General features: G+C 36.7%; 4 protein-coding genes and 1 long non-coding RNA gene across 6 annotated transcripts; 1 reads left to right on the forward strand and 4 right to left on the reverse strand.

Moving 5' to 3' along the window:
• The first annotated feature begins 236 nt into the window (after positions 1-236).
• LOC123316702 (splicing factor 3A subunit 2) lies at positions 237-43,905 on the forward strand. The gene is made up of 2 exons (XM_044902895.1): positions 237-782; positions 43,436-43,905. Exons 1-2 carry the CDS (start codon positions 365-367, stop codon positions 43,822-43,824), a joined length of 807 nt encoding a protein of 268 aa, XP_044758830.1. The 5' UTR covers positions 237-364; the 3' UTR covers positions 43,825-43,905.
• On the reverse strand, positions 31,300-36,489 carry LOC123316704. Its single transcript, XR_006538095.1, has 2 exons — positions 32,773-36,489; positions 31,300-31,506 (listed from the first exon to the last, which is right to left on the reverse strand). It is a non-coding gene; the product is annotated as an uncharacterized LOC123316704 (long non-coding RNA).
• Positions 40,580-46,360, reverse strand: LOC123316703. Of its 2 annotated transcripts, XM_044902896.1 has the most exons (6): positions 46,234-46,360; positions 45,918-46,069; positions 45,551-45,694; positions 42,643-43,210; positions 42,560-42,584; positions 40,580-40,737 (listed from the first exon to the last, which is right to left on the reverse strand). In XM_044902896.1, exons 4-6 carry the CDS (start codon positions 43,128-43,130, stop codon positions 40,723-40,725), a joined length of 528 nt encoding a protein of 175 aa, XP_044758831.1. In that variant the 5' UTR covers positions 43,131-43,210; positions 45,551-45,694; positions 45,918-46,069; positions 46,234-46,360; the 3' UTR covers positions 40,580-40,722. The 2 variants fall into 2 exon arrangements, with proteins under 2 accessions (XP_044758831.1, XP_044758832.1); XM_044902897.1 differs by lacking the exon at positions 40,580-40,737 and having other exon boundaries at positions 42,565-43,210.
• A 16,721-nt stretch (positions 46,361-63,081) lies between these two features.
• LOC123317664 lies at positions 63,082-64,703 on the reverse strand. Its single transcript, XM_044904269.1, has 4 exons — positions 64,026-64,703; positions 63,715-63,838; positions 63,309-63,590; positions 63,082-63,196 (listed from the first exon to the last, which is right to left on the reverse strand). The coding sequence occupies exons 1-4, from the start codon at positions 64,087-64,089 to the stop codon at positions 63,082-63,084; spliced, it is 585 nt and encodes a 194-aa protein (XP_044760204.1). The 5' UTR covers positions 64,090-64,703.
• A 2,886-nt stretch (positions 64,704-67,589) lies between these two features.
• LOC123317665 lies at positions 67,590-69,185 on the reverse strand. The gene is made up of 2 exons (XM_044904270.1): positions 68,579-69,185; positions 67,590-68,023 (listed from the first exon to the last, which is right to left on the reverse strand). Exons 1-2 carry the CDS (start codon positions 69,183-69,185, stop codon positions 67,590-67,592), a joined length of 1,041 nt encoding a protein of 346 aa, XP_044760205.1.
• Between the last annotated feature and the right edge of the window lie 2,904 nt (positions 69,186-72,089).

The raw sequence follows: 72,089 nt of genomic DNA on the forward strand, positions 1-72,089 counted from the left end.
CTAGCGATTCGAACGACCCTGCTTTTGTGTAGGGTTACGGAAAATCAACCCGAGTCAGTGATCGAGGTTGCAGCACCCTACTTTCCGAACACGGGTTAGATGTTCGGGTTAGGTAAACGAACGCAAAGGTTAGGGATCGAATGAACCCGAGTAAGTTTCCGAAAACGTCTATAGAGTTCAATGGTGTCAGATCTACTCTGTAATCTGTGTCTGTGGTCTATGTCAGAGACAGTCTCTGCTGTTTGTCTATGCTGCTGTTGTCAATTGTCATCAGTTTCTGGTTGTCATGTTTTAAATCATCATTTTCTCATATAATAATTCAAATCTAATGAATGAGTGAATTCTTTTAAATAAAAGAACTGCAATGGATTTTCAAAATCGACCGGGTGGTAAAACTGGTGGAGGAGGTGTAGCGTCATGGTCCGAAACCAACCGGGATAGACGAGAACGTCTTCGGCAACTTGCCTTAGAAACTATAGACCTACAAAAGGATCCCTATTTTATGAAGAATCATCTTGGATCATATGAATGTAAACTATGCTTAACGCTGCATAATAATGAAGGAAGTTATTTAGCTCATACACAAGGAAAAAAGCATCAAGCCAACTTAGCTCGCAGAGCAGCTAAAGAAGCTAAGGATGCTCCTACATTGTTGCAGCCAATCAAACCGAGGGTGGAACCGAAAAAATTCGTGAAAATTGGTAGGCCTGGTTACAGGGTGACGAAACAGAGGGATCCTGAAAGTGGCCAACAAAGCCTACTATTTCAAATCGATTACCCAGGTAAGCCAAAATTTCTGATTGTATGAGCTTCCATTTGATGATAACTTAGTCATATATTATATAATTATCTTTTCCCAAAATCTAAGGGTAAAGTGCATATGTTATCCATGTAAAATTAGTGACCAGTTTCACAAACCATGAACAGGGACTTTTGCCAGACGTTGAGTGCTTGATCGCTAGACATATTTCTTTGTTTGTTTTCAAACACTTAGCGTATGGTCCATATATACACATTTGGTAACCGAAAGTTACCGGTTACTCTGGTGACAGATATTGGACCGATTTGTCAGGAATTGGACATATACGGACCGCTCACTCACTAACCAGAAGAAACCAAAGTGTATATACGGTCCACAGCCTTACTTAGTTCTGAGCATTTTGAATATTATTGTTGGATCAAGCTATGTTCCATATATGTCTCCTTTTTGTTTCCTAATAGATAAATAAATAAATAAATAAGCTTCTTTATTTCTAAGAGTTACATTCTCGAGGAGCATGAAAACTGCATGAAATTGTGTCAGAAAGAAAAAACTTCAATTTGAATCCAGAAATTCTTGCAATGTATTGGGTTCTGAATCAATAAGGTACTTTCGTAGCTCTCGCTTGAAGGTTTTATGTGATCTTAGTTTTTGTAGCCTATTTGGTAGGTTATTGCAAAAGCTGATACATCTGTAGTGTGTTCCTTTTTCTGTGAGTGTAAGTCTATGAATTGGATACATGATGTCGTTGGGTTCTCTTTGGATCACTATGGCTTTTTTCAATTTGGAATTCGCTGGTATTTTGTGAGACAAATATCAAGCACTCATAGATGTATAAATCGTATATTGTAAGGATTTTATGTTTCTTGTAGACTCCTCTGTAACTTTCTTTAGCTTTCATTTTTGTAATGAATGTTATTGCTGGTAACCAATTTGCTTAACAGGGTTATTGCTGGTTTTTGAATTACAAAAATATGCTGGATGTCTGAGCAGGACCCCCAAAATACGATACCGTATTTTCCTATGGCTTCAAAGCAGGCATAGCAGAAGGTCTTTGCTGACGCCTCATTCATGTGGGAGGATATACTTCTGAGAGCATATGTTGTTGAGTTAGTTTTCCCGACACATACTTCACGTGTCCCCCCAATCTAGGAACTCGTCCAGGTAAACTCCAAGGAATTTTGAGGATCTTTCTAGCTTGTGTGTGCTGTTTCCAAGTGTAATCTGTTCTGGGGTTTCGGTCTTAATTTGTTTTGTCCTGAAGAGAAGCCGTTGTTTTCTCCTTGTTTAGAATGAGTTGATTTGTGTTGAACCATTTCTCAATCTTGATGAAATGTTGACTTGCCTTGTTTATAGTATTCTTGACTGTGTTTCCCCAGGTTAAAATGTTTGTATCATCGGCATATTGAGTTAGGAGGGATTCTGTATTCTCTTCCGTGTAGGTTTATTTGTAAGTTATTGGGATTCCCTTCACTATCCGGTTCCTCTATTTCATGTTGTTCTGTTAGATAGTTCTCCAAGTCATTTACATAAGTTATGAATAAGAGAGGGCCCAATATACCTCCCTGCTCAATACCTAGTTTTTTCTTAGCTGTCTGTGAAAAGCTTTTATTCCATCTTTTTCAATTGCTACATATTCTTTTCTTTCCTTAGGATATGTTTCCATTTATTATGCCATTTATATGCTTGACCTCTTGTTCCATACATCCAGGGTTTCTTCAATAAAATCTCGATATTTAGGCAGTCGTGTGCTTTTGATAGATCTAGGAGCATTCCTATTGCTTAATTTCCTTTCTCTAGTTGGTTAATAATTGCTAGGATAAAGGTGTAATTAGCTGTTGTTGTTGATTTGCCCTTTCGGTAGCCATGTTGGGTTGAGTTCAAGATTTTGCTGTTTAGGAAAAACTCAATCTTTTATGCATTATCAACTGAAATATTTTCATTTATCTATTTATTTATTTATTTATTTAATGTCAACGGACCAATGATTATATCAAAGATCCTTTTTACAAAATTATACAAAAAATAAAAATTCGAGCACCAACATAATTTGCCAAATACAACTATATGAAATCAGTTTGACCCCCGGTTTCATAAAGCTCGATCGGGGAATCAACGCTTGATTGACAGATAAACGTCAATTTGTTTTCAATCAATAATTCAGTCATAAGAATTCGGAATTCAATTCTCGAATAAAATTATGATCTATATACATCTATTCAATGATTCTAAATTGCTTCTTGTTCAATATATGTAGGAATGAAAAAGTTTTAGTGATTTCGTTTTTGAAATCCAATGACTGTCAAATCTTTGATCGGGCAGTAAGAGTTTTATGAAACCCGCTGTCAGTCTCATACATATATAAGAACAAACAAATTTAGCACAAGGAAAAAAAAATGGATTTTCACTAGAAATAATGATTAACAATCGACCTTAGCTCTTTCTTAAACATTCTCAAATTATTAGTATGTAGCCCAGCTATGGGCACAACAATTTTGTTCCACATTCTCCTCAACTTAAAAATGGCTGAGCCATAAATATAATTTCTATGAGTTCCACGCTCAATAAGTTGTCTCGCACATCTAAGCTCATAAGGAACCTCCCTTTCAGCCAAAAGCTCAAGAACACCTTCGCAATTTACAAGACCCATAAGCGCTTTTTTAATAAAGTAAACATCATGATATATATGAAGGGATTTAATAGATTCTAAGTTTACAGACAAAGCAAACTGGGAGTTGTCATGTTCAGTATAAGAAAATCTATTGCCCATCTTAGACGCAAGGAACCTGAAGAACCTATGCTGAATTGACTCTAAAATCGGAATATGAGTTAGTTTAGATGGAGACCTTATAATTGAGCCATAAAACATAATGGGTCTAACCAGCGTCTTATACAAATGTATAATGGACTCATGAGACTTAAACTCCTTCGTAGACCTAATAATGAACCCCAGAGACCTATAAGCCTTAGAGACAGTGGCATTAAGGTGCAAGTCAAATTCAAAATCACTTTGGTGAATTACACCTATACTGTATTCACATTTATTTTAGCAGTCGGTTGGCCATGAAATAATTTTCTCAAGTTTTTGTAACTAGAACGGAGTAAGGTTGGCACTCATGAAATGTCGTTAATGTCATAACGCCGTTGCCAAAGATTATAGAGTAGAAAGATAGGAAACGCCCTCATATCGCTAGTACTAAAAACCGACTACATTTTGGCCAGTGAAAACACATTTGACAATGAGATGGCGCTGAAAACGTATTATCAATACAGAAAAACTGTTTAATAACAGTTTTCTGTTTTATAATTGAGGGGCGCGAAATTCGAATTCTATTCCTTGTATTGAATTTCAATATTGACCTTGTTGAGATCGGAAAACAAACATCCTGAGCGATAAAACAAGAGGATGGTTTTGTTTTGTAACCAGGATGTTAGTTTTCATCTGAACATTGTTTGGAATCGATTGGTATCAATGGAATACTCTGTTGGATGTGATAAATTTATTTGCAATCTATAAAAAATTTACAAATTGAATTTGTACAATTTATATTAGAAATTGATATGAACGAATATTCAATTTACCGTCATAGGATACACATTTCCGTTACTTACATATTATTTACAAAATTTTCAGAACCACAATTGAAAAAACCTTACAGAGGTATACAAGACCTGTATTCAAACCAGTCAGTATGATTTCTTCATGCTTTTTTATGATTTCTTCATGGTATGGTCTCTTTATGGCACAATATACAAATTGATTGACGAATGAATAAAACACTCACAGAAGGTTTCATAAAACTTTGACTTTCCAAACGACAATTTGACAATCACCCGATTCCCAAATCGAAATCCATAAAACTTTTGCATTTCTGAATATATTGAAGGCAATTGAGAATCTTTGAATGGACGTATAAAGCTCATAATTTCCCCTAAATGGGCCCTTCATGCGAGGGATGCTTCCTGCATAAAACAATTTACGTGGATGAACAGTTCTCAATCGACTTGCAGTAAAATGTTCATTGCACATGGTGTAGTCAGTAGTGTTTGCAGGCCTCTACGCCCTGAAAATTTTATCCACTTCGTAGCACTAAAAGTAAAAATCAATGAATGACCGAGTCACATGTTACCAGTTTTAATACTTACATTCCCATTTTCCTTAGTAAAATTCGTTTTACTTGATCCACAGTTCTTCATTATACAATAATTTTCGAACGATATTTTGAGGTTTTCGCCAAGAAATTAGACACAAATTTCAATAATCAGCAACTAGAACGGGCTTGAAAAACAAAAGGCGATACGAGGTTGTCTATGGATACGAGAATCAAAACATTCAAAACCTGTTTGATCAAAATGGCCATATGACTCTGACATCTCGCAAAATTTCATATGTCCCTCGAATTAAAATTTTAACCAGTCTTAGGGCCTTAAAAACACATTTGAAACACAGATGGCGCTCGCATCACTCTAGTCGCTTCGTTTCCTATCTTTCTACTCTATAATCTTTGGCCGTTGCCACAATTAATATCCATTCATATTACGAAAATGCCGAAAGTGATTGAAGAGAGAAAAGACAGGGTTTCAGGAAGTGCTATTTAATTCAGTTCCGCTCATTCAAATAGTTATAGCCTGACATTCTAAAATCCACAATACGTCAGACGGTAGCAAACACATTCAATGTAAGAGAATTTATATAATGTTTCATCTGAATCTAAATGACTTATATTTCAGTTGAATATTTCCACAATCACAAAGATTGTGAATGAAGAGGATGACAAAAAATTTCCTTCTATTGGAAGACCCAAAAAAGTGGTGGCATTTGAGAATTTTATGTTTGGGTGAATTGATGCGAAACGTTACTACAGGATTTTCAATTAATGTCATCGTAGAATAAGTTTCCGAAAATTGCTTTTTCTATTTTTCATTCGACTTGTCCCATACATTGTAAATGTCTTAAGGTACCAATAAATACCTAATTATTATTATTATATCAATGAATTAAGATGAATAGCCACAAATACGAGCCAGTTGTCCTGTTAATTCTTTATTCATGTAAAATTTTTGTTCAAAGGTCAAGTTCATCTTGACTTGAAACTTCCTTCAATTCCTTTTACTTCAATTGATGCAAGATAATTTTTGTTGAAGAATTTAACATTTTTGTGATTATCCGTTAATTCCTTCGATAGATGCCCATTCCCAACCACTGCATCACATGCATTTCATCTTCAGGTTAAAATTTTTGAGATCTACAACTGATGTAACGTATTCAAACTTTAGCCAAAGAAGATAACGAACATTACCTCTCCTCAAGCTAGTGCATATTATGATATTATACTGATCTCTTGTATTTTCCATGTAGATAACTCGATTTGGTATGCCTTCAATCAGTTTGTGTAAACTTCAATTACGATCGTCACATATTTTCCGAAGAGATTCGACATTATGATAAAAACGTAATAACAGAAACTTTTACGTAGAACGGGCAACATAGCGTTGATTTAAAACCCAAAAATGTTTTGACAAGCGTCATAACCCCACATTTTCGTACTATACAGAGTGAAATGTGTCAAATTTCCATGGCCAACCGACTGCTAAAATAAATGTGAATGCAGTATAGATTCCTGATACTGCAAACATTTTCAAGAATTTGACCATTAATAGAATAATTAAAAATAAGCTTCTTGTTTTGACTTCTAACGAACGGTAAAACTTTACATTTGGCATAATTTAGTTTTATTTGGTTAATACAAGACCAATTGTATATCAGGTCCAAATCTTTCTGCAACATAATCTTGTCGTTGAAGCACCTAACTCTGCAGAAAATTTTCACGTCATCAGCAAAGATTAGGACAACAGCAAACTTAAGAGAATCGGACACATCATTGATGAACAGCAGTGGACCCAGGTGAGAGCCCTGAGGTACACCCGATGTTGCAATAAACGGATCAGATAAATTCCCTTGAATGCGTACTCGAAGTTCACGACTCGCAAGATACGATAATAACCACCTTAAAGTGCCACCGCTCAGTCCAAAATTAAACAATTTATAAATAAGAAGGTTATGATTGACCGAATCGAAAGCCTTTGCGAAATCCAAATAAATAGAATCCACCTGTTTAACCTCGTTAGGGAAAGATGCATCATTGAGGGTATCAGCAATAAAATTATTATAAAATATAAGGTTGGTAATAGTAGACCTCCCTTTGACAAATCCATGCTGATTTGGAATTATATCCGTGGTGCCGGGGAAAAAGGAGTTAAGTCCATTTCTGATCAAAACGAGATATATCTTCACTATGGATGTATTTATCGAAACCTTGCTTATGGGCCAAGCAAGATAAGTCAGATGAAGGAAATAAGCGTCAGTTACCCATGCCCCTAAGGAGGTATCTTCAAATATCTCCTATAGAATGTTCCATTACAGACAAAATAACTCATCTCATTCCTACTGATCAACTTATCTCCTTTTTCCCCAACACCATATATATATCGAAGACGCAATTCCGAGAGCTTCACAGCAACAATGGATTCAAATATCTTAGAAATAGTACCAATAATGGCAATGGGCCGATAGTTCATGACATCGCATCTGTTGCCAGCTTTAAATATTGGGGTTATAAAGGTATTTTTCCACAAAGTGGGCATACACCCAGTTATCAGGGATTGCTGATATAAATAGTGAAACGGTTCAATTATTGCACTAGAACAATTTTTGACAAATAAAGCAGACAAACCATCGGGCCCAACAGAAACAGATTCTTTCAGATTATTAATAGTTGAAGCAATCTCCTCTCTACTAATAGTGAAATCAAGTTCCCCATTCAAACATAATTGATGCTGAAAGGAGGAGTTTGCGTCTAAATAAACCGACTCAAAATTCTAAGCGAACAAATTACATGCAGATTTACCACTTTGACCAAATTCATTATAAAAAAATACCTCTTCAGGAATATCATCAGACCCTGATAAAGAATTTACATATTTCCAAAAATTTTTGACATCTTTTTTACAGTTCTTTTCAACCTTTTCAAAATATATATGTCTGTCAATTCTAGATTGACGAATGCATTTGGCCCTAAGTTCACGAAATTTAATTCCATCACTAGGAACATTAAATTGTAACCATTTTTTGTGAACCTTCTTTTTATCAATAATTAAGGAAATTAAATTACTAGAACACCAACAAGGATATGTGCTATCAGATATTTTCTTAAATGGAACATATTTACTTATTTGATCGTTTAAAATTGATTAAATTGTGAAGTGCTTTCTTCAACACTGTTGCTAGCAAACAACATACTCCAATCACAGTGCTGCAAACTAGAGTGTATTTCAACATAATTAGCTCCGCGAAATTCGAGTCCACTCTTCACTGCCTTAACCTCACCACTGCACCTAAAAGAAACCTCAAAAAACACTTGATTATGATGGAGGTCCAAAGGAACCAAAGAATCAGGAGAGTGAACCAAACGAACACAGTCCTCCCGAAGCGATTAGAATGCTAAATCCAAAGTATAACCCTTGGTAGCATGCACAGGAAAATATTGGCACATTCCAAGATAAGAGAAAAAGTTCATCAAGAGATTTACGTTTTCACGAACACTTGAGTCAGAGCAGTTACAAATGGTCAGCAGATCATCTGACAGTTCATTATAATTTGACCAAACAGTTTCTCTCAAATTATAATCACCCAAGAAAACGAATTCATGGTCGACAAACTCCCGAACCAATCTGTCGATGGTTTGAACATGTGCACTCTAGGTGTCAGCAGCAACATCTGGAGTATAAAAGCACCCAACCAATAGATTCCCCGATCCTCCGCAGACCTCCACATACAATTCTTCAGTGATCTCACCAGACAAGACAAGTTTGGCCTTCAAGTGATTCCTAACTGCAATCAATACCCCACCCCCATACGGAGCATTATTATAATTATATCTGTCTCTACGAAAAACAGTGTAATTGTGCAAACCCAATTCTGCATCCATTCTGCATCATTGCCTCATCACCATTGAATACCTTAGCTTGATTTTTCAATAAGTTGAATCTATCACGTTGTAGCTTGGTCAAATCATACGAGATGTGAACAGATTTGGGCACAAGACGCCAATGAGTAATCACATTTGTAACATCACAGCGAGTATCAAATCTTACAAGAATCGGACGGACTTCATCAGCATCAAATACACCCAAACGCGTGACATTCTTTAGGTCGAGTTTGGTGTCAATATTATTAATATTTTTGAGAACATCCAACACCTGCTTCAAGTCATAGTCACGTTTCAGAGCATTTAATCTGCTCTGGAACATTATATATGAGAATATTGTTCTCACGATATTTGCGGTCTGAAATCTCATTAATGATCAAATCAGCATTCGCCAATGTTCCAATGTCCACTGTGGGGGACTCAACCAACCCTTGAACAGAAATATCGTTTTCCAATATTTTGAGTCTTTCTTCAAGGATACCTATAGACTGCTTGATACCCCCATGCTCCACCCTAATCTCCCCGGAGAGATCATTTTGAGACTGCTTTATTTTAGAAATTTCCTTATTAATTCCAGGAATAACCTCCTTTGTAAGCTTCTTTATATTATCATTTAAGCCTTGCAATTTATCCACCGATGCCTGGAGATTTGAAATAACTTCAACCAGTTAAGGAGTTATGCCACCCTTATCACGACACTCTTTGCAGCGATATAGCACGAGACATTTGGACTTGAGTTTCAAAACACGAACTTCAGATACTGTAGTCAAAGAGCAATTTTTGCCAGATCCCTCATTAGCCTTCTCATTACAGTGAAACATAGACAAGCAAACACAACATGTGGCAATAAAATCACCCCCCGTAAAGGAACCCTTAGCCTAGTTGCACACACAACGATTTTGGACGGCCGATTTTATATCGGTCGTCCAAATTCCAATAGTGAACCACGTGTGGGAACGGGACCTTGCACATACGCCGACCACTGATCGGTGACGGTAAAATGCCGGTGAGAAACCGTCCAATACCGGCAAAACCGGGATGTAGTGGCGTACGTGACTAAGTACACGTTTGTACAAGCACCGATTGTTTACCATTGAACTCAAGAAGGAGTTCTTTCTTGAGTTCAATGTTTTTTACCGACCATTGCAGTCGACTTTAGTTGGCTGATCGTTTGGACGGTAAAAATCCGGTTAGTGTGCTAGCAACTGCTACCGATAAAATATCGGCCGATTTTATTCCGGGCCGTCCAAAATCGGTGTGTGTGCAACTAGGCTTTCAGCCCTCACACACAGACATAATAATGTATTGGTGAATTTTTGAGAAACTTTGTAGCAGGCTTATTGGTCTGTAGTTTTCAATATTTTCTGTATTTCCTTTTTCGTAGATTGACTTGATGACTGCCATTTTTAGCTGTTCTGGGAATATTCCGTTCTTTAAAGAGTTGTTGATGATGTAGCACAGAACTTCTTTGATATTTCCAATGCTAGATTTTAAAATGGAGGCAGGTATTTCATCTTGGCCTCAGTTATGTTTGTTTTTATGAGTTTAGATAATTCTTCAATTTCTGTGGTTGTTGTTGGTCTAAGGTATATCTACTGGTTGTTTTCGACAATATTGCATTGGAACGGGAGTTTTGGTAAGTTTTTATTTAGCTCTGGTACTATTTGTAGGAGGTATTGGTTGAAGTTTTCAGCTATATCGGTTGCGTGACCTTCTATGCCTATATTTCTTTTTTTCGACTTTCTTCCACTTACTTCGTTATAGATTGACCACATGCATTTGTTCTTGTTATCCCATGATTTTATTCTTTCCTCGTAGTGTTTTTGGCGTTTTTTTATCATGATGTCATACTTTTTCTTTGCTTCCCTGTACTGAGTTTTTAATTCTTCGCTTGCCCTTGACAGAAATAATAGATGGTCTAACTCTTATTTCATGTTAAAAACTTCCTCTGAGAAGACGACAGTTTGTTTTTTGGGGCTTCTGTTCACTTTTATTCGTGGGAAACATTGCTCAAATATGCTTTTAAAGGTTGATATGAAGGAGTTCCATTGTTGGTTCACATTTTTATTCGGTAAGTTGTAGATTTCTTCCCAGTTTTGGTCTAGGAGACTTTTCTCTTTGATCGTTCCTGAAAATTTCTGGTTCACTGCATTCTCCTAATTCAAAAGTGATTTTCTGGCCAGAATGATCTGAAATATGTTCTTCAAAAATTTTTGCTTCTTTCACGTTACTGTTTGTGAAAATGTTATCAATGCAGCTAGGTTGTTTACTGATTCTTGTTGGTTCAAATATTGTTTGATGAAGGTTATATGCTTGCATTAGAGAAATCATTTCAGTTTTACTCTTTATGTTGGATAACATGTTGATGTTGAAGTCTCCAGCAATGAAGATCATCTTTTTGTTGTCAAACATCCTCTCACAGATTAGTTCCATTCTATCGAAAAAATTGTCTGTTGGGCTTCCAGAAGGGCGGTATAGTGTGCAAAGTGAGATTGTTTTCTCCAATATTCTGCTGTTTATCGACGCAAATTCGCATTCGCCTTTAATTGTTAATTTTTCTACATGATGGTTTATTGAAAATTGTAGATTTTCTCTAATAAAGATGGCTACGCCTCCATGTTCGTCTTTCTTGCAGCTAGTTGCTAATTTGAAATTTGGTATTCCGATTTTTTGTAGTTCCTTCTCACATTTCCAGTGTTCGGTCAGACAAAGGAAATTGCAGTCAGGGTTTTCTGATGTTATTTTGATAGGTTTATTGTTCGAATTTCCTCTTGATTGGAGATTTTGGCGAATTATACTGAGACTTCGGGTTCTCTCTAATTTTTTTGATGTGCCTGGTGTTTTTATCAGTTGTTTTCTATCTTGTTCTGACCTTTCTTTAGAAAATTCTGACCTCTTCTAAAGTCGAATCTTGAGAAGGCCAGAATTCATTTTTGTATACTTCCTCCTTGAGCTTCATGGGGACTCCAACTAGGAAACATTTGTAGTTTGTCGTTTCTACTTTAGTTTGTAGAGTCGTAACCGAGATTTCTTCTATATTTGTTGCGGTCTTTTTAGTTACATAGTCTTTAATATCTTTTTCTTCTACTGTGTTCCTAACTTTAGAGATGAACATCCAGATTTTTCTGTCTTCCTCGGCTGGTTTGATGGATTTGAAATTGTCACTTTCTTGCTGTGGGTCTCTGGTTCCTAGTTCATTTTTCTTTGTTCTCCTTCTTTTGTGTACTACCTGCTGAAAAGTGTCCTTTTCCGGTTTAGGTTTATGTGTTATGTCTTCTTCAAAAAAAATATTTCGTTCATAATTTCTCTTTGGGTTGATTCTAGTTTACTTAAAGGTGTTGCATTTTGAGTTTTCTTGGAATTATTGTTTATTACGTTTTCTTCAGTGTTGAAGTTCACTGTTATTGTTTTCTGGGCTATACCCATTTTATGATGATTTCCAGTTAGAGAATCAGAATATGTTTTGGCTTTGTTTATTTTTGAATTATTTTCTTGTTTCATGTTTGTGTTCTTATCTTCCTGACACCTGGCAGATAAGGATTCCGTCGTTGTTATGTTTTTTCCTCATAACCTTTTATTTTCAGTTTCAGCTCTTGTATTCGCTGTAGGAATAGAAAATTATTTTGTTTCAAAATTTAATTTTTCTCCTATGCCTCTTTGAGCAGTTCGTCCAGGAAATAAACTTTGGTGTTCATCACTTGATTGTCGGTATCGTCACTCTTCTCTGCGTTCGGTTTTCCGGCTGAAGTTTCCGAGAGTTTTCCGTTGTAAGCTTGTAAGTCGCTTTCACAGCACTTCTTTATTCTGTTTCCGAAACTAGGATGGTAAATGTTCTCACATTTTTCGCATTTGAAACCATTTTTCACTGGTTTTTTTGCAATATTTGCAATTTTCCATGGGAGCACTCGTATTCGCGTGTTTCTCGTTGGCGGCCATTTTTCAGTTTATCGAGAAAAGCCCAATATAATTATATAATACAGATTTACTTCCATGAAAATATCCAGTAAATATGTATAAACAACTTGCAGTTTCGCATGTGTGCGCCGCGAAGTATTGCTCTGAAAAAGTTTTGATTTCTAGTTACTTTAACCCCATGGAAAATTGTAAAATTTATTAGAGGGGTGCATAAGAAAACACTCTTTCTGGTGCAAATATTTTTGTCAGTGAGTTTAAAGCAATACGTGAAATTAATTGAATTAATTATTGAAAGCTGAAGCAACAAAACAGTCTTATCATTATATGTTTAACATCTGTTCAGATAAGAAGAAATGGATGACGACGAGGTTGACGTCTGTGTAGAATGTAAACAAACATGTGGGGAAGACCATTACAAATATGACTCATGTCTGCGGAAAATACATAAGGATCGTACAGGGATAACATCATCGGAATCAAGGTGTATGCCACTGCAGAAAAGAGTGCTGCTGCTGATGTGCATAAAATGTAAAAAGCTGATAGCAAGAATGCCCTATATGGTGAAACTAATGGAAGATATGAAAAAAGATGTAGAAGCATTGAAATCTGATCGCAAGCTAACCAACGCATACTCAAGTGTACTGAAGATTGAATCAAACAACGGGAGAAACAATGAAGGGAAAAATATACACACAATGATAATTAAACCTAAAATACCACAAAAAATTGAAAAAAGTAGAAAAGAAATTCAGGCCAACATTGATCCAGCAAAAATAAACATAGGAATAAGGAAGATAACAGAAACCGGGAAAGGAAACCTTGTGTTGAAGTGTGGTTCAGAGAAAGAGATGGAGCGACTCAAGAGGGAGGCTGAGCTTAAGCTTTTAGAGAAATATGAAATTGAAGTACATACATGAAAATTTCCAAGAATAAAAATTGCTGGTTATACAGGAAATAAAACTCAGGATATTTTAGAAAAAAAAATACGAAAACAGAATGAATGGATAGATCAGAATGAGCATCTGAGAGTTACATTTGTAAGAAGTGCTAAAAATAAACCCAACTCTACAATATATGTCGAATGCACGGGTAGTTTGTATAGGAAGTTCTTGGATTATGGGAGTGTTGACTGGGAACGTCTACCCGTTTACGAGGACCTCTCTGTTTCAAGGTGTTATAGATGCCAGGGATTCAACCATAAAAGTGGGAAATACGTCAGGGAACAGGTGTGTGGCAATTGTGCCGGAGGTCATGACACCAAAGGGTGTGAGAATCAGGCAAAAAGTTGCATAAACTGCATGACAGCCAATAAACATTATAAACAACAATACAATACTGAGCACGCTGCATCGGATGGAAATTGCCCGTCACTAAATTACCAGGTAGGACACAGAAAAAAATAGAACTGACTACACTTAATGGTAGTTCACCCACAGGACGAAATACTGAGCAGTATTGGTCAGGAAAGCTTTGAATGTGGTAGGGTGAGTGCTGAGGGGGTTCGCAAGTTGCTGAATGATAAAGACCTCTTTCTGAAAGTGATGTATGTTAATGTGAGAAGTGTTAATAAGAACATGGATAATTTGATTACATTCATTGAATCATATAAGTTGAAGAACTTCGGTGTTATTGCTATGAGTAAAACATTTCAGCTTGTATCAACCGATAACTGTCATGTTCCGGGGTACCAACTTTTTTATAATGAGGCGAATTACAATAAAAATGATGGGGTTATCATTTTAGTGCGGGATAAATTTCCAGTTGATTTTGAGAGTGTTCGACTGCGGGGTTCAGGAGCAACCTTGGGTAGAATAATATTTGAAAGGAATAATATATTGTTCCGCTTAACTGCCATTTACAAACCACCTTCTATATTGAAAACTACTTTTATTGATGATCTGCACTCCTACTATGAAACTTCTGAAACCTACGACTTTGACATCCTTTTGGGTGACATGAATGTGAATATCTTGGATTATGGTGACAACGATGTGATGGGATACTTGGGTGTGTGGGCTCCCTTGGCTTCCAATCTTTGGTGAATTCTATTACTAGGTCGATCTCTGGAACTTGGACCACATTTTCGTCACAGAAGTTTAAATTGAGTAGCTTGTATCTGAGTTTTTGTGTACTTGAGGAAGAAATTACTGATCATAGCCCAACAATGCTCTTGATGGGCCAAAAAAAGAGAATTAATGAAATAAATCAGGAGAAAATAGTGAGGAAGTCAAAACTGAACATAGCAAAGCTGAAAGAAGGATTCATGGAGGCTGACTGGTGATTTTAAAATTTCCATAATAACTCCCATACATAAATTTGGTTCCAAAACCTCCATAAGTAATTACAGACCAGTGAGCCTCATAAGTAAATTTGCAAAAATCCTTGAAAAATATAAAAAAATAGATTGACCGATTTTTTTGAAATAAACAATGTTCTATCTTCAAATCATTTTGGTTTTGTTTGGGGTGTAATAATTCGGATGCAATGATTAAGCTTACAAAAGAGATTATCAATAACTTAAATTTAGATAAAAAATGCTTGGCTGTGTTCTTGAATCTAGCCAAAGCATTTGATACTGTGCCACATGATAAACTTCTTCGAAATTTGGAAAGGTATAGCATAAGAGGCTCTTAAACTGTTAGAGAGTTATTTATCAAACAGATATCAGATGCTAAAGCTCAACAATGTTAGGAGTGAGAAGCTGAGGATTATGACTGGTATTCCTCAAGGTACTGTGCTGGGGCCTTTGTTGTTCATTTCTTACATGAATCCCTTATTAAGATTATCTGGCATTGGTGGAATGATCATATCATATGCTGATGACACAGTGCTTGTTTTTGGGGAGGATACCTGGGAGAAAGTGAGAGATCGAGCTGTTGATGGTCTAGCTGTGATAACAAATTGGCTCCAAAATTACAAACTATCTTTAAAAACAAATTATGTAGCTTTCTTCCTTACCAAAAGGAATAGACCTTCGAGCTGTTATCGATCAATTTCTTAAATGGCAGCCACATATCGATTACACAGGCCAACAAAATGGAAAAAAAAATTTGGTGCCGAAAATCTAACATCTGATTTTAGATGTTTTTAATGTGCTGATTCCAATAATGCCACCAGATTTTTTCTATCAGCTCTAGTTTCTGAGATACACGTTACAGGTTAAATGGTATAATTTTTTCTGATAAAGGACAACAAATAAAGAGATAAATATGTACTTAATCGTCAAAATAGAAATATCCATGTTTTTTGTGCCTTTGGGACAGCAGAGCTAAAAATGAGCACTGGGTTAACAAAAATTGGCCTTCAAGAGATGTCATGATTCAAGGAATACAAAACGTGATCAACGAACCTTTGGTTTCAAGAGAAAAAATCTTACTTCCGCCCTTGCATATCAAGCCAGGCCTAATGAAGCAATTTGTGAAGGCTTTAAATCGAGATGGAAATTGTTTTGGGTATTTGTCACGTAAATTTCCTGGCATTAGCACGGAAAAACTAAAAGCTGGTATATTTGATGGTCCTCAAATAAGGCAACTTGTTAAAGATCCACAATTCACCACATCAATGAACGAGACTGAATCTAACGCTTGGAGTTCATTTGTTCAAGTAGAACAACAGTAGTAAAATTTTCTTGGCAATCATAAAGCAGAGAATTACGTAGAATTAGTGGAAACTATGCTTTCAAATTTTAATATTCTCGGCTGTAACATGAGTATAAAAGTTCACTACCTCCACAGCCACCTAGATCGTTTTCCAGAAAACTTAGGAGATTGTAGTGAAGAACAGGGGGAAAGATTCCATCAGGATATTAAAACTATGGAAGATCGTTATCAAGGATGATAGGATAGCCACATGATGGCGGACTACTGCTGGAGCGTTCAGCGAGACTGCCCTAGTAAACTCCATTCTAGAAAATCGTATAAAAGAAAATTTTCATGTGATTAGTGACTAATGTGATTATGTGAATTAAGTTTTTGCAATAAATACTTAAATCCATGTGTCTTTGTTTTTTTAACTGTCAATACTAATATTATATATTATAACAGTTATAACGTAAATTATATACACATTTTTTTTTAAATCTCAAAAACTAGATCTGATAGACAAAATCTGAGAACTTTTTTACATTATGCATCCAAAAATTACTCAGGAACAGTTAAAAAATCGCAGGCACCAAAATGTGTGTTGGCCTGTGTTATGTATCGGGAAGAATCCGCAAGCTCATACATAAATTTGACCTTTTGAGAGAGTTTATGAATGAGAAAACACTGGCCGCATTCCGTATTTACATCTGATCAATCTGACTGCTCTGGATCGTTTTGTTATTCCATCTAGATGTAGGGGAAGTAAATCCAATGCGTACTTTTATTCGAATCGGACTATTCTGATCCAAATCTGTTGGCTCCGAGTAAAATCCATTAATCTGGTCATTTGTTTGTTTAGGAAGTCTGTTTGAAAATTTCAAAATCGTTTCTCATTAAGGAGTTGGTTTAATGTCTGCGAAATAATAATTAAGGAAAATTGACAGACATTGCTCAGTTTGTAATGATAAGTTCTTTGATAATAATTAATGAACACATCATGGTCGAAAAAAATCGATGTTATTCACCGAAAACATTCATTATTGGCTAGATACCAAAGGGTAATGAGGAGCTGTTTCTCAAGCGAGATCTCTGGGTGACCACATCCTACATTTTTAGCTTCTGTCCCCATCAGAAATTAAAAAAAAGTAGGTATCAAAAGTTGACGAATACATTCTGAAGTGTTATTGAAACTGCCTATTAGGAAAATTCGGAACAAACTTCAGAAAAATTTTCAGTTTTGTTTATTTGGTTTTCCTCTTAGTCATCCCTATCAAACAACATTATTTGGTGGCCATGAATTATTGCCACAATGGTCTTCAGAGCGCTCTCCATTCCTTGCTGATTGGTTAATCCGCTAAATCCTAAATATTGATGAAAAAATACAGAAAACTAACGAATAACCGGAGAAATAATTCTATAATTATTTGAGATTATGTTTGAAAAATGTGTTAGATCTAGAACGTTTTTTAATTCCCCTTCAATCCGTCTGCTCTAGAGTCATGTGACTGAAAATCGCTCAGATCTCAGATGCGAATACCGAATGTACCCACTGATAACAATATATAAATCTTTGGTGGAATCAATAATCAAGTATGGGATTGTAGTGTGGGGTGGACTGTACGATAACAGCTTGCATAAACTGAATATAGTACAAAAATATATTCTAAAAGTCATGTACAAAAAGAGTAAGAGATATCCCGCATAAACTGAATATAGTACAAAAATATATTCTAAAAGTCATGTACAAAAAGAGTAAGAGATATCCCACAGATTTGCTGTTTTCCGTTGACGTTGGTAATGTCAGGTCGTTATATTTGACTGAGGTCTGCTCTTATATACATGGTCACAAGACAGAACAACATTTTATGGATCACAGATATTCCACACGAGCAAACAACAATAGAGACATACGAATTCCTGTGAGTAATGTCAGTCTTAACTTGAGGTTCATCAATTACATTGGACCCAAGGTGTACAACAGGTTGCCTTCGGAAATGAGAGCTTGCAAGAAGAACAAGTTCATGAAAATGTGCAAAACATTTATTTATGACAACAGTTGGCAAGTTGAGGAAGTTTTTTGGTTTGGACTGTTGGTGGTGTGTTTGGACTGGACTTTCTTGGTTGTGCTGAAATATACTGCCTCGAACTCTTTAATCACATGTGGGGAAACTTTGAAGTGTGAAAGTGAATGTCTGCACATACAGATGTTTATACATCTAGGTGCATTCATGGACGTATTTTGGTGATTTGTGGGGTATTATGTGGTGGGGTTGGGGCCAGTTGTTCAATAGCTGGTTTACTCGACTTAACTAAAGTTTTGCCTAATCCAGTGATTACGAACTGTCAAGCTGTTGTTCAATCATAAGTCAGGAGAAAACCATTAGTTTACTTTGGTCTAAGTTAACCATTTGAAAACGAAGGTTTAACTAATTAAAACGTCAATGTTTTGACAGAACGAAATTGAAAAATTTGTGTTGTGTCTTGTGTGAGTTTCGTGTAATTTTCGAGTTCAGTTGCAGTTTGCTGAAGTGGTCTTCGATTTACGATTTCGATAATGGATACCACAGAGCCAATGACGGATGATGAAGATTTCTTAGAACTTATTGACTTAATTGAGCCTTTACGTAAAAAAGCGACATTCAAGAAACGCAATAATTATTTCGAGGAATTGAATGATAAACAGTTTCTGAATAGATTCCCTTTATCGAAAGACTGCCGCCATGTGATTAGTTTGATTCCAGGTGTTGATGAAGTTGTGTGGCAAATGATTCAGAATGACCTGAATTTTTGTAACGAAACCTTACGCTTGCAATCGGATAGAGGATCTCAATATATTATTAATAATTATACACGGGCTATGTTAATTCAAAATCACTTCAGTGTATTATAAGGAAATTAAGTGTAACAACAAAATTATAATTTATTATACTTATTATGATAAACAGTTTTAACAATAACAAAAATATGATTACATTATAATATTGAAATAAATCATTCCTTCACAGACTTCAGTATCAATGTTTTTTCGAAATTCAATTCAGCTTTTTGGGTTTGGATCATGAGAGACTTCTTGACTTGCCACTCCTGCTCTTGTTTTTTTCATTTTCTCCTCATGTTCCAATTTCATATAAAGTAGTTTCTTCTTATGAAATTCAATTTCATGTTCCTTCTGTAGTTCAGACAATTCTGCCTTTGAAGCTGCCCATATTGATATTTTATCCCTCACTGATGATTCCCTTCCGCTGCTTACTCTCAATGCAGGAGATTTTTCTGTCCTCAACTTCAAGGGAGTATAAGTACTCTAATCATCTGAATAGTATATACTTATTATTGATATTTACTTATAAAGAATAAATTAATTCTATTTTCATTCAACTTCCTGCAAAGGTTTTGTAGGAAATGCGTTGTTACAAACAAATTGAACACGACCTATACGGTGAAATAATTTGTGCATCAAAAACTACTCTCCTCCAAACCCTCTGAAGTTGAACTAACTTGATACAGTAAAAAGTGTGAAAAAAAACCGTTGCTCGGGGTTTTTTGATGGAGTTGGGTTGTTTCCATTATACCAACTCGACTTATAGGGTAAAATAACTTGTGCATCGAAAACTACCCCTCCTTCAACCCTCTAATGGTCAACTATCTTGATACAGTAAAAAGTGTGAAGAAAAACCGTTGCTCGGTGTTTTTTGATGGAAATGGGTTGTTACCATTATACTGAACACGACCTATAGGGTGAAATAATTTGTGCATCAAAAACTACCCCTCCTCCAACCCTCTAATGTTGAACTATCCTGATGCAATATTAAGTGAAAAAAAAAAACCGTTGCTCGGTGTTTTTTGATGGAAATGGGTTGTTTCCATTATACCGAACACGACCTATAGGATGAAATAATTTGTGCATCAAAAACTACCCTCTCCAACCCTCTGAAGTTGAACTAACTTGATACAGTAAAAAGTGTGAAAAAAAACCGTTGCTCGGGTTTTCTTGATGGAAATGGATGCTTTCCATTATACTGAACACGACCTATAGGGTGCAACCCTCTAATGTTGAACTATCCTGATGCAATATTAAGTGAAAAAAAAACCGTGAAGTTCAACTTCAGAGGGTTGGAGGAGGGGTAGTTTTTGATGCACAAATTATTTCACCTTATAGATCGTGTTTAGTATGTTGGTAACAACCCATTTCCATCAAAAAACTCCGAGCAACGGGTTTTTTTCATACTTTTTACTGTATCAAGTTAGTTCAACTTCAGAGGGTTGGAGGAGGGGTAGTTTTTGATGCACAAATCATTTTACCGTATAAATCGTGTTCCGTATAATGGTAACAACACATTTCCATCAAAAAACACCGAGCAACGGTTTTTGTTTCACTTTTTACTCTATCAAGTTAGTTCAACTTCAGAGGGTTGGAGGAGGGGTAGTTTTTGATGCACAAATTAGTTCACCCTATAGATCGTGTTCAGTATGTTGGTAGCAACCCATTTCTATAAAAAACTCCGAGCAACGGTTTTTTTTCACACTTTTTACTGAATCAAGTTAGTTCAACATTAGAGGGTTGAAGGAGGGGTAGTTTTTGCTGCACAAATTATTTTACCCTATAAGTCGTGTTCGGTATAATGGAAACAACTCATTTCCATAAAAAAACCCTGAGCAACGGTTGTTTTTTCACACTTTTTACTGTATCAAGTTAGTTCAACTTCAGAGGGCTGGAGGAGGGGTAGTTTTTGATGCACTAATTATTTCATCCTATATTTCGTGTTTAGTATGTTGGTAACAACCCATGTCCTTCAAAAAACTCCGAGCAACGGTTTTTTTTTCACACTTTTTACTGTATCAAGTTGGTTCAACTTCAGAGGGTTGGAGGAGGGGTAGTTTTTGATGCACAAATTATTTCACCCTATAGATCCTGTGCAATATGTTGGTAACAACCCATTTCCATCAAAAAACACCGAGCAACGGTTTTTTTCACACTTTTTACTGCATCAAGTTAGTTCAACTTCAGAGGGTTGGAGAGGGTAGTTTTTGATTCACAAATAATTTCACCCTATAGATCGTGTTCAGTATGTGGGTAAGACCCCATTTTCATAGAAAACTCCGGGCAACGGGGTTTTTTCACTGTGTAATTTCGGGGGGTTGGTGGGGGTAGTTTTCGTTGCACAAATTATATCACCCTATAGACTGTGTTTATAATGTTTTAAATAACCCAATTGTATCAAAAAATCCCGAACAACTGGTATTTTTACATTCTGTATGGTAAAAGCGAAAATGATAAAACCGTTGCTGGAAACCGTTGCTGCCTTCTCACCTCTTCATAAACTTTTTAGGGTTTTCACTCTCAATCTCTGAAACAATTTTTTCTAGTTAATTTGCTCCTGACAAATTAGTGCAAGAATTTACGCAGGAGCAAATCGTTGATTTCATTTTTAATTGATTTTGTTTCAGAGATTGGGAGTGAAAACCCTAAAAAGTTTATGAAGAGATGCAAAATCCTCCCAAAATAAATTTCAATCGATGCCTTCTCACCCCTCATTATTTCCATCTTCCAGCCCTACTCCTGATTATATTATGATAATATAATTGTGAATAATTTGAGGTTTCTATTTCAATATTTCAATGGTACTGTACTGTGATTATTCTAAAAAAAAGTACTCAAAAACCATGTTTGTTATACAATGTATTATTTTATACAGTGACATATAGTAGCATTCAAAACTTACTTGAAGTCATGGGATCAATTTCTTCCTCAAAAGGTACAACGTCCTCATCTAGTGGCATCAAAAGAAGTTGCGAAATGTAAATGACATTATAGAAATAGTTTATAAATGAATGGATGTTTATTACTAATGAAAATTACCTCAGTTTTTATTCATAATTTTTAGATAAATCAATGCTTACTTTTCTTTGATGTCTTGTTGGAACTGTCTCTATCAAATTCAGAAGGCAATCCTGATAATGTCCTTCCCATCATTTCTTTAATTTCCATTTCTGCCTCGTTCCAAGGCACTTCTGCAATGGGGGGACCTCCTCCGGTACCCCTTATATGTCTGATTTCATCAGAAACCTTTTTTTTTGTGATTTTTTCAAATTATAGTACTTGGTTTTCAAAACAAATGCAGTTTTTCCGGTTCTGCAGATAGTGTTGAACTCGGAGGATATTTTCTCCCATATCTGCATTCTTGCTACATTCGTAACCGCGTCTGTTTTTTTATTTTCAATTTTTGTTTTATATTTTTTTACAAGAGATACTAATATTTGGACTTCTCCCTGTGTGGAATTTGCACATCTCTTTCTTTTTTCCATCTCCATCTTTCTAATCACAATTTATCACCGTCACTCATATAACTAAACTATTTCAACACGAAAAGGATTTTCAAATTTTAAATTTCGAATTAGGAAGTTATCATAGAAATAGGTTTTCGTCCCTTCAAACTTGTCAAAACTCAATATTTCAAAATCAGTGTGGCCAACACAGAACACTAATGTGGCCCATAAAAACAAACAAATCTATGAATCGACTAGTTAACTAATAGTTTTGAAATCCATGGTTATTTTCTCTGTGAACAACGCATAACTCATCTCAAACCATATTTACAGTTAACCATTGATTAGATAACCAATGAGTTAAACCACGAATGAACAACCGGCCCTTAGACTTCGCCGCATCGATGTTTTTATTTGTTTATGTATTTCATTTGATTAATTAATAATAATAATAATTGATATTCATAAAGAAAAAAGTGAATTACAATGAGAAGTCACTATTAAATTACAGGTTTGATAGATTGAAAATGCGAGCTTACACCTAGTTTTTGGTTTCCCGTCCTACATGATTATAATATAATGATATAGAGGTGGAACGAGGCTTTTCTAAATAATTAATAAATCTATACTACTGACAAGCAAGGAAATAACAATTAATTCTCCATTTAAAAGAAAGAAAGACAGAACTTACATTGTAAAGAATGAGCTATTTTCCTAAATTTTAAAATATGTCATTAATGCCAGTATGCAAAGTCGTGTATTGAACTATATTAAGCCAATCTCGTTTTAGTTGCACATTATATGTTATGCACCGCTCTATTTGACAGCATTAATCTGGTTTAACATTGATCTGACAATATTAACGGTTTAAAGAAAATTTCTGGCTTGAAATATTATTTGCTTCATATTCGAACAAATATTCGGAAAGCCATCATTAAGATTGTTGTTCTCTGGTTGTATCTAGGTGCGATTCGTCGCATTGTTCTTGGTTTTTCGGAGTATAAAAATGGAGTTATAGAATGAATTATTTTTTGAAGAGGATGATATTATCGATAAGCAATTTTGGTTTCCCTTTTCGTATTTATATGAGACCCAATTATTGCGAGAACAAGAATGATTTATCATTTCATGCACGATTTAGATGACTAAAGAAGCAATTATATTTCTTTTAGATCTAGTTGTGAATTTACGTAAAGCTCCTAAGAACTAACCTAAGAATTTATTGGGATCAAACTGACCGAAGACACTTTGTTGGTCCCTTCTTTTTGAATAAAAAGAAACTATTTCGTGTACTTCTGTTTTATTAAATTTTCATCAAAGTAGTCAACCACGTTCTCTTACAATTTTCCGATCACACATATTTCATTTCCTTTTCAAAGTTAACCTCAAACAGAATAAGCGAAAATGGGGAGATGACAATCATAGAAGGAAAAATTCTTCTTGTTTATGTATCAACATCCTCCCTTCTTCCCATTTCCCCCTATGATTCCTTTCAAGGTCTCTGATACGGCTATGAATTCGGCCTTCACGTTTTGTCACTCGCCAAATCACCGGCATTTGTCCAAGAACTAATACACTGCCACTCCACGATTTTCTATCGTCTCTATCACCATCCCAGCTAGCGTCACTATAAATGTTCACTGCAGGATCAAAATCACCTTTCAAACGAATGGCCAAAAGTTCGGGTTGTAAAAATATAGTTTAAGATTGTTCTGAGTATCAATAGTTGGGGAGCCGAAGAGGAAAATTCAGGATTTACTCGAGCGTGTCAGATTAATATAAGGGGACATACCTTGGACCCTGTAGAGTGCCTCTACCAAAAATTAGATCTGTATATAGGGGGAATTGTCTAGGACAGCCTGCCAGAATAGTAAAAAAAAAACGATCATTGTACAACTATAGCAGCTAGAAGAAAACGGATGACACATTTCCGAGCTCATTTTCGGAGAAACAAAGAATGATGGAAACCACAGCCTCCTACGATACTTCGTTTTTGAGTTTGACAATTTCGTAAAGTTCTCATACCTTTTTTGTGTTTGAAGATACAAACTTGAAACTTAAAACTTCTACAGGCACTTTTTTACGTAGAATCCACCGTTGAGCTCAAAATATTTCCTCATTTCGAATCATTAGGTGAATTTTTTTAAATGTAAACTTTTATTGAATTTTTTATCTTTGAATTCGAAAAAAATCTTTTGTCAGTAGATTCTACGTATGAAAGTGCCTAAGAAGGTTCAATTTTCAGATCTGTAACTTCAAAGACAAAAAAATTATGAGAACTTTCCGGAATCGTCAAAATCTAGAAATGAAAGGCCGATTCTGTTTATAGATTTGGATTAGACATGAAAAAAGAGCTAAAGAATGTGTCATCCGTTTTCTTCTAGCTGCTTTAGTTCTCGAGATCCCCTCAGTAGACAACGAATTTTGCCCACCCTGTACATTTTCGAGCGCGGTGGCGTTTTTTCTTATTTTGAAGCTAATGATTCAACAATAACGGAAAAAATATAATCTGACAGTTTTAGCAAGCCGAAACAATAAAAATTGGCCATAAAGGTCACAAAAATCAGTTTTTTTGAATTATCTCTTCAAATCTTTTTCGCATTCATTATAAAAGTTCTAGAGAATAAAATATTGTACAAAGGACCCCGCACACTTACTTAGGGAAAGCGGGTCCAGTGAATTTTCCCCATTTTTACATATTATATTTATATCAACCTTAAGAACAATATAGGGCGTTCCAAAATTGCAGCTGCGGAAAAATGAATCTTTAAATTTTGATGATGATTCTTCTAATTTTCAAAATTTCATCATGATGCCTTGGGTTCTGAATAACAAGATATCACAGATATCCAAACACCGCCCACCACGTTGAGTTTCGTTATACAGACTGTTTCATGAAGCTATATAAGTAATTGAATGTAACTTTGTAAGTGAATTTCGGACCACCCTGTGTTTTTCAAAATATGATACCATGATGTATGTCCATCTCTGTAGGAAGTTTCATTAATGTACAAAGAACAGTTGGAAAATTATTCAGGTTCATATTCGGATTTCATACAATTTTTCTTCAAAACTTATCTGTTGAGATTGCTGTCAAGAAATATAGGTTTTCATTCATTATAATTATTATGATAGGTATCGACGGTCGGTCCAAAGGTGTTTTTATTCAGGAATGTACAGGATGGACATTATTCGGTGTCACTAATCTCCTCATTTCGCTATCTCAAAATCTGTTTATATAGAAAAACAGTATTATCATTCCAGGTTGATACCATGATGTTCAAATTCAGATTTCAATAATTTTACTTTAAAACTTATCTGTAGTTTAGATTATTGTCAATTATTTGATTTTATATGAATTCTGTAGGCTACTTCGTGACCTTTCCTAATGACGTTTTGTGTGATTGTTTGAACGGTTGGATTGCTTTCCTTCTGTTAAGTAGTTTTCAGTTATTTTTTTTTAATCGTTGCGATCATTATTGGTAAAGAGTTATAAAAAGTTAATATAAAAAGACAGCAATGAATGTGCGAAATAGATATGCATGTTTCCTATGTGATCATGAGTTTCCATTAAGTAACCTCAGACGAATAGATAGAGAAGATGATGTCGATAAAAGAAATCTGGCTGTTTTGAAGCGTGAAGTGTTAGAATTATACAGAGTGGGCCATTGAAAACGAAACAGACGAGACGAAATAAATTTTTTCGATAGAAATGCTCGGACAGGTCGATTTCTGTTTCGAGGGGGACAACTTAAGATGTAGGTTACGGACGCATAGCGCTTCAACCCTTGCTACTACAACCCTCACCCCCAATTTTTGAATAGGGAAGATGGGGTGAGTGATACCTCATTTGAAAGGTATTTTTATACTGATTTCAGCACAGTAATTGTTTTTTCATTTTATGCATTAGTTCTCGAAATATTCTTAACGAAGTATTTGAAAATGAAGTGGTGTTTTCATGGCACTTGTGTTTTTTTGTGAAAAATCGACATTTTGAGCTTCAAAACAACCACGACTGTGGCTTCCTTCCTCCAATCCACTGACATAGAAATCTTCAATCAAGATGTCGAACAAACAAAGCGTATTGTGAAGGAGCTCAATCTTGCTGAAACTTAATCTAAATTATCTTCGATATAATTTGCAATATTTCCAATAACATGCGGTAACACTTGATCGATAGAAATCTCCAAAAAGTCCAAATACGTACATGAGGACCCTGGTATCAAAGTCGGCAATCTCCACTTTTGGTCGAAATTGAGATAAATACATAATATTTCTCAATTTTTCGCGCTATATCTGAATATATGGTTCGCGTGTGTCAATAAAGGCTATATCCCATTAAAAAACCACTTTGAAACTTCGTCTGAGAATCAAACCCGGGAATCTCCAAGACCCGCTTAGAATCAAAGCCGGCAATGTCCGTTCTGGCCAATCAGCACATGTGTGTCGTGACGTTCGTAATTCATCTGAATTTAGAGCGTCAATTCAGTTCGTTTTTGCAAACCCTCAAAAGTGTATCTACTATGAAAAGGAAAAAACCTTCACATGATTGAACCACTCATCATGAAAAGTGGTCTGAAACAAGTCAATATGTTCACAAAACTTCTTGCAAAACACTTTGGGGCTACCTGGAGATCAATAGAAGAACTAGATTTTTATGCAAAAATCCTTTCTTATGGAACTCTCGAGTCAGGGCAAGCAGGTCAGAAAGAAGAAAACGCATTGCCAGACATGGACGAATCAGCAGCAGAAAGAGAAACCTGCGAATTTATCGAAGAAATACCCTCTGTATATGTATAATAAATATGTTATGTTAACGAAAATATTTTTGATTACATGTTTTCTTGGAATTATTTCAATATTGTTATTATTCTATTTGTGAATCTTTTTCAAAACACTTGATATTCAGATCCCAACTTATTTCAGTAGAACCTTTGGTATCAAATCCGGCAAAATCCAATAGTCAGTATCAAACACGGCATTCTCCATTCATTTTTTCTCATTTTTTCGAAAACGAAAAAGAAATTAGGCATAATAACTTCATTATTCAATGGAGTTTAGTATTTTATACCGTTAGAAACTACGCACGCAGTTAAATATAAAACAATATGGACGTAGCCGTTTTTTGCGCTTTACTCAAATAGGAACACGGTGGAGATTGCCGCCTTTGATATTAGGGTCCTCACATATCTCTAATCAGATTACCAGGTAAGAAAATGAAATCATTAATGATGCCACAGAAATATTCCAGTCCCAATTCGTGAAACGATTTCCGACTTAATTATGAAGTGTTTTCTCAGTTGGCTTCAATAATGTTTTCATTTTGTTGATTAACTGAGAAAACACTTCATAATTAAGTCGGAAATCGTTTCACGAATTGGGACTGGAATATTTCTGTGGCATCATTAATGATTTCATTTTCTTACCTGGTAATCTGATTAGAGATATGTACGTATTTGGACTTTTTGGAGATTTCTATCGATCAAGTGTTACCGCATGTTATTGGAAATACTGCAAATTATATCGAAGATAATTTAGATTGAGTTTCAGCAAGATTGAGCTCCTTCGCAATAGGCTTTGTTTGTTCGACATCTTGATTAAAGATTTCTATGTCAGTGGATTGGAGGAAGGAAGCCCAGTCATGGTTGTTTTGAAGCTCAAAATGTCGATTTTTCACGAAAAAACACTACAAGTGCCATGAAAACACCACTTCATTTTCAAATACTTCGTTAAGAATATTTCGAGAACTAATGCATAAAATGAAAAAACAATTACTATGCTGAAATCAGTATAAAAATACCTTTCAAATGAGGTATCACTCACCCCATCTTCCCTATTCAAAAATTGGGGGTGAGGGTTGTAGTAGCAAGGATTGAAGCGCTATGCGTCCGTAACCTACATCTTAAGTTGTCCCCCTCGAAACAGAAATCGACCTGTCCGAGCATTTCTATCGAAAAAATTTATTTCGTCTGTAATCTCGTCTGTTTCGTTTTCAATGGCCCACTCTGTATTTTTATGTAAATTGGTGATAATTATTATTTCAAGTAATTTCGAGATAGAGAAATGAGGAGATAGTGACACCGAATAATGTCCATCCTGTACATACCTGAATGAAAAAACCTTTGGACCGACCGTCAATACGTATTATAATAATTATAATGAATGAAAACCTATATTTCTTGACAGCAATCTCAACTACAGATAAGTTTCGAAGAAAAATTGTATGAAATCCGAATATAAACCTGAAAAATTTTGCAACTGTTCTTTGTACATTTATGAAACTTCCTACAGAGGTGGACATACATCATGGTATCATATTTTGAAAAACTCAGGGTGGTCCCAAAGTCACTAACAAAGTTACATTCAGTTACTTATACAGCTTCATGAAACAGTCTGTATAACGAAACTTAACGTGGTGGGCGGTGTTTGGATATCTGTGATATCTTGATATTCAGAACCCAAGGCATCATGATGAAATTTTGAAAATTAGAAGAATTATCATCAAAATTCAAAGATTCATTTTTCCGTAGCTGCAATTCTGGAACGCCCTATAGAACAAACCGGATGTGAGACCTTCGTGAAAATCTGATATATTGTTCTTGAGGTTGATATAAATATAATATGTAAAAATGGGGAAAATTCATTGGACCCGCTTTTCCTAAGTGTGCGGGGTCCTTTTGTCCCAAACAATATTTTCTACGTTCAAACTTTTTTGAAATATATGGCGATTAATGCGAGGTGTTTAGCGATGCAAGCTAAAGCGAAAATTCACTCGTTGGAAAATAGTTCATTCTGAGGTTCAGTCACAGACAACACTAAAATTTTCGTGACTAATTTCGAAATTGTCATCATAGAAATATCTTGTCATTTTGACAATTGTAGATTAGACTGGGATTATACATAGACCTTGCCCTTTCGCATGTGTGGCTAAGCTTCTCGCCCTTATCGTCCTCTAACTTGAGAACGGTTAAGAGTATGTAAAATTGCTTCAGACAAAAGTTGTGTAGAAATTATTATCTACAACTTTCATGATGAATACAAAAACGATTAGAGGTACAGGGAGGGAAATATTCGAAATAAAGGGATTTTTATCATTATCAAAGTGTCAGACTAAGAAAACCCCCCTGATTAGTGTCAAATTAATGAGTCAACACGTCTACAACACTCAGATTAACCATCTGTATGAAAATCTGACACTCTCGAGTATGTACAAGTAACGATTTTTTTTACATTTTCAAAGGACCGCTGTGACATTGCGTGACGTCCAAATTGTTAGTCCCTTGAGAAGTAGCTTCCTTTGGGTCCAATTAACATATCCTCCAAAAATCTGACACGCTGGAAATTTTTTTTTCACCATTTTCAACTCTTCGCATTCACCGCGCAAACTGTCAGATAAGCATGAATTCATTATCAGAGACACGTAGAGCATATACAGTATCTTAATCTGACACGCTCGAGTATGTACACCTGACCAATTTTTTTAATATTTGTGAGACCCTGCAGACGCTTTCCCCACTGCTGAAAGTGCATACATCATAAAACTTTTTTTTCTTTCTACCATCAAATCTTCAAAATCCACTAGGTCTCCACGACTCTCGAGTAAATCCCGATATAGCATCGTCGGCTCCCCATCTACAACCAGTGCTTCTAACCTTGATTACTAGCATATTGTGACATAATTGTGACAGAAAATAGAATGTCAGGACGAGAACGTAAGCCCAAAAACATTAACTTGCCAATTACCCCTCGTTATGGTATCTTTGACATCATGAACTTTTCTTCATCATCAGATGGAGAAAATTCTTTAGAAATTACATAGCTTGACTTAATTGTTACAGCTACATTAATATTATTAATGTTATAAGATTCAGCTGAATTTTCAATATAGTCTAATTGGTCAATTAACACTTTATCATTACCGAGTCTACGACACCTAATTATCTCGACACCGACCCCAGGTTAGTTAATTCATATTTGCTCATTAACAAGTTTACAATCGAGGGCATAGATTTTTCATCCCGAGCAAAGAGAACCTAGTCATCTACGAACACTATTGTATTGCTTCATCCTTATATGCGTAGACACAATTGGTAGATTCAAATGATCCAAATCCTACTTGCACCAAAGTGTCTCTGAGTTCATTGTACCACATCACTCCGGATTGATGTAGTCCATATAGCGCCCGATTTAAGAGTAAGGCAACATTACCCATCACCCTTATCTGTATTGAGCGCTTCTTCATATCCTTCTGGGATTTTTATATACAGGACGATCCAATTTTCCATACCGGTAAGCTCCTTTTACATCCAGTTGTTTGTCTAGCCAGTCCAGTTTGGTTACCAGAATTAGCATAAATACTCTTACTATTGCAAAATTTGCAACTGGAGCAAAAACTTCATAATCATAATTTACTACACTCACTTGTGTGAATCCTTTTGCTACTAGTCTAGCTTTAAACCTTTTTATGTTTCCTTCAGCATCCTTCTTCACATCGTATACCCATTTTGTCCCTATTATGTTCACTCCTCCATACTTCTCTTTATAGCATAAGCTTGATTTCTTCATCCATGGCGTCTTGCCACTCAATTTTATGAGGATTGGATTCAACCTCTTTGTAGGTTTTGGGAATGTGGATATAGTGGATATAGAATGCTAACAAAATAAAACTTGCTGCAAATGACACAAAAAAAATTTGGAATGAAATCAATCAAATAAATAGAATTACGAAGAAAAAAAAGTATTATAGGTGAGATAATTGATAATAATGTTAATGTATTAAAAACAGACTGCGATAAGGCAGAATGATTCAATTCATTTTTCACAACTATTGCCAAACAGATAATTAAAAAAATCGGACCGCACAATAAAGATCTGGTACCAAAATTCCATGCGACTGAGGCCTCCATCTACCTTAGTCCAGTAACAGAAAATGAGATTGTTAATGTGATTGCCTCCCTGAGGAACAATTCTGCACCGGGTCCAGACGGTATTTCTGCGTCTACAATAAAAAAAAATTCACAGATTTATCTTGAGGCCGTTAATGTATATTATTAATGTGATTTTCGAAACTGGTTTGATACCGACTGAGTTCAAGGAATCTCATGTTACATGTGTCTACAAGTCCGGGGATAGAAGCAATATGACAAACTACCGCCCTATTTCAGTTATTAATAATATAGCGAAAGTATTCGAGAAATGCTTAAACTCCAGGTTAATCAAGTTCTTGACCAAGTTCAAGTTGCTAAGTACAAAGCAGTTTGGCTTTAGGGAGGGAATTTCTGCGGTAGATGCTACAGAGGAATTTGTAGGAAAAGTTATTGCTCAAATGAATAATAAAAAGAAAGTTTTGTCCGTATTCCTTGACCTGAGAAAAGCGTTCGATACAGTTGATCACGAGCTCTTGCTCCAAAGACTGGAATATTGTTGAATTGGAGGAGTTAGCCTAGATCTGTTTCGAAATTATTTACAGCATAGAACACAATATGTCAAGGTTGGAAAAATACTGAGTCGACCACTTGAAGTTCAAACGGGCATACCGCAGGGTACGGTTCTTGGACCCATATTGTTTTTAATTTTTGTTAATCAGCTTTTGTCAATTGAAGGCTTGAATATAGTTTCCTATGCTGATGATACAGTTGTGACGTTTGTGGGAGATACTTGGGAGGAGGCGCGCAGTGGGGCAGTGGTTGGAATGGAAATTGTAAGATCCTGGTTGGCGGAAAGTTGTCTCAGTCTAAATCTTGAGAAAACTAAATTCATCACATTTTCAATCACAGCGGCTGGACAGCCGGATTTCGATTGCATCTCATTTCATTCCGATCATTGCTCAAGTGGCACGGTATGCCACTGCCCGTCTATTATTAAGGATGAATCCGTTAAATACTTGGGAATACATATTGATCAGCACCTGACATGGGATAGGCATGTTTCTAAATTGATCGAGAGGACAAGGAATTCATGTTATATTTTTTACAACCTGCGGAAAGTTCTCTCTAGAGAGATGATATTCAGGGTCTATGATTCTATAGTGTGCTCAATTTGGCGTTACGGTATTTTTGTGTGGGGTGGTGTTTACGATATCTACCTGAAAAATTTACAAACTGTACAGAACACCATTTTGAAAATAATCGTTAGAGTTGATAGGATGTATAATACGCTTGAATTATATAAAGAGACTAAACAACTGAATGTCAGACAAATATACATATATGAGGTCCTTCTCAATGAAATGAAGAAAAAGAAACAGTTTATTACACATGCTTACCCAACTAGATATACCAACAGAAAAACGGTCATAGTTCCTAGATTTGATAGTTCACATCTGCAGCACACTTTTCTTTAAATTTGAATTTCAATATTAAAAAAAACAACATAGGGATAAATTGAAAAACTTTGTTTTAGAAAATTCAAAATATTTTTCTGCTTTACTTACCGGGACGACACAACTTTAAATTGACAGTAAATGATATTTATGTACCTACTGTTTGTGCATCTAATATCTTGCATATTCCTGTGGCCCAGTGTGGGCCTCACCATGTTTAGGCTCTGCGAAGTTGATGGTTTTGGCTTGCTCTCCTCATTGAGCACTTCATATAGTTTGTGGATTTTTGGTATATTTGGGTTTCTTTCTTTTTTTGTGTTTCTTTTTGTATTCATCAAAAATTGGAAGGGTCATACAGTATACAAACTTAAGTTTAGATTGTATGACTCTGTAATTCTGTTTATAACTTGTTTATATTTGTTATGATGAATAAAGAATAGAATAGAATAGAATAGTTACTCTCTGGTAATGCTTCTGATTCATCTTCTGTTTCCAATAGATTTATATCCTCTCTATTCTTCTTTGAATTTCATTGAATCGACAATTTTCTTCCTCTCCTCTAAATACCTCCTAGCATCTGGCACAGATCTCAAAATAACTCCTTCTTTATTCTTATAATATATGTCTGCCCTACCTTTTGTTTCCCCTGATTTTCTTATCTTCACTATTCTTTCCCATTCATCGTGGCATCCTCCATCATCCAGCCCATCATTTGACTTAAACTCATCTGAATATCGGTTAAAGCCACCTGGATTAACTCTCTCCGTCTTGCTGTGTTCCAAGTTTTCCCAAAGGCAAACAGGAGACTTATTTACAACCAGCCTCGGGAAATAAAGAGAAGCACATTTGGTTTCAACTACTTTCACATGTTTGCTCTCTATTACTTTTTCTTCGCCTATTGACCATATCTTGTAATCAGCCGTGTTAATTGCGTAACCCAGCATTACACCTAGCTTTGCTCGTGTCTGAAATTTACTCCTCCTCGGTTCATGTATGTAGGCTAGACTTTCAAATTTCCTCAAGAACTTAAGGGTCACGTTCTTTTGTCCCCATCTCCACTCTGGTCATTAGTCTTCGAATGTATTATCCGATTCCTTAGGTAGACAAATGTATTTGGGGCTTCCGCCCAGAATTTCTCATTTAGTCTACTCTCAAAAAGTAGATATCTCACTCCTTCCAAAGCCGTTCTATTATACCGCTCGGCAATACCATTCATCTGGGGAGAGAGCACATTTGTTCTCTTATTCTTTATACCGATTTCCTGCAGATGGTCAGTGAAATATTGAGCGCAGAATTCCAACCCATTATCTGTCCTTAGTCTCTTCAGTTTCACACCGGTTTCCCTTTCAGCATGAGCTAAATACTCCTTGAAAGCGTCAAAGCCTTCTTCTTTGGCTGTAAGAACCTAACTGTGCATCTTCTTGAATAGTCGTCCATAAACGTTATGAAGTAAATAGCCTCACCCATTGATTTAATTGGTGAGGGGCCTCACAAGTCTGAGTGCACCAGTTCTAGCACTCTCTTAGTGTTTAATGTTGATATTCCCTTAAAAGAACTCTTTTTTTTTGATTTGGCAATGGCACAAGTGTTACAATCAAAGTCATCAGGGATATTCTGAACTTCATCTAATCCCACAACAAAATTTAATTTCGACATATCTACCATCACGCGAATGTTGGGGTGTCCCATAAGGCAATTTGATCATTTGCTTTAAAATTCTGACGTGAGATATCTTAACCTTCCGTTGCACATATCTCATTCTTTGTTACAGCCTCCCCACTCACTACATAGAGCCTGTTGGTAAGTTTTGCTTCCATTATGGGGTACTTCGAGTTATGGTATCAGAGAATCTTTCCATTCTCCCATATCATGGTTGCACCTGCTTGATCTAGTGTCCTACCAGAGATTATATTCCCCCTAATATTTGGTGCATATAAAACATCTTTGAGTATGACATTATATAGCCTACCTTCCCTTTGGGTAATTAATTTCACATCCCCTACTTCATATTCTCTTCTTCGCGTCCTTGCATGGAATTGAAATAGTAAGTTTGTGGCTTGAGGACAGGGCAAATGAAATCTATCCTTTTTGATGTGCCAGGACAGGGCAAATGAAATCTATCGTTTTTGAAGTGCACTTCAAAAAGGATAGCCACAAACTTACTATTCCAATCCCCTACTCCTTCTATTTGCGAAATGCCTTCTGCCAACTCTGCCACCTGGTCCATTGGTTTTAGTGTCAAAAACCATTCCTTCATGCAAAAAATATGGTTTGTAGCTCCGCTATCAAGGATCCATTCTCCTTTTGGATTGCCTAGCTCAGCACTGAAAACAGAAACAAACAACGAAGACTGAAGATTTTTGTTCCCTGGGGGTGTTGTCTTCCCCTTCCTACAGTTATTCACTAAGTGTCCAAATATCCCACATTTGTTGCATTTGCTCCGGAAATATGACCTATGACCAGTCTCGAGATTATTGCTGCTATTACTACTACAATTATTATAACTTCTACTGCTAGAACTACTCTTATTACTAGTTTTAATTAGAATAGGTGAAGGTTTCAGTCACAAGGAACTATTAATGTACAATTTATTCAGCAGCGCTGCTGAATTCTAATTGATATTAGGAACGATAATTGCTTTCACTAGTTTTAATGTTCAAGAGTTTCAGAGTCTCTACTTTTCGCTATGTTTACCCTACCTCAGCAGCGCTGCTGAATAAATTGTACATTAATAGTTCCTCGTGACTGAAACCTTCACCTATTCTAATTGATATTAGGAACGATAATTGCTTTCACTAGTTTCAATGTTCAAGAGTTTCAGTAATTCAGTAATTCAATGATTGTTTTCCTGTAAAACATGTCATTGAGAGCAATAGTACATAAATACTACATAACTATGATATCCAGAGTTGTAAGAAGCGGTTGGACGCCTTATTAGTATTATGCACACACAATCCAATCTACAGAAAAATGTACAACGACACCAAAAAGGAATATGATAACCTTATTATCAAAAGCAAGTCGGAGATGTTCGAAAGACGCATAGAAAATATGCAAGGAGTTAAGAGGTAATCAGGTGCATCATGAGGAATGTCACATTGAAGGGGAACCGAAGGAAATAGCAGAAAAATTCAATAATCATTTTACTAACCAACCAACTGACACATTGCAAGGAAAAACCAATGATAGAATAAGAAACCAAAATAAATCGATGTATTAAAGACCAACCACTCCTGATGAAATATTGGAACTTGGAAAACTACTGAAAAACAAGTACACAAGTGGAGTTAACGAGATACCAATAAACATTGTTAAAATGTCAATACCATCCATAAACCTCCAGTTATCATACCTCATCAATTTATCATTCAAACAAGGTGTGTTTCCAGAGCAGCTAGAGATCGCTATCATTAAGCCATCATTGAAGAAAGGGGATCCAAAAGAACTAGACGAGACTCATTACCTTCCTTAATGAATGTGATCTCTTTACAAAAACACAACATGGCTATTTAAGAGGTAGATCAGTTCTAACAGCGATATTCGATTTCATAAAGGCAATAGTAGATTTAATTGGGAAAAACAGCTTTAGCTATATTTTTGGACCTTTCTAAAGCATATGACTCAATAAATCAGGAACAATTACACAGGCCAACAAAATGAAAAAAAAAATAATTTGGTGCCGGAAATCAAACATCTGATTTTAGATGTTTTTAATGTGCTGATTCCAAAAATGCCACCAGAAACAATAGACACAAATGGACATATCCTGATCTAGATTCTGCAAGAAGACCTGTAGTGCATTCGGAAGAAATTCCCGTTCCATCATTCAGCAGTCTACCCGAACTGGCAGAAGATGATACAGAAACATCAACGTCTGACGAAGTTAAAAAAATTCAATCAGAAAACGACAGCGATTTTGAAGCAGATTTAGCAACTCCGCAGAGTTTCAATCAAGAAGAACTAAACGATCTTATAAGAGACCTGAATCTCTCAAAGGAATCCGCTGAATTACTTGCATCCAGATTAAATGAAAAAAATCTATTTTGTCGAGGTACTAATATTACATTTTATCGTTGAAGAGATAAGGATCTGCTGCCTTTTTTCACTCAGGAAAATGACTTGGTATTCTGTAACAATATAAAAGGGCTCTTAGAAAAAAAGGGTTTGCCTGAATACACTCCAGATGATTGGCGCCTTTTTATTGACAGTTCAAAACGTAGTTTAAAATGTGTTCTTTTACATAACGGTAACAAATATGGCTCAATTCCTATTGGTCATTCTACTACCATGAAGGAAGAATATGAAACAATAGCATTAGTTTTGAGAAAAATTAAATACGAAGAACATCAATGGTCAATTTGTGTTGATTTAAAAATGATTAACTTCCTCCTTGGACAGCAGAGTGGTTATACAAAATATCCTTGTTTTTTGTGCCTTTGGGACAGCAGAGCTAAAAATGAGCACTGGGTTAACAAAAATTGGCCTTCAAGAGATGTCATGATTCAAGGAATATAAACGTGATCAACGAACCTTTGGTTTCAAGAGAAAAAATCTTACTTCCGCCCTTGCATATCAAGCCAGGCCTAATGAAGCAATTTGTGGAGGCTTTAGATCGAGATGGAAATTGTTTTGGGTATTTGTCACGTAAATTTCCTGGCATTAGCACGGAAAAACTAAAAGCTGGTATATTTGATGGTCCTCAAATAAGGCAACTTGTTAAAGATCCACAATTCACCACATCAATGAACGAGACTGAATCTAACGCTTGGAGTTCATTTGTTCAAGTAGAACAACAGTAGTAAAATTTTCTTGGCAATCATAAAGCAGAGAATTACGTAGAATTAGTGGAAACTATGCTTTCAAATTTTAATATTCTCGGCTGTAACATGAGTATAAAAGTTCACTACCTCCACAGCCACCTAGATCGTTTTCCAGAAAACTTAGGTGATTGTAGTGAAGAACAGGGGGAAAGATTCCATCAGGATATTAAAACTATGGAAGATCGTTATCAAGGATGATAGGATAGCCACATGATGGCGGACTACTGCTGGAGCCTTCAGCGACACTGCCCTAGTAAACTCCATTCTAGAAAATCGTATAAAAGAAAATTTTCATGTGATTAGTGACTAATGTAATTATGTGAATTAAGTTTTTGCAATAAATACTTAAATCCATGTGTCTTTGTTTTTTTTAACTGTCAATAGTAATATTATATATTATAACAGTTATAACGTAAATTATATACACAATTTTTTTTAAAAATCTCAAAAACTAGATCTGATAGACAAAATCTGAGATTTTTTTTACATTCTGCATCCAAAAATTACTCAGGAACAGTTAAAAAATCGCAAGCACCAAAATGTGTGTTGGCCTGTGTTATTGAAGAAACTACAAGATAATGGAATAAGGGGTCAAACTCTCAGTTGGATAGGATCATACTTATGCGATAGGAAACATAAAGTGAAAATAATCAAGGAAGGTAAAACGATAACATCAGTTTTAACAAACAAATTAGGAATTGTACAAGAAAGTGTATTGGGACCTCTCTGATTTCTGGTGTACCTGAACGACTTAGAGGATATTGTGAAAGATGAATATGACTGGTTGGTCAACTTCGTAGATGATACAAACCTACTCACACGAGCTGAAGAAGGAAATGATTTAATTAGGGCAGGTTCTGATTTTTTCGTTAGGGGCTAAAAACTGGTTTGATTCAAATCAATTGGTTTTGAACATTGAAAAAACTAAGCTCATCACATTTAGTACAGCCAGATGTAATAAAATAAAACCCAGGGAAATTAAATTGAATGATGACACCCTTAGCATCACAAAAGGTATGAAATTTTTAGGGATTTTTCTCGACTCTTTTCTGAATTTCAGGAAGCATATTGAATATCTCAGTCATAAAGTGAATAGAATAAGCTTTGCTATTAGGATAACAAAAAAATACTGGAACATGAAATCAATTAGAACATTAAACATTGCAAACTTCGAATCATCAATAAGATACGGAATAATTTTTTGGGGCACCCCACAAAATTTAGAAGAAATGTTTTTAATTCGGAAAAGAATTTTCAGGGTAATTTTCAACATGAAATATAAAGAATCTTGCAGAAACCTATCCAGGCAGAACCATATATTTACAGTTTGCGGTTTCTATCTGTTTGAGCGTCTAATGTTCCTACATAAAAACAAAGAGAAGTTCATGAAAGATTGTACCAATCATGAGCACAATACATGAACTTTAAATATTAATTACCCTCTCCATAACATTAAGTGAGAAGCACCCAGCTTACAATTGTATTAGAGTTTTCAATCATCTACCTGAGAACATTAAAATCATAGATAATTTCAGACAATTTAAAGCTAAAGTGAAACAGTTGTTGATGGAAGTGGAACCTTATAACCTGGATGAATTTTTCAGATGTAAATTGTAAAATAAATTCATTTTGACGTTATTTCATTTGATATCTGTATCACTGGTAACACTGGTGTGTGCACTTGTCACTTTTTGCAAGCATCAACATTTCAGAAAATCGGGGATATGGGATCAGTTTCGTGGCGGCGCCACCATGTCATTTGCTTCGTTCTATCCTTGTTCTACCAAAGGAAGTCCAATGATCTCTCGTTTTATTTTGTTTTGCGTTCATATATCGAATATCGATCAACGAGTTCAAAATATGAACTGGCCCATTTTGTCAGCTGTTAAGGATTATTTGTGATTTACACTTTAATTTTCTTTGTAAAAACAAATCCTTCAATATTTTCAACACTATCGAATAAGGGTTCGAAAGAGTATTTACTATTTTTCTTCAAGATAATTTCCGTTTGACAAATTGAATTCGTGAGGGGGGATAATTCAATATGATATTAATAAAACACAGTTGATTGGTCAAATATCCAATATATTCAGTTGACGGAAAGGGAATTTTCACTATATCTATCAGGAAGAATATTTTAAGTAACAGATTCGAATAGATTTATGTATTTCTGATTCTCAATACATGCTCACAATTCACATTACGTATTTCCAATACAGTTTCTTTGAAACATTGCTGAAGTTTCCATAAAACTTAGTTTTATGGTGGTTGGTTCTGCTTCAAATTCCAACAACACCGAATTCTTAGCTGTAGTTCTTGATTGTCCATACAGAAAACTGAACGACATGTTGAATAAATGAATTATCTACATCCCTTTCTCGAAACTAATTCATTTTCACACACCAATAATCGTTTATAAATAGAACATATTCGTGAGTCGTAGCAAGTATTCAAATTATTTTCAAATATCAATTGACAATGCACTGTCAAATTCCAAACAGCGCTACCTACAGTAGGAGAAACGAAACTGATCCCATATCCCCACGAAATTAAAAACAAAATCGAATCAGTGAATACACCAGAGTTTTAGACATCTTAGTCGTGCCTAACATTATGGGTATGTTCGGGAAATTTATTATCTTTATGAGGCTGCCATCTCGAAGACTGAAGTCTGATAACTCGTTCGATAAAAATTGATTATCTCTTTTTCTCAAAATTTCTAACTGTTCTAATAATGTTAATTTGTAAAAATTATATTCTCTATGTAGTATCTTCAAATTGTCAAATTTAGTATTACGTTTGCATTCGTCCAGATGGCATCCCAAAGCTGACTTGAGGTGGTTCTTTCGGTGTTCGTTGAAACGTTTCTTTACATTGCGAGTCGTCATGCCGATGTAAAATGCTGGGCAGTCTGCGCAATGAATCTTATATATTCCGCTCTGTTTTTATTACCACCTACCAATTCTATTTTTTTTTATTGGATAGTAGGTTTGTTTTCTTTTTCTACTCGTTTCATCTTTTCTACATGCCAATGATTCTGCAACTGACTTGAAATGTTCCAGTTGCTCGATATCTAGGAGTTCAGCATTAAGGTAAGCGCACATACATCGGCATCGGACGGACGGCATGGAAGGAACGGCACGGCAGCGGCGGAATTTTTATGAAGGTATCGCACATATAACATCGGAATCGCCGGACTCCGGAGGAATAGATTAGTTGCGAATATGTCTTCAAGCGGTGAGGAACTAGCGTTTGTTCTGGAGGAAGAAGTGTTTCAAAAGCGAAGGAATCGTAGACGAATGTGGATACATGACATATGTAAAAAAGGAAGGATTTTGGAGAATATGTTCATTTATTTCTGCACTTGATGAAGGACGAAAAAAAAATGGTTGCTATAATTTCTGTCACTTAAATTGTACAGGGTGGGCAAATTTCGATGTTTTAGCACTACAGCTTTTGAACCAGTGGAGATAGACAAAATCTGATACCTCATTCTCGGTCTCTTTTTCTGAGAAACTAATAAGTGTTATAGTCCTTTTTGGCCACCTTCTTTTGTTTTCGAGTTATAAGCGAAAATTGAAAAAATGGCGATTTCGAAATAAATTTATATCTCCGCTAATACTGATGATAGAGCTCTGAAATTGAAACATTATACAGGCACTTCTTTAAGTAGAATCCAGTGGCGTGCTTGCTCTTTCAGCAGGATGTTTAATTACGGAGCTATGACCCAAAGTTATGTTTTTTTAAATGGGAACACTAGATTTCTGTGCAATTTTTTGAATGCTCAATTTTTACTGATTTCGAAAATATATAACGTCATGTGGTTTGTATTAATAAAAATAATAAAAAATGGTCAAAAACCTTCTTTCTCAATATTTCTATGGTTTCAACTTTCGATGAGAATAGAAAAATGTAGCATCTTATCATTACCACAGTCTCCTTCTATTAGTCCTTTCATTTCTATGCTTCTTACTCAATTTCTCCAAAATTCAAATTTTGTGAAAATTGGTAAAAAGCATAGAAAGAATGACATTGCCGGAAGGAGACTGATCTTGTTTTAGGAAACTCTATTTTTCTGTTCTCGTCAAAAGTTGAAACCATAGAAATATTGGGAAAACAAAGGTTTTTGACCATTTTCTATTTTTTATATTGATACAAATTATATGATGTTATATATTTTTGAAATCAGTAAGAATTAAGCTTTCAGAAAATTGCACAGAAATCTGATGTTCCCATTTAAAAAAACAAAACTTTGGGTAATAGCTTCGTAATTAAAAATCCTGCTTAAAAGGCAAGCACCCACTGGATTCTACTTGAAAAAGTGCCTGTATAATGTTTCAATTCCAGAGCTTTATCATCAGTATTAGCGGAGATATAAATTAATTTCGAAATCACCATTTTTCCAATTTTCGCTTATAACTCGAAAACAAAAGAAGGCAAAAAATGACTACTACTCTTGTTAGTTTCTCAGAAAAAGAGACCGAGAATGGGGTATCAGATTTTGTCTATCTCCACTGGTTTAAAAGCTGTAGTGCTAAAACATCGAAATTTGCCCACCCTGTACAATTCATTATAATTTTGTAAGCGCAGTATTAAGTTCACCTGAAAACTCATGCTTCTTCCGTGAATTCGTATTTCTTATGACTACCCGTACAAGCCGCTGCATGTAGAGACTTGTAAAATGACGCAGATGCCGCGGCAATCTCCGATTGGTATCGCACATATGTCGGGATCGGCCGGCACATCACGCATCGGTCGGAATTTAATTCTCGTTCCTCAATTCCGTCGGATGCGATGCGATGCGATGCCTGCCGTCCGCACATATGTGCGTTGCTCCATTCAGTTCCATTGAAAGTAATTTATTCCGATCCATACCGTCCGTCCGATGCCGTTGTATGTGCGCTTACCTTAATGCTTAAGTTCTGCCATAATGATCTAAAAATTTGAGGTTTTTGAAAAAAAAAAACGCAATTCGATTTAAAAATGGGGTTACTTCTCGTCTACTTGAATTGGATGATGCATGAGGATCTTCTGTACTGGTACTGGATGTCTTCTGGATGAAGTGTTGTACATCATTTTTGTACTGTACGTTGCTAGTTCACTGATAATTAAACTATTATCACCTTTTATATGCACCCCACCTGAAACAGAATCGCTCCTCTGCCTGAACATAGCCTTTGCATGAATATGTTTACATAAAACAGTTTCAGCACTGTTACTAGAACAGTTGCACCTGCATCGATGTAAACATAACTTGCATTCATTACAATAACCTGTTCGACAATCTTCATCACATATTTCATTTGATGAAACAGTATAGTACTTATCTCTTTCCGAAGTAGATTTAACTTGGAAATTTCCATCTTCAACAAGTTCCACTCCACCTTCCATAATCTCCGCCTTCTTATAAGCGTCCATGTTAATTTTACACTGATAATTATCCGCAGTTGGCCTCTCATTTTGGCTGATTTTCTTCCACATTTTCTCTTCAACAATCTCCTCAAGAGTATCTAGTAGCTGAATCTAGAATTGATTCACGTAAAGCTGTCGGAACTAGAATTCTGTAATTCCAAAAAACACAATTATCTTACGATACTTATTGAACATAATACACATTCTAGTTGAAGGGGACTTTCTTATGAGATTTGTATTATAATTAATTATAATTAGTATATATTAATAAGGATCATTTGCATGCGAGATATCAGGTATCCGCTATCTATCATTGATTATTCTTCTTTCCGAAGTTTTGTGAAATTGAGTTAATAATTATCTTCATTTTTCAGAAATTGCTGATAGTGTTCTTCCACGTCATCGGTTCATGTCAGCCTATGAACAAAAAATAGAACCTCCAGACCGTAAGTGGCAATATCTGTTATTCGCAGCTGAGCCCTATGAAACGATAGCGTTTAAAGTGCCAAGTAGGGAGGTGGAAAAGGTAGAAACCAAATTCTGGACACATTGGAATAAAGACACCAAGCAGTTCTTCCTTCAGTTCGCCTTCAAAAACGAATCCAAAAAACCTACCGCAATAATAGCACGACCATTATTAGGTGGGGTGCCACCTCCCCCAATGTTACCAGTGCCACCACCTCCGAGGCCACCAATGTTCAATCCCATGCCCCCTCCTCCCATGGTAGGAACTGTTTTGCCGGTTCCTCCACCTCCTAGATAATAAGAGTATCTTACAATTATGATAAAACGTACGTTTTACATGGATCAGAAAATAAATTTTTCAATGGATATTCGATCCTTATTATGTGTTCTTATTTATTCCATACTCCATCCACATATTTATGTTCCTCGAATATTAATACCGTCTGACGTGACACTCTTCAAAATTCCAATTATGTGGTTATTATCCAACACTTCATACTTCGTCGGGTGGCTGATAGGTTCAGTTCCAAGAAAATAACTGGACCAGATTCATATCTGGTATCATTACCCGATTTAGTACTCAGAAAGTGTCCACCAGAACTGACACCCTTTTTCTTTAAGTTATTCAACATGTAGAAATCATGCCAGTGGTATGAGTTATGCTTTTAATTATTCGGGATAGGTTAGAATCAAGACTAGTGACTAGTATCTACTTGTATTTCCTCAGAATTAAAAAAAAACACTTCGATACAAAATCTTGAATGGTATAACTTTTGAATAGATTTAAGAAATGTCTATGATGACTTTTTGATTTTCAGTAATTTTTTTTGAAGAGATTCTCAAGTATTTTGAACACATTTTGGGGAATGAAAAAGGTGATTGTGAAATCAAAAATGATTGCATACAGTTACCCATAAAAGAATCCCTCAATTCTAGATGAAGCCATCATTTTTTTTCCCTTTTATGGACAGTTTTGAATTGAATTAAGTCATATTGCATATAAACTAATGAGCAGTATTTTGAACTTTTATTTTCAGCAGCTCAAATACTCCAACAACCTGCTTCCCCTTCCAATTTTGATACCTCGAAAGTGCTTTTGGGTGTTGAAGTGCATCATAATTAAGCTCTTTTCACGAAACTGTAGCTTTAACTCAATGATAATGTAACTTTAGAGGAAATTGTTTGAGGTCATTGCTACATTTATGTTTTTTATGCATGCAGCTGTCTCCGAAGAAATTTTACAGGTATTTGCCTCGGCTTTTCAAGCTTTCATCTTGAATTTTTCCTTCCAATGAATTGAGAACGGCTTGTAGGGTAGCAACTACTGACGACACACTCGTTGTCTTAAATCGGTTTTCTGACTTCAACTAGCTGTTTTTCAATTTCTGTTCTTCGCGCAACAATTTTTCAACTGAAATTTCACTTCGAGATATGAGGTATTCTGATAACAGACGTTTTTTTTTAATAACTCATAAAAATAATGGGAATATCCGAGCTCCATTTGAATGGTCATAATATTGTAATCATAATTATAGTAGTAGCATAATTTTTACATTGAAATTGAAATACATCTCAGAAATAAAGTAAACTTTTTTTATTTTCAAAAAATCATCGTCAACGCCGTGTGCCTCAAAACATGACCGTTCAATGACCTTGGCTCATTTTTATGGATTTTCATTCCTAATGGGTACCACTCACGAGGCGTTTTTTCGGGACTATACGATAGGGACTATCGAGGAATACCCATCATAAGTCCCCAATATTTTATTTATTGCATATAGGAATACAAACGGGCATTGAAACCCAAAAATAGTAAATATCTGGGGATTTCTCGTACTCGGGAACTCGGGTGACCGTGTGTGTGGCCGACCTAGCATCAGATCGCCAGATGGGATCCTCGGCATCGATGCTCTACCTGATAGTCCCGAAAAAACGCCTCGTGAGTGGTACCCATTAGACGAGTTCTATTTATCATAGTAGTTTAAAAAAATTTTTGTACCACCCTGGGTAGGAATGTATCTTACTTGTTTTATTCTTGAACTACAAGACGCTTTCATTTCTTCTGCAAATCCTGAACTGGCATTCTTGTTTGATGATTTTGATCCCATTTGCCTTCCATTTTGCTTCAAAAATTCCCAGTACTGATGACAGGTTTGGCACAGTATTGGCTGTAATTACAACATTGTTAATGCAATTAAAATCTCGTTCTACTGTTCATCTCGAAACCAGGAAGGATGTTTGTACAAAAAAGCATGATATATTATAGGAGGAAGAGAATTTACCAAATTTCACCATAAAACTAGAAGTTGTCAGAAATCACTTGCAAAATTCCAAACAAAGTGATATTCAGACAAGGAAGCGAGTTAAAAAACTGGTAAGTACCTATCTTACCTCGGGATGGCATCTTTTTTCAATTTTACGGTGAAAGTCGATTTCTCTCATTATACTGAAGTCTGGAGTGTAAATTACAATAGAAGTGTAAATTGTTTTCAAGGCCCAGTGCAACTCTCCAGTACTGTCTTCTGGTTTCATGTCTTGAAAAACTAAAATTCAAATCAATTATTTTAATGTACAAACTCAACATTTCAATGTAGGTAAAAATCATCAGATCGTATTCAAACAGAATTCGACCCTGGCGTCCCCTAACTCCCTCCCCTGATTTCATAAAGTCGTGAACTCAAACAAGAATAAAATATCAAAAACTTACCGGAATAAGTGAATCGCATTCCTGTTTCATGTGTAAATTGCACTTTTATTTGAAACACACGCTCTTATTGCACATAGCTGCATATTTTCCTAAATATTACGACGTGAATGATTGAAATAATATTTTGACAATTACAAATATATACGCCGTCTTAGAAATTTAAAAGCAATCAGGAGGGGAATACAAGCGAAAATTCATTTCATTGGTGGTTGCCTGGAATGGGAATTATTGGAAAAATGGACAGTCTGGAAAATAGCTTATGTTCCATCTATTTGATATTTCAATTTTCAATTTATTAAACCAAATTATTAAAATAACATTAAAGAAATACTGTCATTTGAACCTATGATTTGTGCCTGACAGTAACAGTGATTTTACCTAAAAAAATATAGCTATAAAATTAATACATATACATGAATCCATTTTATCATAATGGGGGCTACCGTTTTTTTGCTCACCAGTTGGCGCCTTTGTAGAGTAAGGTCCTGAACATAGATAAACTAATGCAAGATTTGTTTGTCTACGATGACGGGGACTTGTCATTTCACACATCAAAATATTGGAGAAATTGAATATAGAAATATTTGGTTACTAATCAATATCTTGTATTTTTAATTAGCGCAAGTGTGTAAGTCCTTTTCTGACAATAATTTGATTTCACTTCTTCTATAGCATAAAACACGTAATATCAATAGAAGTATTATAGATATATGGAGACCATAAACTCAATATAAATTATATAGTTGAATCTATGATGTGGACCTCATGCTACACTAGCACATCTAGCGGCGAATTCACACGCGGTAGCCCTCATTACACCATCAGTTCTTATATCATGGACAGAGATTAATGCAGCACAGACTTTCGAATTGACCTCTGGTACTATAAGGATGTTCATACCTGACATAACATTTGCGGTGCTTATAGATCATTGAAAGAGCATTTTTGTGGAATAGTTGATCAATTTTGTACACTCTAGCTTCCTCGAATAGAGAGTGGGAGGAGTAGAAAGGATCCCTTTTCATAATTATCTTCAGAATGAATTTCTGAGTTGTTTTCAAACCTTCGAGATGAGTATCATAAGCTGCGCCCCAACTAACTATACCATATTCCGAAATTGACTACCAATGCGAAATAAATCGTAAATATAGTTCTCTGTGATAATATATTGACTAATAGTCTGAATTTCGGTAATGTACATCTAAGTAATTTTATGATATGTTCAATATGCTCACCCCAACTTAGTAGTCGGTCAATGTATACGCCCAAGTATTTTATCCTATTAGTCTCTTCGATGAAATCCCGACAGTCACAATCATGATCACAGTTCTTTTTCTTGTGTATTTTAATTGTTTTTATATTTGGATAAGTAGCCTCAATCAACGTAAATGTGAGAAATTTCGTCTTCTTGATGTTCAAGGTTAACAAGTGTCTTTCCATTTCCCCACAGATCACTGTCAATCCCTCCTCAGCTCAGACTCCCACGTTTCTCCCCAAATATAAATGCAGTATCATCAGCATAGGCTACAACCCTGGTATCAGAATGAAATTTTAACTTTAGCATTTCATTAATATAGATATTAAAGAACAAGGGTCCCAAGACTGTACCTACCCTGGGGAACACCGTAGTTGATTATTTTTGCATTACTTTTAGCATTATGAAGTTTTACTATCTGAGTTCGATCTTTTAGATATGATCTTATTAAGTCAGCAGATTGACCTCTAACACCGTAGTGCTCAAGTTTCTCAAGTATCGAATGCTTTTTCCAAATCTACGAACATGGCGATGACCTTCTTGTTTCTATCAATTGACTCATAAACTGTTATTGTGACTTCAAGAATTGCATCACTGGTGCTTACTCAAGATCTGAACCCGTATTGACTATCTGATAGTATTTTATGTTTATTGAATAATTCGGTAAATCTGGTATTAAGACATCTTTCGAAAACCTTCGCCATGCTACCTATTACAGATATAGATCGATAATTTCCAACATCAACCTTGGACCCCTTTTTGAAAATTGGAGAAACAATGCTTTGTTTGCATGCTGTCGGAAATTCACCCTTTACCATAGATAACTTCAAGATATGTTCCAGAGGTTTCGAGATCTGAGAGGCTACCTGCTTGAGAGTATCTGGCCGAATGGAATCTGGGCCTGGGGCGACATTTGACCTGAGCGATTGAATTTGACTAACTATCTCTCTTCCAGTTATTGGCGACAAAAATAATGATTGGCCGACTCTTTCAGATCTGGAATCCGAGCATGGTGGGTTAGTACGTTTTCTTATTATCTCAGCCATTTTTTTTCCAATACCACAAAAATAAGAATTAGTGATCTGCTATCTCAAAGTGGTCAACAATTTCATCTCCGTCTTCGTTTACTAATTTATCTATGTTTACTTCTCTTTTACTATCCCTTCCCGTTGCCTGGTTCACAACTTTCCACACCTTTTTTATGTTGTTGAAGTTTTCATCCAACTGACTTCTATAGTAAAAATTTTTCGCATTTCTATCAATACATTCAACATATTTCTATACTTTTTCAACTTATCTTTCAGTTCTAGATTATTGATATCCACTCTATATTGTCGGTACATCTTTTCGCGCTTCCTTATCGAGACTACCAGACCGCGAGACATCCAGGGTTTTAGTGGCCTAAGCTTTTTTTTTATCGTGACCTTTTCTCTAATTGTGGAATCACTTATATGATTCAATAAAATCGATAAAAAAATTTCTGCCGACTCATTAACTGATTCATTTTTGAGTATACTCTCCCAGTTTTGGTAGTTCAATTTAGAACGCAATGATTCATAATTAATTTTTTCGACTATTTTATGTTCCGGTACAAGTTCCTTCGAGCCCTGAGATCCGCTTTTGTTAAGTTTCAAAAATATTAGAGAGTGCTCAGTTATAAAACAAAATCAATTTTGTCACAACTGCTGTTTGAACATCTTATAAAAAAGTGATCCAGCCACGCATCAGCTCTAGTAGGTGCGGAAAGATAATTAACAAAATTGTACGTGTGCAAGATATTCAAATAGTAATTTGCGTCGATTTTCACGGGAGATATAAACATCAACATACTTGATCCTCTCTCATCAGAGAGGATCAAGTATGTTGATGTTTATATCTCCCGTGAAAATCGTAGTATTGCTCTTGTAGTCTCGTAGAACCTCCAACAAGTAAGTGAAAAAAAAACATCTATATCTGTTGATGGAGGCCTGTATAAAGCGAAGATATAGTAATTCAATGATTTTATGGTGCACGATATTTTCAGGAAAACTATTTGTTGCTTTTTAATCAAGGTGACCGTATGTGGAATATCCCGCCTAATATATGCGATAGTACCATCGTTTTGATTAAATTTTGAACTACTATAATAATAATAATAATAATAATAATAATAACGGAGTACAAAAATAGACATGATGCTGTTGCCAAGATTCTTCACCAAGACTTGGCACTAAAATACCAACTTCTAACTTCGAAAAAGGTTCCTTATTACAATTACCATCCGGATGCTGTGCTGGAAAATGAACATCACAAGCTCTACTGGGATCGCACGGTTCTCACAGACCGGAAAATAACCCACAATAGACCAGACCTCATATTGCTCAATAAGGATGAGGACACAGAACTATTCATCGACGTGGCAATTCCAAATAATAACAATCTCCTAGATAGGCACACTGAAAAAATTTCAAAATACAGAGATCTCGAGGAACAAACCAGAAGACAGTGGAAGCTGAAAGATATAAAGACCATCCCTATTGTCATTTCATCTACAGGCCTGATACCGAAGAAACTACTAGAGAACTTGAGGAGACTTCAGTTGGACGAAAATGTTTATAAAGTCATGCAGAAGGCGGTACTGCTCGGAACGGCGAGAACTTTACGCAAGTACATGGGGAATGCAGAGGAACAACGTCTGCTCCGACAGGAAGTGCGGGTGGAGCAGGAATCCAACCTACAGCAGGAAGCCGAGGAGCGACCCGGACCCGACCACCACCACGAGCCCGAAAACCTGGAAAGGGCTCCAACAGAGCTTAATCCTTTTGATATCTGAGATATCTGGGATAAGTGAATTTTCCTCTGGAGAGGAGTGTGAAAGCCGCAAGGCTAAAGTCATAATACACCGACAAGTTGACTCTGACATGAGGAGATACTTTGCCGAACCGGAAGGAACAGATCCTCTTCATCGAGTAGCACCTCCACGACTCAATACATCCAAGAAACTGTCACTTATAATCGACATCTTGAATAAGGACGTTTTACCTGAATACCTACAGAACGGAAGTTCAATGGAATATCTGCATCTAGTTTTTCACTGTGCAGCGCTAACGACAGCGAAAACCATAGTGGCAAAAATTCGCCGAACGAACAACGATGGTCCAAAATTACACAAATTACACGCGCCAGCATGGCAGAAACGTCTTCAACACAAAACAGAAAGGCTAAGAAGAGACATTGGACGACTGACGGAGTACTTGAACGGGAATCGAGGAAGAAAGGTTGTGAAAGCTGCCAAAGAGATCATGGATAGAAACAGGACACACACAGAACGAAAGAGACGGAGAATGCTACAGCTCACCATTGCCTCGACACTCTGAAGCAAAAATTACCTCCGCAATAAATGATGTCATTGAAAATCCCGAAAGAATGCCAGTATTCCTTACACATGGCCAACATACCTGTTACCTAAAGACCAAAGGAATACAGAAGACCCATCCAAGTACCGACCAATCACATGTCTTCCAACGATGCACAAATTAATCACATCGTGTATTTCAAACCGAATTCACAACCATTGCGAAAGGAATAACATCATCGCCATGCACCAAAGACAGCCGAGGGTGCAAAGAACAACTAATAATAGATTCAGTTATCTGCAATCAAGCGTTCTCTAAGCGAAGGAATCTTTACGCTCCATACACAGACTACAAAAAAGCATTCGATTCTATACCTCACGAATGGCTCTTGACGATCTTGAAGATTTACAAGGTGGATCCCAATATTGTTAAGTTCCTGAAAAACGCCATGTCAACCTGGCGTACTAGTCTTCAAATGAAAGCAGCAGATTGCTCCATTACAACAGGACCTATTCCATTAAGACGCGAAATTTTCCAAGGAGACTCGCTGAGCCCTCTGTGGTTCTGCATGGCCCTGAATCCCTTGTCTCATAGATTGAATTCTACGGACTACGGATTTTCCATCAAGAGCAGCACTAGCACTGTGATGAAACTAAATCATCTCCTTTACATGGACGATTTGAAACTCTCCGCATCTACCAAAAAACAAATGCAACTGATGCTGAAAATGGTGGAAGGATTCTCGGAAGACATCAAAATGAAGTTTGGACTAGAAAAATGTCGACTGCTAAACATAACGAGAGGGAAAATAGAAGATGGTACGTTCAAACTCAATTAAGGTGCAGAAATTGAAGCATTAAAGGAAGAAGGAAGGAGACACATACAAGTATCTAGGCATAAAACAGACAAGAAAAATCAATCAGAGCCAGATGAAGAAAGAATTAACGGAGGAGTTCGCCCGAAGATTGAGGAGGATAATGAGAACTGGTCTTAACAGCAAGAATCTGATAAAAGCGATTAACACCTACGCTTGCTCGGCGCTGAGCTATTTATTTGGTATTATCTCTTGGACGACCACCGATTTAGCAGCTTTACAGAGAAAAATAAGGACGATGCTGACTAAACACAATAAACATCACCCCAAAAGCTCAATAGAACGGACAGAGCTGCCACGACATCTTGGGGGTAGAGGAATTGTTGATTTGTCCAACCGTATGTCCCAGGAAATTGAAGGACTTCGAAAATATTTCTTGAGCAAGGCAGCTTCGTCAGAACTCCATCGAGTAGTCTGTGTTGCTGATACTTCTACACCGTTAAAGCTACACCAGGATCACTTGGAAACCGTCGCACACTCTGCAGAAAGTAAAATGCAGAAACTGATTGGCAAACCTTTGCATGGGAGGCACCAGAATGAGACCATGATTACGTCGACATATCTGCGTCGAACTACTGGTTGACTTCCGGAAGGTTGTTTCCTGACACAGAGGGCTTCATGCTCGCCATCCAGGATCAGGTGATTCCAACAAGAAATTACATGAAATACATCGCCAAGGATGCCTCAGTGGCGGACGATAGCTGTCGTTATGGCTGTGCGACACGAGAAACTATCCAGCACATCACCGGGGGTTGTCAGAAGTTCGCGGGCACAGAGTACAAAAATAGACATGATGCTGTTGCCAAGATTCTTCACCAAGAACTGGCACTAAAACACCAACTTCTAAGTTCGAAAAAGGTTCCTTATAACAATTACCATCCGGATGCTGTGCTGGAAAACGAACATCACAAGCTCTACTGGGATCGCACTGCTCTCACAACCGGAAAATAACCCACAATAGACCAGACCTCGTATTGCTCAATAAGGATGACGACACAGCACTATTCATCGACGTGGCAATTCCAAATAATAACAATCTTCTAGATAGACACACTGAAAAAATTTCAAAATACAGAGATCTCGAGGAACAAACCAGAAGACAGTGGAAGCTGAAAGATATAAAGACCTGTTGTTTATTGTCTTTAATAATACACTTCTAAAGTTTATAATCGTTTATTCGATAGGAAAAAGAAACTGTTGACTGTGAACACAACACAACGACGAATACTACAACGAGTTAAGCTGAACTAGTACTACTTACAGAATGAGGAGCACAGACACACGAATCTAAAGCAGCATGCCGCGCATGTCACGCATAGAATAGTTGATTGAGCTTTCGGTGTACATTTACAACACCCCCACTCAACGAAAGTTCACATCTTCGCTACTAACTTAAGTACTTAAGCCTAAATAACCCAGAAACTTAGTGTTTTTTACATTTTGCAATGGCTTAGTTAATATATCAGCCACCATTTCTTCAGTGGACAAATATTTCAAACTGATTTTATTTTCCAAAACTGCATCTCTCAAAAAATGGTATCTGATATCTATGTGCTTCGATCTGTCATGGAAAACTGGATTGTTTGCCAACTTTTGGGCACTCTGATTATCATTATAAATCTCAATACAATTCAATATTCCAGTGAGTTCAAATAAAAGATTTCTCAGATAAATAGCTTCCTTTGCCGCATCACTTAAAGCCATATACTCAGCTTCGGTTGTCGACAAAGCAACTGTCCGCTGTTTACAACTTTTCCACGATATAGATCCACCACAAAACTTAAAAACATATCCCGAAAAAGATTTTCTATCTAGCCTGTCTGATCCCCAATCAGCATCAGCAAAGCCAACTATACTAGAGTTATCATTACAAAATTTCATGGAATAATTCTTCGTTCCCTTTAAATACCTCAAGACACGTTTTGCATACTGCCAGTGCAGTCTTGTGTAACAATTATTGTATTGACTTAATGAGCTCACTGCATGTGCAATATCAGGTCGTGTCATCAATGCCAAATACATGAGGCTTCCTATAAGTTCCTGATAGGGAATTTCTGGACTACAAGTTTCTTCCCCGTCAATAACATTGAGTTTAACATTGACTTCTAAAGGGGTACATGCAGTTTTACAGTCAATCATATTAAACTTAATCAATAGATCATTTATATATTGCTCCTGATCAATAGTTATGCTACTTTTATCTCGATTTATTCTCAAGCCCAAGCAGTGTTTGGCTTCTCCAAGATTTTTTATTTTAAATTTAGAGCTTAAATGACTTTCCAAAAATTTTGTCTCTTTCGTGTCTGCCGAAAAAACAAAAAAATCATCAACATAAAGAGCAACAATCGATAATTTGCCTTGATTATTTTTAACGTACAAACACGGCTCAAACTTAGATTTTTTATAGCCTATATCTGATAACACTTCATCAACTCTCTCATTCCATGCCCGACTTGACTGCTTCAAGCCGTACACAGCCTTTTTTAACTTGAAAACTTTGTTTTTGCTTTGATCAGAAACAAAGCCCTCGGGTTGATGCATAAAAACATTTTCCCTCAAAATCCCATTCAGAAATGCGGTTTTTACGTCTAAATGCAGAATCCTTAAATCTAATTTTACAGCTAATCCTATCAATAGTCTCAGAGTGGAATGTCTCACTACCGGAGCAAAGGTTTCACTATAGTCAATACCTTCTCTTTGAGTGTAACCTTTAGCTACAAGACGCGCTCTATACTTGTTTTCATTTTCACTCCCGCACTTCACTTTGAAAACCCACTTACACTGAACTATGGTGGCCGCCTCAGGTGGATCTACAAGTTCCCATGTTTCATTCTCGTAGAAGGACTCAATTTCCTCCTCCATGGCACGCTTCCACTCCTGCCGGTCTGCACTGGAGAGTGCCTCCGCCACCGACTTTGGGACCTGCTGCGTGTTCGGTGAAGGGGCACCAATTAAGTAGGTAACATAATCATCAAATGCCTTGTTCTTAGCATTCCTTTGCGACCGCCTTGGAACCTGTGTCGTATTCGGTGGACTAATTTGAATATCTGGAACGTAGTCATTATCTGAAAACTCATTATTGATTAATTCATCAGAACTTAAAGACAATGGTTCACTTTCATCCCCCACTGAATCCAGATCTTCCTCTGGATTTTCAGTAAGAGATACTACAGGTGGTTTTTCAAAAATCGTCACATCACGACTTGTGATAACACTCTTCGTACTAGGGTTGAAGCACCTATAGCCCTTTGTAGTTTCATCATAGCCCACTAGAATATGTTTTGTTGATTTTTGATCCCACTTCTTTCTGTTGGCCTTTGGCACATGCACCATGACTGTACTTCCATATACACGAAGGTGACTGACATCGGGTTTTCTACCAGTCCACATTTCGTATGGTGTCTTCTCTGTCTTCGAGCATGCTGAACGATTCCTCAAATAACACGCTGTTTTGCAAGCTTCAGCCCATAAAGACTTACTCAGTCCTTCCTCAAACAGTAAGCACCTTGCCTTCTCGACCAGTGTTCGATTTATACTAGAGTGAACTTAGCAACGGTTTTCCAGCCACGGTTTCTGACGTACGGTGCTTCGATGGCGCGATGCGGAGTCGACCGTGCGCGGCGTTGCCAAACTGCACAGAAGGAAGTGAACGATTCATTCGCTTGTATTTCGATATTATTTCATTGGAATGAGAGGAATAATGAAATTTACACATTATTTCAATACAACCTATGTCTCCTGGCATTTGATTCTAAATAATTATTGCCTGTTCATTGATATCCGTACTATATAAGTGAAAAAATTATATCTCCGAAAATACTTCGTGTTCGTTGATGATTTTTTCGCTAAAATATGCGTAATTGAATGCTTCATCAACTTCAATTCTCAAATGAATTTGGGACGCCGTCAGGACTTGAGGAATTGGGATTTTTGAGCCAGCAACGGTTTTCCGTTTTCGTAAAAACTCTATATCTCCGAAAATACTTCGTGTTCGTTGATGATTTTTTCGCTAAAATATGCGTAATTGAATGCTTTATCAACTTCAATCGTCAAATGAATTTGGGACGCCGTCAGGACTTGACAGAATAGGATTTTTGAGCCAGCAACGGTTTTCCGTTTTCGTAAAAACTCTATATCTCCGAAAATACTTCGTGTTCGTTGATGATTTTTTCGCTAAAATATGCGTAATTGAATGCTTTATCAACTTCAATCGTCAAATGAATTTGGGACGCCGTCAGGACTTGACAGAATAGGATTTTTGAGCCAGCAACGGTTTTCCGTTTTCGTAAAAACTCTATATCTCCGAAAATACTTCGTGTTCGTTGATGATTTTTTCGCTAAAATATGCGTAATTGAATGCTTTATCAACTTCAATACTCAAATGAATTTGGGACGCCGTCAGGACTTGAGGAATTGGGATTTTTGAGCCAGCAACGGTTTTCCGTTTTCGTAAAAACTCTATATCTCCGAAAATACTTCGTGTTCGTTGATGATTTTTTCGCTTAAATATGCGTAATTGAATGCTTTATCAACTTCAATCGTCAAATGAATTTGGGACGCCGTCAGGACTTGAGGAATTGGGATTTTTGAGCCAGCAACGGTTTTCCGTTTTCGTAAAAACTCTATATCTCCGAAAATACTTCGTGTTCGTTGATGATTTTTTCGCTAAAATATGCGTAATTGAATGCTTTATCAACTTCAATCGTCAAATGAATTTGGGACGCCGTCAGGACTTGACAGAATAGGATTTTTGAGCCAGCAACGGTTTTCCGTTTTCGTAAAAACTCTATATCTCCGAAAATACTTCGTGTTCGTTGATGATTTTTTCGCTAAAATATGCGTAATTGAATGCTTTATCAACTTCAATCGTCAAATGAATTTGGGACGCCGTCAGGACTTGACAGAATAGGATTTTTGAGCCAGCAACGGTTTTCCGTTTTCGTAAAAACTCTATATCTCCGAAAATACTTCGTGTTCGTTGATGATTTTTTCGCTAAAATATGCGTAATTGAATGCTTTATCAACTTCAATCGTCAAATGAATTTGGGACGCCGTCAGGACTTGACAGAATAGGATTTTTGAGCCAGCAACGGTTTTCCGTTTTCGTAAAAACTCTATATCTCCGAAAATACTTCGTGTTCGTTGATGATTTTTTCGCTAAAATATGCGTAATTGAATGCTTTATCAACTTCAATCGTCAAATGAATTTGGGACGCCGTCAGGACTTGACAGAATAGGATTTTTGAGCCAGCAACGGTTTTCCGTTTTCGTAAAAACTCTATATCTCCGAAAATACTTCGTGTTCGTTGATGATTTTTTCGCTAAAATATGCGTAATTGAATGCTTTATCAACTTCAATACTCAAATGAATTTGGGACGCCGTCAGGACTTGAGGAATTGGGATTTTTGAGCCAGCAACGGTTTTCCGTTTTCGTAAAAACTCTATATCTCCGAAAATACTTCGTGTTCGTTGATGATTTTTTCGCAAAAATATGCGTAATTGAATGCTTTATCAACTTCAATACTCAAATGAATTTGGGACGCCGTCAGGACTTGAGGAATTGGGATTTTTGAGCCAGCAACGGTTTTCCGTTTTCGTAAAAACTCTATATCTCCGAAAATACTTCGTGTTCGTTGATGATTTTTTCGCTTAAATATGCGTAATTGAATGCTTTATCAACTTCAATCGTCAAATGAATTTGGGACGCCGTCAGGACTTGAGGAATTGGGATTTTTGAGCCAGCAACGGTTTTCCGTTTTCGTAAAAACTCTATATCTCCGAAAATACTTCGTGTTCGTTGATGATTTTTTCGCTAAAATGTGTGTAATTGAATGCTTTATCAAATTCAATCGTCAAATGAATTTGGGACGCCGTCAGGACTTGACAGAATAGGATTTTTGAGCCAGCAACGGTTTTCCGTTTTCGTAAAAACTCTATATCTCCGAAAATATTTCGTGTTCGTTGATGATTTTTTCGCTAAAATGTGTGTAATTGAATGCTTTATCAACTTCAATCGTCAAATGAATTTGGGACGCCGTCAGGACTTGAGGAATTGGGATTTTTGAGCCAGCAACAGTTTTCCGTTTCCGTAAAAACTCTATATCTCCGAAAATACTTCGTGTTCGTTGATGATTTTTTCGCTAAAATGTGTGTAATTGAATGGTTTATCGAATTCAATCGTCAAATGAATTTGGGACGCCGTCAGGACTTGACAGAATAGGATTTTTGAGCCAGCAACGGTTTTCCGTTTTCGTAAAAACTCTATATCTCCGAAAATACTTCGTGTTCGTTGATGATTTTTTCGCTAAAATATGCGTAATTGAATGCTTTATCAACTTCAATCGTCAAATGAATTTGGGACGCCGTCAGGACTTGACAGAATAGGATTTTTGAGCCAGCAACGGTTTTCCGTTTTCGTAAAAACTCTATATCTCCGAAAATACTTCGTGTTCGTTGATGATTTTTTCGCTAAAATGTGTGTAATTGAATGCTTTATCAAATTCAATGCTCAAATGAATTTGGGACGCCGTCAGGACTTGACAGAATAGGATTTTTGAGCCAGCAACGGTTTTCCGTTTTCGTAAAAACTCTATATCTCCGAAAATACTTCGTGTTCGTTGATGATTTTTTCGCTAAAATATGCGTAATTGAATGCTTTATCAACTTCAATCGTCAAATGAATTTGGGACGCCGTCAGGACTTGACAGAATAGGATTTTTGAGCCAGCAACGGTTTTCCGTTTTCGTAAAAACTCTATATCTCCGAAAATACTTCGTGTTCGTTGATGATTTTTTCGCTAAAATATGCGTAATTGAATGCTTTATCAACTTCAATCGTCAAATGAATTTGGGACGCCGTCAGGACTTGACAGAATAGGATTTTTGAGCCAGCAACGGTTTTCCGTTTTCGTAAAAACTCTATATCTCCGAAAATACTTCGTGTTCGTTGATGATTTTTTCGCTAAAATATGCGTAATTGAATGCTTTATCAACTTCAATACTCAAATGAATTTGGGACGCCGTCAGGACTTGAGGAATTGGGATTTTTGAGCCAGCAACGGTTTTCCGTTTTCGTAAAAACTCTATATCTCCGAAAATACTTCGTGTTCGTTGATGATTTTTTCGCTAAAATATGCGTAATTGAATGCTTTATCAACTTCAATCGTCAAATGAATTTGGGACGCCGTCAGGACTTGAGGAATTGGGATTTTTGAGCCAGCAACGGTTTTCCGTTTTCGTAAAAACTCTATATCTCCGAAAATACTTCGTGTTCGTTGATGATTTTTTCGCTAAAATGTGTGTAATTGAATGGTTTATCAAATTCAATCGTCAAATGAATTTGGGACGCCGTCAGGACTTGAGGAATTGGGATTTTTGAGCCAGCAACGGTTTTCCGTTTCCGTAAAAACTCTATATATCCGAAAATACTTCGTGTTCGTTGATGATTTTTTCGCTAAAATGTGTGTAATTGAATGGTTTATCGAATTCAATCGTCAAATGAATTTGGGACGCCGTCAGGACTTGAGGAATTGGGATTTTTGAGCCAGCAACGGTTTTCCGTTTCCGTAAAAACTCTATATATCCGAAAATACTTCGTGTTCGTTGATGATTTTTTCGCTAAAATGTGTGTAATTGAATGGTTTATCGAATTCAATCGTCAAATGAATTTGGGACGCCGTCAGGACTTGAGGAATTGGGATTTTTGAGCCAGCAACGGTTTTCCGTTTTCGTAAAAACTCTATATCTCCGAAAATACTTCGTGTTCGTTGATGATTTTTTCGCTAAAATGTGTGTAATTGAATGGTTTATCAAATTCAATCGTCAAATGAATTTGGGACGCCGTCAGGACTTGAGGAATTGGGATTTTTGAGCCAGCAACGGTTTTCCGTTTCCGTAAAAACTCTATATATCCGAAAATACTTCGTGTTCGTTGATGATTTTTTCGCTAAAATGTGTGTAATTGAATGGTTTATCGAATTCAATCGTCAAATGAATTTGGGACGCCGTCAGGACTTGAGGAATTGGGATTTTTGAGCCAGCAACGGTTTTCCGTTTCCGTAAAAACTCTATATATCCGAAAATACTTCGTGTTCGTTGATGATTTTTTCACTAAAATGTCCCAAATTCATTTGAGAATTGAATTTGATAAAGCATTCAATTACACACATTTTAGTGAAAAAATCATCAACGAACACGAAGTATTTTCGGATATATAGAGTTTTTACGGAAACGGAAAACCGTTGCTGGCTCAAAAATCCTATTCTGTCAAGTCCTGACGGCGTCCCAAATTCATTTGACGATTGAATTTGATAAAGCATTCAATTACGCATATTTAAGCGAAAAAATCATCAACGAACACGAAGTATTTTCGGAGATATAATTTTTTCACTTATATAGTACGGATATCAATGAACAGGCAATAATTATTTAGAATCAAATGCCAGGAGACATAGGTTGTATTGAAATAATGAGTAAATTTCATTATTCCTCTCATTCCAATGAAATAATATCGAAATACAAGCGAATGAATCGTTCACTTCCTTCTGTGCAGTTTGGCAACGCCGCGCACGGTCGACTCCGCCTCGCGCCATCGAAGCACCGTACGTCAGAAACCGTGGCTGGAAAACCGTTGCTAAGTTCACTCTAGTTCGATTTATTCGTTCAGCCATCCCGTTTTGCTGAGGTGTGTGGCTGTTCGATGTTTGGTGTACAATTCCAGCTTTCTTTAAAAACATGTTGAATTCTCGATTGCAAAATTCTCCTCCATTATCACTCCTCAGAACTTTAATTTTAGTGTCAAGTTGATTCTCAGCTAGGTTTTTAAATTCTAAGAATTTATCATATGCTTCATCTTTGGCTTTTAAGAAGAATACAAAACACATACGGCTGTAATCGTCAGTGAAAGTGATGAAATATTTAGCTCCACCTAATGATGTGACTTCCATTGGACCGCATATGTCACTGTGGATTATTTCCAGAAGTTTTTCTGCTCGACTGCCTTCCTTTGGAAATGGTAAACGAGCTTGTTTACCCTTGCAGCATACCTCGCAATTTCCAATGTTTTTCTCTTGGTACACAAGGCCATCTACCATCTTCGATGTTTTCTTCAAATATAAATCGTTGATGTGGCCCAAACGTTGATGCCAAGTATTCTTGCTAACTGCTTGATAGCACACTGGCTTCTTTTCATGCACGTTCAATTTGTACACATTGTTGCACAAGCTAGCAGTTGCCACTAAAATATTATGGCGATTGTAAATGTCACAACCATTTTCACTGAATGATACCTTATTTCCATTTTTGATTAGCTGACAAACAGAAAGTAAATTTGTTGTCAATCCTGGAACATATTGAACATTTTCTAAAATTATGCGATGGTTTTTGTCAGTTACTGTTCTGATCTCGACATCACCTGCACAGTCAACCTTAACTGTGGATTTGTTCGCAACAACTATCTCTGATAAGTCAGGATTTCTTGTGTTCATTAACCATTGTTTAGATGCTGTTAAGTGAACACTGGCTCCACTATCCACGTACCAATCTGTCTCTTTGAAATTACCGGTTGTGAATACAGCACTAAAACCTCCTTCAGATCCAGATTTGTTTGGACATTTAGACATATAATGTCCGCTTTTCTTGCACTTGAAACAAATAATATTATTAAGGTCCTTTTTGTTTTGACTTGCCTGTCGGTTTGAATTTGACGTTTTATCGGTTGCACTGGTTGCAGAATTCTCTCTTGCTTTGCTAGCGCCATCTTTCCATGGTTTTCTGTAACGTGATCTGGTGTTCCTGTTCGCTGCGAACGCACCATTCTTGCCACTGTTACCTCCATCTATCTGCATGTCTAGTAATCTGGTTTTGATTGAATCTGTGGTAATTGCAAAGATATTACACACCAAGATAGAGCATCCCTATACTGAATGCATGGAATGTTTTGTCCGCAAAGTAAACACTGAATGTTTACAAACAAACGCGGCAATAGTAAACAGAAACCAGTGGCGTAGTTGAAAAGTTGTGAATAATAATATGTAATATCTTTTATTATAGCGGTGTGAAGAATAGTAATGATGGGTGTATATGAATTTGATAATTACATCAATTCGTTTGGAAAATAAAATTGTTTGAAATAATTTCTCGTTAAATTGAACTGAAATGACCTGAGGCACGAATTGTTTTCGATATAACTCCGAAGTTTTAGAAGAAATTTTAGCACAAATGGTTATGATATTCCGTAAAAAAATTTCTTTTACTGCTTGCAGACCGCTCCTATTCAACCCTGGGATATCAATTCGGGTTACCAATCTGAAGCACGAAGTTTTGCCGATATATCTCCGAAGTTTTAACGAGAGTCAAAACGAAATATTCACACATATGATTGTCGACTATCCAAACTTCATATTCCGTGAAAAAACTTCCTGACTAAGATTGGTTTCTTCCAAAAAATAAATATTTGTTTAGTATGATCCATAACATTGCCCATACATCAAGTTATTTCAGGTTTTGCACTAGGCCGTTCGTTTACTGTGTCAAGGGAAATTTTTTGATAAATTTAGATTTCAAAAAAAAAATTGTAAACCACTGATGTGAGGAAAAATTTATTTTTTCAATAATTCCAAAAATACAGATTCGTTCATGTTGATAGCTAGTATTTCAGTAGAAAATAATATGTGATATAGCCTTAAATTTCATTTTCTACATTTTATTTAGAAATTAATTGCAATAATTCATTAAAATTTGCTTTTGTAGTCGAACAGGAATAGAAGAAATATTCCTATAGAAAAAATGAACAAAATCTTATAAGAACAATTCTTAATTATTATTATACAACTTCATCCAGAAAAACATTACAGTACAATGACATAAATTGATAACAAGACTCAGACAATTCTCAAAATAGTTAATGCGTCTATCAAAATTATACTTAAAATTTAAATGATTGAATGTTCTTATTAAATGATTGAAAACTTAATACTGACAAAAAATTCCTTTATAAAAACATATCACAATAATCCTGTAGCTCAACATTTATATGCAACATTTATAATAAGAGGGACTAATTAGGAAGCATAATTCTTTTATTAGATTACTGAATTCATTGCTGAACTTGAATCAAGTATTATTTTGTTTTCAACCATTTTGCACAATTGAAAATGTGGTGAGTACCACACTATTACAAGATAAAAATTATCCATCATTTTTAGTACATATAGATCTGGAAAATAGAATATATAAACGAAACAATAGGATTCTGAAAGTGTGACAACATGACAATGGACAGATACTATCAAATTTGAAAATAAAGGAAATAAACGTAGTTTCTTTGATGAGGGGTATCAACAGACTGGTGCAATCATTGCATGTAGCAGACAAATCTGAAGCTGTTAAAGTTTTAGATACTTCAGACCACTCAGTTTTGGAAATTCCTCTACTCTACCAATATCTGAGAGAGTCTGGGTCACACTCCTTCCATCTGAAGCAGTCGATGTGCAACATGAACTGAAATGAAAACATATCAACATAAATTATGGTTGGAAATGATCGCAAGACAAACACTTTTTAAATGATTGTTTTCACCTGATGCATTCAAAATAATATTCAATACACTCACGTTTTTGTATGTGGTGCTGCAAATTTTTCAGTATCAAATACTTCTAAGGAATCCACTTTGCCTGATAAATCTGAAGCGGCCAAAGCAACAGACATGTCTGTAGCAGATAAATCGGAAGCAGTCAATGTGGCAGATAAATCTGAAGCACTTGCGGTAGCAGACAAATCTGAAGTTTCTGATAATTCAGAACCAATCAATTTTGAGGACTCCCCAACTTTACCAACATCTGATGGGTCCTGGGTCATATACCTTTCGTCTGAAGCCGCTAATGTGTTACTTGAACTGAAATAAAATATAAAAAATTAGGATTCTTCAATAAGAATTGTGTAATCCCTTGATTTATTATAGTAACATTATTTAAATGATTGATTTCACTCGATACATTCAAAATATTCAGAATACTCACCAAGGATCAGGCAATGAAATCCTGGATGGAATAGCTTCCGTTTTCAAACATTTTTTTCCAAATTTAAGGATGAAATCTTCGTCACAGAAATGGTCAGAGCAAACATATACCCATTTGGAAGATTCTGAAATTTTCAGTTTTAACTGGTCCATCCATAATTTCTGTCGAGCACTATCAATAGGCATTCTAATGAGAGGAAAAATTCTTTAGTGATGAATTAAACAATACGAAATTAGTACGAGACTAATGAAAAAAGCTAGGTATCCCAAGTTACGCCTATGGAAAAATATCGTTTGTTGTTGTTTACTTACCGGTGCATGGATTTCCATTGCTTTTACTGCTGATTTTTTTGCACACCACACAGCGATTCACCATTTTTGCAGTTTCTAGTTATTGTCTAACACCGTTTTCACGTAAATCGTCCAACAATAACGTTTGTATCATTCAAGATTCGAGAATATGTAAACATGTGGCCATTCGAAGTGGGTTGTTGAATAAACAACGTTGCCAAACTTCTTTCTTCGTCATCTCCTTATTTTTTTATATTAAATTTATGAACATAATTTCATTATGTAACTTGGCTTAGAACATATCCTGAATTCATCAAGCATTAGTATTGTCAGTATTATCATTTATTCAATAGCCGATACATTTTACATTGAAATAATTATGTCATATTTCCTCTCGAACGGAAGCGAAAACCTGGGATTATATACTTTTCCAAAAATATTGCCAACGCTGCTTGACAATTCAGCATCATTCGGATAGCTTCGGAAAACACGATTCTTTCAACCAATCGTTGTATGTGGTTTATTGTTTTGGTTTTGATCATCACTTCGGATAACTTCGGAAAACACGAGTCTTTTCAACCAATCGCTGTATGTGGTTTATTGTTTTGGTTTTGATCAGAATATAAACATATAGCTATCTTATTTCGAGGACGTTTTCTCTCTCACTATGCTCTATCTTGGTGTGTAATATCTTTGGGTAATTGCTATTCCCGAATGTTCCACGGCCATTATCATCGGACTATACTTTTCAGGAAGACCTGCTAGCAACAAGGAACCAATCCACTCTTCATCGATTTTAAAACCTGTTCGTCGTAGTTTTTGAGAAGTCTCGACGATCTGATTAACGTAAGATTCCATGCTATTGTGGTTTTCAAGCCTGGCCGATATCAATGTCCGTAAAAGCCCAATTTTTCGCATGAAACCACTGTCATCATATAAGTTTCTGAGACTGGTCCATAATTCTTGAGCACTGTTGGCGTCCTTCACGTGTGGGAACAAAGAAGGGTCAATTGTCAACACCAATTTTGCTTTGGCTTTAGCAATTGTGGGAGGATCCGTTTCGCTACCGTCGATGCATTTACTTAGTCCCTCAAGCACAAACACATTCTCGACTGCGAAAGCCCATTCGTCGTAATTCTCACGTCCTAAAAGCTTGGGGATGCTCATCAAGTAATTGGCGGCCATTTTGCTTTTGTGAGAAAACACGTGTATCACTATATAAAACGACTTTTTCTTAACTATCCCGAACTGAATAACTTTAAACTAGGTACCCGCGCGGTGTACGCGTCCTGGGCCCATAACCTGTTGTTTATTGTCTTTAATAATACACTTCTAAAGTTTATAATCGTTTATTCGATAGGAAAAAGAAACTGTTGACTGTGAACACAACACAACGACGAATACTACAACGAGTTAAGCTGAACTAGTACTACTTACAGAATGAGGAGCACAGACACACGCAGAGACAACCAGGTTGTCTCTGGACACACGAATCTAAAGCAGCATGCCGCGCATGTCACGCATAGAATAGTTGATTGAGCTTTCGGTGTACATTTACAACAAGACCATCCCTATTGTCATTACATCTACAGGCCTGATACCGAAGAAACTACTGGAGAACTTGAGAAAACTTCAGTTGGACGAAAATATTTATAAAGTCATGCAGAAGGCGGTACTGCTCGGAACGGCGAGAACTGTACGCAAGTACATGGGTGTTCAAAAATCGAGGGTGTTATGATTTTTAATTCAAGAGTAGTGGACTGTATTAAAAGATAATTGAGTTGGAGATGGTATAAAAACATTTATTAAGTATCATTCACAACCATAAAATGAATATGTCACCTGCATGAAGCTAATACAGTAAAAAGCAACTAATATTAACCACATATATAAACTCAGAGAGACAATATCCAATTAAAAACAAGAGATGGTCCAGAGCAGTTCAAATGAGAAGTCACTTGATGTCAGACTTAGACGTTGAGGAGTTCAATAAATTCAATATCAACACAACGGTTACACAGTGATAGGGCAATCAATTGAAAATTGATTGCGAGAGCCTCCTTTTTCTATCAGAAAACGCGAAGGTTAGAATACTGAATTTTAAAGAGAAGACGCGAGAGTACAGAGAAATAGGCCCAAGGTGAAACTGCAATGTCTAAGTCTGATCATCAACGAGAAATCGATATATTAAATTTGAGTTGATCAATAATGTTAATGTAAGTATGAGCAGAACAAGAGTAGCACACGTTAAATGAGAAGCACAGAATTAATGAATTTGAGAAGCACTAGAATATTAAAAAATAATATGAAAAGGGCAATAAATTCTAATTAAATGAGAAGTTCGATAATAATTAATTAAATGAAAAGGACAATCATAATTAATATGAGAAGAACATAGTATAATTCATATACATTGAGATGATCTTGAAGAGTGCAAAAATTTATCAATGAATTCAACATTTACAGAGACGAACTGCTTACAAGTAAGCACGATTAGAACGTTCATCAGAAAAATAGAAGAAACAATTGATAAGTTAAGAGAAGTCATGAGAGTACTGAGTTGAATAAATCTCTAATCGTAGATTTTGAGATGTGCTGAAGGCTGAGAAAACTAACATGCATGTTGAGTCCGATGAATGAATATAGAAGAGAAACAATGAGAGTACATATTATAAAGAGTAGACCATACCAAATGAGTAGACATGAGTGTTCGAGCAGACTTTCCAGGGTGGAGCCTAGGTCGAGGTGTATCGAGCATTATCACTGATCGCTTAACGAAACTTGAGGTGTTCATATCCTGTTCTGAGGAAAACAGCTACGTCCAGGGTCCACCCTGGAGAATATGAGGATTCATTAATCTGAAACTCAACACCATGAATTAGTCATATGTATAAGAGGTGATCATAAGAGTTGTTATAAAAATGATAAAACTGATTTTAATAATAAAGAATATTACGAGAAGACAATGAATCAGATATCAATTCTATGAAGATGAACTTGAGAAGTTTCAATCCTGGTGCTACATACCCATTTTCATGTGAGAGGATCTAGAGAAGTCTGAAAATCTATATAAATTATGAAATATAATAAAATATATAGTTCTGAGAAGACAATAGTTCGATTTGAGTTGAGTGGACATTTCAATTGAGCAGTGCTCGCAAAGATTCGGAATCTATTTCTAGATTCTGAATCTCTTGCACGTGGACTAATTTCATTACAATGAAATTATCATGAAAATGGTGTAATGTATGATGTTGAGCAGTCTGAGAGTACTTTACCTTAAGAGACGAACAATTTAGCACCAGGATTGATGCGAGATGACTTGAAAATTAATAATTAGAAGAGGTGAGCGTGAAAATGAGGTGTTAGAAAAGCACTATGAAAGCTAAGAGACGTTACTTCTACAGAGCTAACAAAGAGAATCTTAAGAAAAATATGTAAATGTGTGGTTTTTCACTTCTGAAAAACACCGAAAGTGGGGCCGCTGCGTCGTTCAACCAGCGCACCGCAGAATCGTGGTACCATACGTGGCCACCGGAGCTGGTCAGGAGCGTAGACTAGAGAGAGGGCGGAGGGGGGCTTCGCTCAATTTTTAACATTCCGCCCGCCATAACTAACAGCGTTAGTTATCGAGATGACTAGAGAGGTTGAAATTCCTTCTTGGATGCTTCGTCTGAAGAGTTGACTGGTAGAATTGCTGACTTCGAGATCGGTCTGGTTAGAGTGGACGTGGAGGTCTTGAGGGGACCCTGGGTGCATGGTCATTACTCGCCCTAATGGCCACTTACAAAGAGGTAATTGCTCGTCGGTGGTGAGAAAGGGACGAGATGGTCTGACACGTTGTTCTGGTAATTGTCCCATGAGTTGTTGAGCTCTTATACCTCGATGCCGTGCACATGTAACACACTTCAGGATGTGGGATTTCACTGGGGCTCTTCCTCCAATGATCCAATATTGTTGTCGGATGGTGGACAGTGTGAGTTTTGTACCTCCGTGGAGTGTTCGTTTGTGAGCAGAATCTACAATCAGAGAAGTCAATTGAGAAGCTCGAGGAATAATTGCAGGATGCTTGCTATCTGGGTCTAAGAGAGCGTTGGTGATTCGTCCGCCTACACGAATAACACCTTCATGGTCGATGAACGCCGTGAGTCTACTGAACACATGTGAGGATGACAGAGCAGTACCATTTTGAAGAGCCTTGAGTTCTTGAGGAAAATACACTTGTTGAGTAGCCTTGATCCAATAGATCCTTGATTTTTCCAAGTCAGTTGAGGTGAGCGGAGTTGAGAAGTTCAGAGTTGAGGAGTGTCTGAGTCGGGCGAGGACTCTTAAACAGAGAGAGGTGATTCTTAACAGTTTATTGAGAGAAGAATACCTGTATATAAGATAACACGAGTAGTCTTGAGTTACGGCCGTGAGGAGGTTCTTGGTGGGTCTTGCTTCAGATTCGGGGTCAATTGTCGTTGCCGGCTGACGATTGGGCCAGGAATCTGGTGACTTGGAAATCCATGGTGGTCCCGTCCACCATAGAGTGCTGTTCAGTAGTTGAGATGACGAGAAGCCACGAGAAGCACAGTCCGCTGGATTTTCCTTGCCGGAAACGTATCTCCATTGTGCACCTGGAGTTAGTTCTTGGATGAGCTCTACCCTGTTTCGAACAAAGTCCTTCCAGCGAGCTGGGTGAGATGTGATCCACGTGAGATAGATTGTTGAGTTCGTCCACAAAGTCGTTGTGTGTATCTGTGTATCTAAAACACGAGGAGCATAATTAGTTAACCTGGCCAGGATGAGAGATGCTGTGAGTTCGAGTAGCGGGATTGTGAGGCGTTTCAAAGGCGTTACTTTTGTTTTCGAGCAGAGCAATGTGACTTTGGATCCTGTGGACGGTGAGCGGACTATGAGATAGAGGACTGCTGCCATGGCAAGTTGAGAAGCATCAGAGAAGCCCTGAAGTTCTATGGTAGCATTTTCTTGGGTGCCTACCCAGCGAGGTGCTCGTACATTGATCAATGATTTGAGATCTTCTCTGATGTTACACCATGTTTCTGTGAGTTGAGGTGACAGTGGTTCGTCCCATGACAGTTTCTGGAGCCAAAGTTCCTGCAACAACATTTTGGCCCTGATCGTGACAGGGGATACTAAACCAAATTGATCAAAGAGTTGAGCGATATGAGATAACATAGTACGTTTACAAAAAGAAGGAATACTGTATAAAAAGATATACAGTACTCCAAGCGCCTAACCGGACGCATCGGAAGAATGAAATATTAATGGAATCAACAATTCCGAAGGAATTGTCGTTCCAATAACGTGAGTTAGTCATGAACTATCATAGGAAATCCCAGAGAAGTCGAAAAATTCAAGTGCAACTGTAGACCGGTTTCGGGATCATTTTCCCTCGTCAGTACAGTATAGCACTGAATCTCTCGATCGGAGGAACCTCACTTTCTCTGCAGACTCCTACAACAGTTCATGGCTCCCAAGTTCAACTACTCAACCGGTCTACAGTTGCACTTGAATTTTTCGACTTCTCTGGGATTTCCTATGATAGTTCATGACTAACTCACGTTATTGGAACGACAATTCCTTCGGAATTGTTGATTCCATTAATATTTCATTTTTCCGATGCGTCCGGTTAGGCGCTTGGAGTACTGTATATCTTTTTATACAGTATTCCTTCTTTTTGTATTGAATTCTCCGGACCAGAGTATGGTCATAGTGAGCCAACCCCCTCAATTCGCCCGTGGTCCTTGATGAATGTTTGCACATTCGATGACTGCGGGAAGTAGTTGAACTTGGGAGCCATGAACTGTTGTAGGAGTCTGCAGACAAAGTGAGGTTTGGTTCAGTCTTTGCGTGACAGGTGGCGTATCGTGATGAGATATCTCAAAGCGGCGTCCCAAGATCGCATAAGACCACCATCCTCCGATCGAGAGATTCAGTGCTATACTGTACTGACGAGGGAAAATGATCCCGAAACCGGTCTACAGTTGCACTTGAATTTTTCGACTTCTCTGGGATTTCCTATGATAGTTCATGACTAACTCACGTTATTGGAACGACAATTCCTTCGGAATTGTTGATTCCATTAATATTTCATTCTTCCGATGCGTCCGGTTAGGCGCTTGGAGTACTGTATATCTTTTTATACAGTATTCCTTCTTTTTGTATTGAATTCTCCGGACCAGAGTATGGTCATAGTGAGCCAACCCCCTCAATTCGCCCGTGGTCCTTGATGAATGTTTGCACATTCGATGACTGCGGGAAGTAGTTGAACTTGGGAGCCATGAACTGTTGTAGGAGTCTGCAGAGAAAGTGAGGTTTGGTTCAGTCTTTGCGTGACAGGTGGCGTATCGTGATGAGATATCTCAAAGCGGCGTCCCAAGATCGCATAAGACCACCATCCTCCGATCGAGAGATTCAGTGCTATACTGTACTGACGAGGGAAAATGATCCCGAAACCGGTCTACAGTTGCACTTGAATTTTTCGACTTCTCTGGGATTTCCTATGATAGTTCATGACTAACTCATATTGGAACGACAATTCCTTCGGAATTGTTGATTCCATTAATATTTCATAGTACGTTTAGTTACCACAGACCCAGATGAGCTTGAGGTGATCTTGAATGAGAAGTAATCCTCTTGAGGATACCAGAGTAGGCCTAGAAGTTTCGTTGAAGTAGAACAGTCATCAAATGAGATCGGCGATGGTATCATTTCTTCCTCGGTTACCATCTTGAGCGTACTTGGAGAGTTCGATTGCCACTTTGCTAAGGGGAGGCCGCCCGCCATGCAGAGATTTTTCAAGTCGAGAGCGATTTCTGAGAGTTCTTCCTTCGTGTCTGCATCACCATAGATATCATCAACATAGCGACCTTTGGTGAGTGGTGGAATGGCGAGTGGATACTTGTGACCTTCATCTTCGATGAGCTGGAGGAGGACTCGAATGACCAAGAAAGGAGCAGCCTTGGTTCCATAGGTGACGGTGGTGAGGTGGTACGTCGCTATATCATCTTCTGAGTTTCGCCAGAGAATGCATTGGAGATCCCAATCGTCTGGATGCACCATGATCTGTCTGTATATCTTCGTGATGACTGTGGAAAACACAAATTTAAAGCGACGTACCCAGAACAATACATCAATCACATCTAACTGAAGTTTCGCTCCTGTGTGCATGATGTCGTTAAGTGAGAGGCCTGTTGAGGTGGGACTGGAACCATTGAAAACTACTCGCAATTTGGTAGAGGAGCTGTACGGTTTGAGAATTCCATGATGCGGCAAATAGTATTTGGGATGCGAGATGTCTGAGGGAGCCTTCTTCATGTGCTTGAGTTGTTCGTATTCAGTGAGGAGGTCCGTGTAGAGCTGGCAATATTCTTGGTTTCCCTCTAACTTGCGAAATTGTCCTTGGAGGCATCGGAAGGCACGTTGTCTGGAAGATCCCAAAATATTAGAAGATGATTTTAATGGGAGTCTTACCATGTATCGTCCAGAAGGAAGTCGAGAGTGAGTGTTCTTGAAGTGGTCTTCACATTCCTGCTCGTCAGCAGTGAGGTGACTTACGGAGGTGGACTTGACTTCTTCTTGTTCCCAGAACTTTTCGAGAAGGCTTTGAAGGTCAGAGTCTTAAGTGGCATGGTATTGGGGAGACACACTTGAGCAGACTTCTTGATGAGGGCATATTGGACCTAGGACCAACCATCCAAAGATCGAGAGCTGAGCTGTTAGAGTTGACCCATCTGGCCCTTGTCGGAGTTGAGAAAGAATGATGGAACCATAGACATCAGCACCCAATATGATGTCGATTGGCCCTGAGGTGTAGAACTCTGGATCGGCGAGCTTCAAATTGTCGAGGTGTGGCAAACGTGGTCGTGTGCAACAATTGAAAGATGGTAGATTAGTAAATGGAGATGACAAGATATGAGCATTTATATTCACGGTTTTGTGATTGTGAAGAGATTTCAGTGTGATCAATACTGATCCTCTTGATCTTGAGGCGGCTCTACCAATTCCAACGATGGTGACTTTGGATTGGCTTCGAGGAAGGCTGAGGTGTCTTGAGAAGTCTTCAGAGATGAACGAGAG

The sequence above is a fragment of the Coccinella septempunctata genome, chromosome 7 (assembly GCF_907165205.1).
Source record: "Coccinella septempunctata chromosome 7, icCocSept1.1, whole genome shotgun sequence".
In the NCBI taxonomy this organism is placed as follows: Eukaryota; Metazoa; Arthropoda; class Insecta; order Coleoptera; family Coccinellidae; genus Coccinella; species Coccinella septempunctata.

What these genes read in the sequence shown, in the direction of transcription:
- LOC123316702 (XM_044902895.1), top strand. Translation starts at nt 365, where the DNA reads ATGGATTTTCAAAATCGACCGGGTGGTAAAACTGGTGGAGGAGGTGTA. An exon ending in ATTTCAAATCGATTACCCAG is followed by an intron (nt 783 to 43,435) that starts GTAAGCCAAAAT and finishes TTCATTTTTCAG; the next exon opens with AAATTGCTGATAGTGTTCTT.
- LOC123316703 (XM_044902896.1), bottom strand. Translation starts at nt 43,130, where the DNA reads ATGTGGAAGAAAATCAGCCAAAATGAGAGGCCAACTGCGGATAATTAT. An exon ending in CCAATTCAAGTAGACGAGAA is followed by an intron (nt 42,585 to 42,642) that starts GTAACCCCATTT and finishes TCAAATTTTTAG; the next exon opens with ATCATTATGGCAGAACTTAA.
- LOC123317664 (XM_044904269.1), bottom strand. Translation starts at nt 64,089, where the DNA reads ATGGTGAATCGCTGTGTGGTGTGCAAAAAAATCAGCAGTAAAAGCAAT. An exon ending in ATTTCATTGCCTGATCCTTG is followed by an intron (nt 63,591 to 63,714) that starts GTGAGTATTCTG and finishes ATTTTATTTCAG; the next exon opens with TTCAAGTAACACATTAGCGG. An exon ending in GCAGCACCACATACAAAAAC is followed by an intron (nt 63,197 to 63,308) that starts GTGAGTGTATTG and finishes TTTTCATTTCAG; the next exon opens with TTCATGTTGCACATCGACTG.
- LOC123317665 (XM_044904270.1), bottom strand. Translation starts at nt 69,185, where the DNA reads ATGTTATCTCATATCGCTCAACTCTTTGATCAATTTGGTTTAGTATCC. An exon ending in CAAGGAAAATCCAGCGGACT is followed by an intron (nt 68,024 to 68,578) that starts GTGCTTCTCGTG and finishes CTCTGATTGTAG; the next exon opens with ATTCTGCTCACAAACGAACA.